General features: G+C 40.8%; 1 protein-coding gene across 1 annotated transcript; it reads right to left on the bottom strand.

Annotated features, from left to right (window-relative positions):
- Positions 1 to 19,970: 19,970 nt before the first annotated feature.
- Positions 19,971 to 27,220, bottom strand: LOC145356095 (LIM/homeobox protein Lhx5). Its single transcript, XM_080208699.1, has 5 exons — positions 27,051 to 27,220; positions 25,026 to 25,249; positions 24,008 to 24,285; positions 23,143 to 23,308; positions 19,971 to 20,356 (listed from the first exon to the last, which is right to left on the bottom strand). The coding sequence occupies exons 1-5, from the start codon at positions 27,218 to 27,220 to the stop codon at positions 19,971 to 19,973; spliced, it is 1,224 nt and encodes a 407-aa protein (XP_080064825.1).
- Between the last annotated feature and the right edge of the window lie 44,869 nt (positions 27,221 to 72,089).

The raw sequence follows: 72,089 nt of genomic DNA on the forward strand, positions 1-72,089 counted from the left end.
AGGTCAAGATTATCCGGGAACCAGATATGTTTGCTGATATATTTTGTTATTTATCAAATCCTATCAATTAGTACAAATGGAACAAATATAAATCAGAGTGCTGGCATTATTCGTCTAGCTGTAGATGCACATTGCAACTAAAACCTTCCTTCAGTCTGGTCAGTGGCTGAATTAGACAGATTTGCAACCTAACCATCTCGGTGTTCCCGGGAATGGGGCAACTTATATTAAAGTAAGTTATGATTTGACAGATGCGCTGATCTATGGCTAGGACCTAAATGCAGGAGAATGGTAATTTTTACATTCAATTCGCACTCGGCCAGACAGAGTACACAGAATGGATGTGGCCTTTTAAATAGAGAGTGCTGCTACTGTTACCGCGGCACCGACTCATCCGCCTAAACCACACGGCTCTCTCAATTAGCAATCTTTCGCACATAAATCCTCGTATTTGCACTCTCTCTCTCTCATTCTGATTGCAATCCTTGTCTTGTGCAGAGGGGATCGGGTTACTGAATGGGTCTTTTTGTATGCCGTGAACATTACACAATTGTAAACAGGGGGCCATCAGCTGTGCGGTTCCCGACGTGACAATTTCTCCTTGGCGAAGCCGCTTGCAGGAGAGATCGATTTGCTTTTCTTGTCCTGTTTGCTGGAGCAGCCCGCGCGGGGGAGTTCATTTCCCCTCATTGTCTATTGTGAGAAAAAACGAGCTCTTTTACAGGTGGTTGGAGGCTGTAGCCGCCCATATGTGTGTATTAGGAACCCTGTCAATACTTGCAAAGCAAGCAAGGACTTGCCACTTGCTTGATGCATATTTACCCTGAATGCTCTGAGCATGTGTGTCAGTCATTAGCTCTCACCAGGAGGTCTTTTTAATGGTCAACAAATGGATAGAATAAGGCGCTCGCTAAAAATAGAAACGGGAAGGTTAACTTCCACTTAATGATTGCCTACCAATTCTAAAGTGTTTCTTCGCCGCGTTATTCATTGGAAAAATGCCCAGTTTCCATCAAAGATGTAAGATCTTGGGAAGTGTAAATGGCATAGCGTTCACCATTTCTGTAATGCCAGCTAACAGCTTCCTACTCACCTGCTGAGCGCCCTACACATTGAGCGGTTTGTCCTTCTATTTAATATTTAGGCTAACTCAATCCCATGACTTCCATTTAAATAAATAACTAAAAAGTAAGCTACGGGACACATATAACCTGAACCAGGCAAGTGTCAGGGGGAAAAAACGATTACAGAAGTGGAATTGAGAGGTGAAATTTTCGGAATGGCATGAACGAGAACCGCGTTTTGTCATTTTGTTTCCAAGAATGTCCAGGCTTAAGATGGGAATCCCCCAGGTCGATGGTAATATTAGGAGGGACTCGGTGTGAATACATTACAGAGAAACTCGGCTTCTCTCAGCCGCTAAAACACCATCAAAAGGCTTCAAGAGTTGGCGTCAAGCATCTCAAAAACGCGGGCGGATAACAGATGGTTTGAATTTCATTGCCTTAAATGAAATTGACTGGTGGGACAATTCCCGCCAGAAGATCAATTCCTAATAGGGGAAGGATTTTATCAGTGTTCTTCACTCGGTCTCTGTGTCTGTAGGGGGAAAATGTAGATATTGGTAATAGTTCAGTGCGTTAAGTTTTGAAAGAAACTTTGGACACCCTTGTGTTTTACTGATCTAACACTGAAACGTTAAAACATTCCACACAAAACAAGGAGTATTGGCTTGTGGCAATATGTATATTTGATCTTTTGTAGTCATGTTAATTAGCACAACATGAAAATACCCTTTTCATTTTATAAAAGCAAATTACTGCGAATGCTGGAATCTGAAACCAAAGGAGAAAATGCTGGAAAATCTCAGCAGGTCTGGCAGCATCTGATGGCAGAGGAAAGAGCTGAGGTTGAGTCCAGATGATCCTTTGTCAAAGCTAAAAGGCATAGAAAGTGAGAGCTATTTATACTGTACGGTGAGATAATGAAAGATGAATCACAGCCACAAAAACAAGGGGAAAGGCTGCTAATGGCTGTCCATAGAGAGAACTTTTAACTTTTATAGTTTTCATTTTGTCTTTTAATTTCCTGTTATTTTGGTACAGAATACCGTACTCCATTTTACTGTGTTATGATTTTAGTCTTTAACCTATCATGCAAAACAGTTACAGTCACCTTTCCAGTAAAGCCACCATGGACATTCCGGACCACCTAGACCAGTCACATAAATACAGTGGGTGGGACTTTCCACCCGTGTTCGCTCCAAGACCCAAAATTCCCGCCTGAGGTCAATGGAAATTTGCATGGTCCATCAAATTTTCTGTCCTGCCCACTACAATTTCCGTGACGGGTAGGATCAGAAAATTCAACACTGTGGCTAAAATAACAGATCAGCTCTTGGGAATTCTATGGTGAATAACTTGCTTCCTGACTCCCAACAACCCAGGTTCCTCCTATGGCCTAGTGATGCCAGTCATTGAACTAGTAAGCAACAAACCTAAAACAATGCTCTGCAGCTCCTGGCTCAAATCCTCGTTCATGCCATTCCACCCCCTTTTTAAATTTTATCTCTCAATTCCACTTCTGTAACTCACTAGTCCCCCACCCAATCTTTTTTTTTAAAAATGGTACTTGCCTGGTTCAGGTCATGTGCGTCTGTAGCTTGCACTTAAATAATTAACTAAAAAGTAAGTCATGGTAGATGGTTTTAATTAAAAAAAAGACTCCCCATTACCTGTCCGCCAACTACAAGGGGCAAGTCAGGAGTGTGATGGAATACTGTCCACTTGCCTGGATGAGTGTAGCTCCACTTACATTCAAAAAGGTCAAAACAGTTGAGGACAAACAGCCTACTTGATTGGCACCTATCTGCTACCTTAAACATTCACTCTCACCTCCATTGGTGCACATTGCCTGCAGAGTGTACCATCTACAAGACGCTGTTAAGACCCAGTCCAGAAACTCCCAGATGTTTTGTGAAGTTAGTGTAGATGCTAAGTTTTATATCTGATTTTGGCATGGGTGAGTGAAAGGTGTTTCACTCCAGTATGATTCAAGTGACTCCCTAGGCAGCTTTTATTAAACAATGTTTATTTAAGAACACAGTTAAACTGTAATAAAAAGAATTAACATAACTTTTACCAATTATGAGATTCAAGCATAATATCACATAAACCTTAATAGCTAGCTATCTATGTTGTTCCAAGTCAAATACCACCTCACAGACATACCTCCCTTTCTAGACTTGGCACAAAAGCAAGTACGCTCACATGATGCTGGCTTTTCAGCTTTTTTTGCACCTGCTGTGATTTGGTCCTTTGAATGTTGGAACATATGAGGCTTCCCAGTCCTGCAACTTTCAGCACAGAGAGAGAGAGAGAGAGAGAGAGACTTCCACCAGCTTCCAGCAGCAACTAAACCAAAACTAAAAACCTAGACTAAAACTGTCCCCAGGCATCACCTGACCTGTCAGTCACCACCCCCCCCCCAATCCAGCTCCACTAAACAATCCCCAAAGGACAATAAGATCCCAGGAACACTGCATTAGTCCAGATTAAAATCAGCATGATGTCCATTATATTCAGTAACAATTAGAGAACACCAGGTACAGACAAAGGGGCATGACAGGGTAGTCATGAGGGTTGTTTCCAGAGGCTGGGGAATCTAGAACAAGGGGTAAATAGTCTGAAGATAAGAGGTCAATCATTTACATCTGAAATGAAGAGAAATTTCTTCACTCCATGGGTTGTGAATCTTTGGAATTTAAGCCTTGGAGGATTGTGGTAGTTCCATTGTTGACTATATTGAAGGCTGGGATTGGCAAATCTTTGATTTCACAGTGAATCAAGGAAATGGAGAGCAGATAAGAAAATTAAGTCACGACCAAAGATCAGCCATGATTGCACTGAATGGCAGAGAAAGCTCAAAAGACCATGGGGTCTATTCTTGCTGCTAGTGTATTCTTGTGGAACAAGACAGTTGTTAAAATCAGAAAGGGTTGCATGTAATCTAGCTATCATACCTTATATCTCCCTTTTCCATCTCTTTGAACACTTTGTACTAGTGCATCAAATACTGCTGAGTTTCTCACACTCCTTAAGCATTGTGAGTTTAGTAACAGCTAATTCCTTTCTGTTAAAAAGTTTGTTCAAGTTTTGAAAAAAATCATAGGGTGATATTTTGAGATGGGAACAATGTTCTCTGATGCTATACTGTCTATGTGATATATGTTACCTCAGCCTAATCTAAGTATGCCTGACTTTCATCAGCTTTAGCAATATTTTGAAACTGTACTTATTTCTCTGTATTCCCCGGCTGTCAATAGAGAATATAAAACTATTTACCATGATATTTATTGATTAAGGCTGGCCATGCATGTAATACCAACTGCTATGGAAAGATTGTAATCTCAATGGTTGAACAATTGCACATGTAATCCAGGGTTGGAAATCTACTATCAAACCAAAGTACATTGGTTTTGTTCCCATTTCCAGATCATCCTGTGGCATCTCAGAGTTAGACTGTCAATTAGGACAAAATTATGAATGGTTTAGTGCTATCCTGATGAGGAACTGGATTGAGACTACCAAACAAAAACAGAAAATGCTGGAAAATCTCAGGTCAGACAGCATCTGTGGGGAGAGAATAGAGCCAACGTTTTGAGTCTAGATGATCCTTCATCAGACTACCAAAACTCATATCACACAGGACGCTTACCCACAATAGAAATAGAGATTTTGCATTCTGACAAGTTGCAGAGTAAAAAAGGTTATATCCAATTCACAGCATCATCCACTTGCATGAACACTTCACATGCATTTACACGTTGACTAAACTAAAAACCTTTTGCATTTTACCATTAAAAGGAGAATTAAAACCAGCAGTCGCCACGATCCTGTTATAAAGTCAATGGCGTTCAGTTATTGAATCCATTGACCTGTTGCTTACAACGTGGCACTTCTTAGTGTGAATTTTGTTTTGTGAAGAAGCGACTGGAATGAAATGTGAAGGTTTATGTAACCATGGTAACAGTGATGTGAAGAGAAACATAATTTATTTTATATCACAATTTCTAAGTGAGAATACATCTTCTGTCATGGAAATAAGAAAAAGGCCTGAGGTATCCAATGTGGTGACGCTAGGAATCCATGTGAGGTGAAGTGCTTTCTGTGTTTGCACTGGGGCTAGCTTCAGGGCTCTTTTGGACACCAAGCATTACAAATGACAAGCATCACTGTCATGAAATATGACACCTGCAATACCTTTTGAAGTGGATAAAGCATTGCTCTGGTATTCAGTACCAGTCATTGACCCACGTGGAAACAACGCATTCTCTACAGCTCTAAAGACCACAAGCTTAGTTTTCATGGCACTGGTGCCCTTTGGCATGATACATATCTAGTTTGCTGGATACCATATTGAGTCTGTCCCTGCCAAGAGAAAGGTCTTCAAGTTCTGGTGAGGAAAGCATTACAGGCGGACTGAATTATCAGACCATGTTTTTGTGATCTTGGCCTTGTCGTTGTCAAGTGCCAATGTTGAAAAGCTGATTTTTGAGATGAAAATCTTGCAGGTCAGAAAGAGAGCAAAAATGTCCAAGGGAACACTGAAATGATTTATTGCAAGCTCAGTATTTGAAAAATGTCTCATTTAAATAGGGTGTAGATAGATCCACTGTTCTACTCTCTCAGTCTCGGACCATTTACCAAAAAATTTAATCAATAGATTCATCAATAATCATTTTTACATCAAATTAACACTGAATTTGATGAAGCGGAAATATCACAAAAATAGTACCAAAACATAAAAGCAGTGTATAAAATGTTAATTGACAAAAATGTGAATGGGTGAAAATACATTGGAGTCTGCTGTAGTTTTGCTGCCAACATTACCTCTTCATGTCTAACCTCCAAGGGGACTATCTTCTCTCAAAATGACATTGGAAAGCAAAGTTGTGGATGTGGAAACTGTAATGGATATATATTTAATGAATGCCAAACGTTTTCAAATGTTCTGTTTATTTTATCAATTCCGTGCCAAAATGCAACAATCAAATCCAGTCACTTGTTTTTTGCTGCAATTAAATCTCTAAAATCTATTCTCTAAATGTGTATTACACCCCAATTGAGAAATTTCAGTCAGCTACGGAAATTTGTACAGTAACTCACTACTTCTACATCCCATTCAACCCAATAAAAAAGATACTTTTTATGAATACTTATTTTGGTTGAATTTGAGTAGACTATCCCCTATGATTTAGCTTCCTGCATTTAAACTACTAAATTTAGTTATCTTGTCTTGGCAACGAACTCATAGGCCCAGTTTATTAGGGATCTGTATGTTTGCAGTTAAGAAATGGGCACGAGAGTTAACAGTGCAGACTTATGAATGCTGGTAACCAGGAACCTGACCTAATTGAAGAACAGTGTAACAGCAACCATTTTTGTTGCAGAAATATTGTGAAATGTGGTGTTGCAGTATTGTTATAGTTTCATGGTATAATGTGAAGCCGCCAAATTTATTTTGCAGGCGAATACCAGACAGACAATCAGGAAAAAAGGACTGTACATGCATAAACTGTGCTTCATAGTTATTTTAATATTCCATTTTATAACATTGCTTCTTATTAATGTAAGCTCCCCACAAACCCTGCACCCAGCATCACTCCCAGACAAGCCATGAACCCTCCACTGTTGATTCTCCCAGTCAAGCCATGAACCCTCCACTGTTGATTGGCGAATGTCAGCAACTAGAGTGACATACCTATACCTGTGCCAATGAGATGAGCCACCCAACACATCAAGAATTATCAAAATCACAAGATCATAAAATAGTGCAGTACCCATTGACAAGGAAGCCTATTATAGCTCATCTGTGCTGAAAGATCATTCATATAACATGCAAATATTCTCAAGTAAATGAACAAGGGCTGATGTCTCCACTGTTCTATTCTGCAAGTTCATTGTGTGTTTTGATCAACCTTTCAGTGAAAAACAACTAGTGAAAAATTATAATTTTGCCATTTAATGGTTTGAACCTGTGTGGCCTTGTCATAGTTTAGTTTGAAGTTGTATCCCGGATCTATCTTTTTTCTGCTTGCATAACTGCCTTCAGTTGCTTTCAAATACCAAAGATGAAAAAGCCATGTGTCTCCAGTTGCTGGTCTCTCTCTTGGGCAGTTGTGGTAATATAACCAACAGGAAAGTGCAAGTGAAATCCAGCTTGTTAGGTAGATTTCAGTACCTCTGGAGATAGTGGTCTCTTGTCTATAGTAGCACACTGCCAAGGAAGTTAAAGCTTGTATTTACTGCAATATATATCAAATCAGCACCACAGCGTCTGTTTACCTACAGTGTGATTAGAGTGACTTTTTAAGAATTTTACATGAAGTACCACAATGAAGCTGAGCACAATTTTGCCTTCCATGCTGTATTGTCCAATTATTTCATCTCATCTGCAAAAATCTTGTTTAGGTTATTGAACAGAACAACAATTAAAGCAGCAGTAATATGGTGCATTCAATGTAGTAAATTGCTTCAGTGTTTCACAGCGGCATTATTGAACAAAATATAACACCAAGTCACATTATGAAGGACAATTTGGTCAAAGAGGTAGGTGTAAATAAGCACCTGAAGAGAAAGCTAGAGAAGCGAAAGGTTTGGGATGGGAATTTCAGAGCTCAGGACGCAGGCAGCTGAAAGCACTAGCAAAAATGGCATAACAATTAAAAATCAAGGGTACACAAGAGGTCGGAGTGCAGAGGTATTAAAAGGAGTGTGGGACTGGAGGAGGTTGCCAAGATAGGGAGGGGTGTGGCCAGGAAGAATTTGGAAACCAGAATGAGAATTTTAAAATTGAAGTTGTACAGAGCTCAGTTAATATGTGATTACATGTGCATGGGTGTGAATTCACTGTTGGTGAACACAGACTTCTCCAATCTGCATGTTAATATTCACAAAACAATAATGCATAAAAATGAAAGAAGTGGAAAGGATGTTCGTGATTTTTTTTTGAAAAGCAGTGATGGAGCCTTGAGGTACTATTGACAATGATTTAGTACATCAAATGTTAACCTTTTTAAATCTGGGTTTGTGGAGTTTTCAGCTGATATTTGTGTAATCATGCATGTGATTCTGACTTTAAAGTCAGATTCATTGGATTATGGTAACGGAATAAGCTTAAATGCAGTTTTATTTTATGCTTTCCCCATGTACGTTTGTCCATTTTTCATGAAAAAAAAACCTTGATGGCTCTCCATTTTGACTATGGCACAGATATTCCTCTTTGTAAGGAGGTTCGCATAACAATAAGATGCAGCAAAAGACAAATGTCCACCAGATTGTAATGTGGTAGCTATTGGATATGTTTGGAGAAACTTGACTGACCATCAACAGGCAAATCAGATCTATAAAAACTGTTCTAGGTTTATTGGTACTGACATCCAACAAACAGTTTTCCTTTAACAATTGTTACCAGTAATACTCAAGAAGAACACATTTCTGTTGGTCAGGCATTCATATTGTGTTGTCCTTAAAGCTACTGTGAGATAAGAAGTATAAGTTATAGGTGTATGAATATTGGAAAAGGGAGTCATTCACTTATGACATAGGATTGTAGAGTTTTACTGGTTTTAGATCATATTGTTCAAACATTTACTTGAGTTCCTTTTTTTTAAAAAAAAAGTAAATTGAGCAAGTTAAAATCTTAACTTAATGTTGGGTTACATTCTTCTGTTGTATCACTGAGAACATTACTCTATTCCACCTTCTTTCCTGTCACTCTGCACCTCCTCTTCGCATGAATTTTTCAATCCGCATTTCTCCACTCCTCACTATTTCCATTACAATCAAACTATATGCCCATGACAGATAGATTCTGGAAGAACTGCACGACTTTCACTGCAATGCTCCCTTATTTTCAATCATGTTTCACACATTCTGAGGAAGAAGAAAACCTCCAGAAGAAGCAACGATTTCCCCCTCTGAGTGTTGGCCATCATGAGCAGGGGAGAGGGATTCTGGAGGAGGAATTGCAGATTATTATTTCCCACCTTATCCTCTTTTTCTTCCTTTCTGACTCCTATTGCATCCTCTTCACTGTAAAAAATTTTTCCTCTGCTAAATTTCAGGTATCGAAATGTTCAACATTGCAGGAAGAGGTGGTCAGTCTTCCTGAAGGTACATCGTTCCTCAATTTCACCCTAGCAAGCACCATCTCAGTAACTGCTACCTTGGATATTTGAGAGTGTAGTTTAACAGTGCAGCCAGAGTCAGTTAGCTCAGTCAACTGGATGGCTGGTTAGTGATGAAGAGTGACACTAACAGAGTAGGTTCAATTCCTGTGCTCACTGAAGTTATTTATGAAGACTTGCCTTCACAATCTTGCCCCTCACCTGAGGTTAAAAATCACCACTAGTCAGTTCACCCCATCGAAGAGGAGAGCAGCCTATGGTCATCTGGGACTACACAACTTTATCTTTCCAGCAAGGTGCACCATACCAAGATGCTACAGTCAGCTGCGCTCTTGAGGCTCAGAACTGCTTGAAGTTACCTATCACAGCCATCTGTTTGTCCTTAATGGAAACATAACTAGCCTTCCATCTCCCAATCTGTTGGCAGAGGGGAAAAAGATTTTGTAGGAATACCATAAAGGTGCACATAAAATAGAAACTGATGAGTTTCACAAGGTTCATTCTTATTTAATGTTAAATGATATACACAGAATGTTTTTTTTCTGGATTTGGTATTGGTGTTAATATTTGCAATAGAGAGTAAGGCCCTAAATACGGAGTGATGGGAATCAATTGATTAGTGGTTGCAAGGACAGTGATGAGAAAGGTTGCTGGACTATCAGTGTACTGAGAATGGGAGGGATGGTCCACTTGAATTATGATTGGATGTGGTGCTCTCAAAGCGAGCTGGCAGCTAGGGGGACCGGCAGCTAATGCTGCTTTTCTTGCTCCTCCTTCTGTACTTCTTGTTGCCCAGCTTGATGTCTTATTATGCCAGAGTTATGCAGCAATTGACTAACAACTGGATACGCAGTCATGGCTGATCTGCAAACCTCTTCCCAAATGCATCAGGCAGTGGAAGCATTGATTGAGCTTGCAGACAGTCTGCTTGAGCAGTGTAGGTCTTGTTGCATGCCACTTCTCCATCTGGAACATAGTATGGGAGTCGTTGTTCAAAAATGAAGGGGCTATTTCTCATCACCTAATGGCCAGCCTGTGACTTGATGGTCTTGTTGGAATTAAGGTGGCACAGAGAACTAATAAAGAATGAATTAGCCATAATAGCTGCAAGAAAACGGGGGACTAATCTCCATGGCACATTATCTGTTGTCTTCTTTTGTTTGGGTTATATCCTTTTCTGTTCTGAAAGTTGCCAGGGAAGCAGGCAAGGTGATATGGGTGCAGCCCTGTGCATCTTGAGTCTGGGAAAACCTACTGAAACTTTGTGCTCTCTCCTCCTGTTTAATTCTGCCCATTGTGAAAGTGATATCTTTGTTCCCCTGGATGCAGAAAGCCTTGGTGATTTCCCAGTGGCAGGAAATGAGGGGATACCACTGATTTAAGCTGTTTCAAGCTGGATGGAACCTGTTGCATTAAAGTCACGGACCAGGGTAATTGTGACAACCAGAAATAATGCTGTCATATCCTGGTTTGCAGCAGTGGCAGGTGATGTAGTCTACCTCATTGAAGAAATGATGTTGCTCCTCTCAGGAGGAGAGTTTTGAGAGGTGATGATTGTGGGCAGTATTTCCTATGCATTGTCCTCCCTTTTCAGTTGTCCCCAGCTGCTTCTGCCCTCTTCTGTTTCCTTCCATCCCCTGCCCACATCCTCACAGTTGTCCTATTTGCTCTCCCAAGTGGTAGCCATGGCTCAGCAGGTAACAGTCTCACCACTGAGTTAAAAAATGGTGGGTTCAGGTCCTACTCCAGAGTAGCGAGTACAATGTACACTGACACTCCAGTGTAGCACGGAGGAGTGCTGCATTGTTGGAAATTCGATCTTTTGGACGAGATATTAAACAAGGCTATTCTCTCGCCAACATCATAAAAACAGATTATCTGGTCGTTATCATACGACTGTTTGTGAAAGCTCATTGTGCACAAATTCACTGCCACATTTCCCCCATTATAGCAATGGTTACACTTCAAAAATGCTTCAATGACTGTACAGTGCTTTGGCCTGGCCTGAGGTTGTGAAAGGCGCTATACAAATACAAGTCTTCATTTTCTCTCCCCAGCCCCCAGTTCTAGAGGCCGACTTGCCAAATCAGCCTTATTTGGAATAAACCGAATTTGAAGGCGGACGATAGCAGCTCGGCACCAGAAACAATGTTGTGAGCGGAAGTTACAAATCAATTGTAATGCCCAAAACGGGCAACGGAATAAAATACCTGGTGTTGCTCACCCCGCTGAAAGAACAAGCCAACAACAACGCTGAATGAACTATTTAAACAGCTTTGCCGGGGACAGAGCCATCCTGTTAGTGCCATTAAGTGGGGGTGGGGTTGGTTGTTATTCCCACGATTTGCTAATCGAGTTTATTACACGGCAGTTCAGGCATTGGGGAAAACCAATTTCACAAAAGGGGCCCCAACAATAAGTAGGAGACCCTTATTTAAATATTATGGGGAACACCTGTGACACTTGCAGGGTGCGGTCCGGATGTTTATCATGGTTGATCGGATCTGCTGGCCGTGTATTGGGGCCAGTTTTGCATTCGTGAAATGAGCACACAGAATCCAATTTCTAGGCCCCTTTCTGTTTATTCCTCATCACTAAATAAAATCTCAGCAGATATTGATAATTGATCGACATTCAGATATTGATCGTATTTTAGAGATCACACAAGTGGGTGATCTATCTAGTGCAATTGCCCAATCTCCATTCCGCGCTCTCTTTCAGTGATATTAACTTCACTTACAATCATCATTTTGTGATACTGGTGGCAGCCAGCACAGGAAACACGCGTGTGGTTTACCACACCAGTTGTACGATCAGACAAAGATATGCAGGGTAATAATGTTTTGCAACATGTTCAATACTACTAATCTAATGGATGTCTGAAAGCAGGAATCCGATTGGTCATTTTTGGTCAGTATCTTCAGTTTATCCACTGTTTTTTCAGTTATATAAGATTTAATTTGTGGACCGTTTTAACTTGACACCGCAAATTTTAAACACCTCAGTACCTTAAATCTTAGTGCACATTATTGGACAAATCAGTACTTTTAAAAAGAAAATGCAGGTTAAAGCTTACCGACAACTCCCCATGCTGTGTGGATTTGAGGTTGCGGTCTGACCTCAGCATCTGAATAAAGCTTTCTGGGGCTCCACGTTTGCACCAATTAAATGACTTATGTGCTCTCTTAAGTGGAACAAACATAATGTAAAGGCAGCCCTTGGGCTGTTATAACTAACACAACACGTCAGAGGAAACGTAACCAAAGTAAAATCTTATCACGGGGGAGAGGGGGTGCACCTCAGCCCCTGAGGTGTCCACCGGTCACGAAGGTCTCTCCAAGGCCTTGTGAAGTGAATGTGTTTGATGTGCAAAACTAGATACAACTGTGAGCTCCCATGCGGATCATGCTCCCCACGTACACGTGGGGACAGTATCTCCCAGCTGAATACGCTATTACACCTATAGTGAACCTTGAGAAAACAAGAACCTGCCATTGACAAGAATAAAGTTAGACTTTAGAAGGGGCTTATACCCTAACAGAAAGAAGTCCCTGCGAGAACGGAGACAAAGGCACAACTCTGCTTCTCATGATTTTTCACTGTTAGAAATATATTTTAAAAAGACTAAGTATTGTTCATAAAATGTCCGGGCGTGCTTTAATGGACCTCTGGGTATATTTTAACGCTTGCTTCATTCTGGACAATACTGCCAACAGCACATCGCACGCAGGGACCCATGGGCGAGGCGGCGAACGGGTGGTCGGTATAACTGCAGGTTGAGATTGCTGGAGGGAAAAGGGCACCAGGGTTTTTCTCTAATGGTTAAATTAATGCACAGGACACGACCAGACAGAACAGGCTTGCCCAGGTTCCCAGGGAAACTGCTGATTATTTTAGTTCATTAAGTCTCAAACCATCCCAGCACCACGATGTCCGACCGAGACTGTAACACCAGCTTTCTGACAGCAATTCAAACAAGAAGAACAGGAAAACACGACCAAGAGGAGGCCATTCAGCCCCTCGAATCCGTTGGACAATTCCATTCGCTCAAGGCTGAGCTGTATCTCTACTCCATTTACCCACCTTCATCAAACCCTGGATCAGGGAACAGCCGAGCATCAAAATGCAATACTAGAAACCTCAAGATTCACCATTTACCGTTATGGTTCGCACAAATAAACTGACCGCGATAACGGAGCCTTTGCAATATTCTCTGTAATTTATATTGATTGACCGTTCGAGTCAAAGTAATGAGAGAAATTTCACAATTTCTGCTTAGATTTTCCGCTTTCCTCTAGAAGTCCATTCCTGTTGCTATGCATTTAGTTATCCTGCAATATGCAACGAATTGCGATCTCTATCTGGAAATATCGTAAATGTTCTTCGAAAATGTGAGTAAGGAATACGCAAGAGAGATTTAACCAAATTCAGCCACAAACGGATCCCGATGCAGGAGACTGGTTAAACATGATACTTTGAAAGAGAATTGTGTTTGAATTGAATGGACAGTACCATACGCCGTCCAGAGGCTGCTGTGTGTGATTAGACCACAAGGGCTATATGGGAGCTGTCCGTGGTCCTGAAATGCACAACACAAGAGACAGACTCGCAATCTCTCAGATGGGATAGTGCATAGCTGGCTGACTGGCCGATGCTGACTCCAGGATTAGCACAAGCTTACTGTCCACATCTACATCCGGACTGAGCAAAGTGCGCGCTTCGTAAAGCAACAAACAGTGTGTTTCAATTAGCACATGCTGGTGACTTTGATCCTTAGTATTTGCTGCAGTTACATCTAATTTAAAAGATCCTAAATGATTGTACGTTCTGTAAAACATAAAAAAAAGCAGGAACCATGAACAGCCACAATTTATTTCCACATATTCTACTATTCCTTATTCGTTAGAACTTCCAGCTTTTAGCTTTCTCTTGATTTGCCTCCTGGTCTACCTCTGCAGCTTTATCCAGTTAATCTTTTAAGTTGATGGTCAAAAGGGAAAATAAATCCCGATTTTCTTTTCAAAGCAGCCACTTGCTGTTCATACCAATGCTCTACTGTTTTTGACATTATACATCAGCTAATAAAACAGTGGAGGATCAACTCTTGTGTCATAAATAATGCGCGGATTAATTTATCACCATCGTACCTTTTTTTTATTAAGAAACACAAAATAAATTGGGTTTCTCTGCGCTTTCCAGCGTCATTTCACTTACATGTTTACATATCACACAAAGGTTGTTTGAAGGCACATTCCCTTCACGTCTTTATGTCGAGTTAAGCAAACAGAAAGGCTGGCATTATCGTTAGCGGGTCAGAGCATTCGCTAGAGCAACGAATTTTTCCAACTCCCTTATGCGTTTAAATTTATTACAAAATTAGAATGTAGTTTTCACTTCTAGGTTATAATTTTCTGGTGTTGAACTTTTACAAAAAAAATTGACAAGATGGTTATTTAACGAGATGAAGTTCCGCGGTCTGGACTGGATACCTTGAAGATGAGGACATGATTCTAACTGAAATATCCCGACTGCCCGGTTATCCAAGCATTAACTTTCTGAGTTTACAATTACCAGTGATTAATGGAGGTTCCTGGTACTTGCTTCACCATGAAACCCGCCATAATTGCATGATTTATTCTTTACAGTGCTTTGTGCTGACCTGCAGAAATCAAATCAATGAACATATTGCAACTAAACACCTCAAACAAACAGGATATTCCCCCTCCTCCATTCCCCCGCCCCCGTCACTAGTGGGTTGGAATTCCAAATAATTATCCCTTCATGAACCAGGATTGGGGCAAAGCTGCAGTTCCGAACTGAAACTTTCACTGGTCCACTTTTGACCATTGTGAGGTCGGTCCCCGCACCATAGGCGCATAAATTACTATTTGCTGTTAACACTTTTGAATAACGAGACCGAACTAGACCAAAACAAAACTCTAATCGAGTCAAATTATGGGCGGCACAGGGTATACACCAGAAACAGTGAAAATGTGCTTCCTACATCCCAGAATACCATGAATATCCAACATGGCCAACTCATGGGCTGTCTGAGTTATCACACACAGGCTAACGCTTGATCTCCATGGCCCGCATGTATGCAAGGAGAAGGTCTCCCCTTGGTTGATGTGTTCTAATACCAATGAGTGGACATTGAATGACCGTTTTCTAAATAAGCGCATACTGTAACAATGTAAGTACCATCAGTGTTTAAATGCTTCTTACGGCAGAAAGCGCATGACAACAGCAGTCGTCCTCTTTACGGCACTTTGAGTATTATTCATGAGATTATTCATGAAGAGTCCGCCTTCTCTACCTTGCCTTTCGCCTGAGGTGTGGTAATCCTCGGGTTAAATTACCACCAGTCAGCTCCCCCTCTCAAAGGGGAGAACAGCCTATGGTCATCTGGGACTTTGGCGACTTTACATTTCTTCCAAAACACAAATGTGTGCAAAATTACAGATGCATAATTACAATGAATTTGCCTGCAAAAAAACAGATCTTTTGTTATAGTTAAAAAATATATAGGTATATTTTTGTTATAGCACAGATGGATTTGAGAAGTAGCAAAATGCTCAGAGGTTTTGAATGGATCTTGTACACAGCAACTTCAGGTGAAAGCATTTTCCCTCAAATATCTAACACGCTCCTTGTGTTAAACACACCTGAAGGGCTGACATTCTACAAATGTTTCTCTTAATGGTGTAGCATCAACTTCCCCTCAAACTAAAGGCCAGATAACTCGAAGCCTACTGCATACATTCACATTCAACCAAGCGAAATAATTCCTAAAAAAAGGCAAAACCGTTATTTTTGCATTCAAACCGGATGAATGTTGAAAGAGAAACGTCAGAAAAATAATTACAGAATCTCCCAAGTAGGAGAGAAGATCGTTTTATTTGCTGTAAATTTCCACACAGTTCTATCTAGAGCCCAGGAGTAGGGATATTGGGGAATTTAAAACCAGCCTTTAGGCATTACAAATGACCTTTTTGGATTTGCATTTGATTAATGCTTTGTGGTCTAACAGCTGGAACAAAAAACAGAAGCGACTGCTTCACAGTGCAGGTTCAGGTGATTACCTTCTCCTGTTTTAAGGCAGTGGTTTGCAAAGCCTAGTGCAATAAAACTGCATTGCCATTAATACCGGCAACTGTTTTGTTTTTTTTTCACTTTCTCATTTGCGTTTGTACTTCAAGTAGGTATCAATTTTCAGGTACTGCGAAAAAAAACACGTCCACACAAAAGCCGTCTGTGTCTCTTCTGATGAATTTCGCTAGCCAGCTACCCGGGAGATTCATTCCTGAGTAGGAACCCATAAATCAAGAGGCAGCTCCCTATTGTATGCTACATCTTATGCAAAAAGGTGTTTCCAGTCAGTGCCAAAGGCTGCAAAATCCTATTACAACTGAGGTCATTAATTATAGAAAGTCGACAAAACTGAACCCTGCTATTTTTCACCGAAAGCTTGAAATTTCTGCACGGTACTTCTTCGAAAACGCACACAAGCGCGCAGATCGTAGGGATATACACGAACGTACATGCCAGTACGCTCATTCCTAGTACACAGACATAGACGTGTACCACTGCATGCAATGTTCACACGGGCTCTGTCACAAAGATCTAACGCCTCTTACATAAAGTAAAGCACACTCATACAGAACACACTCGGAGTGCACGCACTCACATACAGTTCATCTCACACACGCTCTCTCCCTCCCTCGCTCACTCAGATCAAACCCCCTCCCCCCCATAGACACATAGGAGACGTGCATCTGCCAATCTTTGCAAAGTTTGCAAACAAGGCAAACGATCCAGGTCGTATCAAATACAGAATAATCTCATTGGCACCATCTAGCTAACCGGATTGATCATTGTGGTTAGACAGGCTGTGATCCTAAATCCAATAGAGACACCAGCACTTCAAATCGGCAGCAAGAGCCCTACGCAAGTGAGTGTTACCTGAAAATGGAACCCGTTTCTTCAATGGGACACCATTTTGGAGGACAAAGTGGGCCACAATAGCGTTAGCATCATGTTTTAGATTTGTCACGCAATGTTGGCGGAGTATTTATACCGTACCTTCACACACCAGCACGTCCGCATGTAAGTGATAATAATATAACTGATTTCAGGCTGGTTTATTATATTAGTATACATTTGAAGCACATAGCTAGCACAATGCTCCCCCTTCAGACCAAAATATGATCATAACATTTTCAGCGTTTCGGGACACTCAGGAGTGGAATCAGTCTTGGCTTGTGGAAAAACAGATTTGCATAAATCTACTGATTCAAACCTAGGTGAACAGATGATTTACAGAAATACCCAAGAAGCTAACAGAAATCACCGTGTAGTCAGGGGAATACCATTACAAGGCTGGGGTGTCCCAATGTAAACGTGGGGTTAAATCCTGTACGCGACACTTGGATAATGTACATTTAAGTCATTAGTCTTCATAAAGCTTCTCGCCTATTCCCTTTCCGTGCACCCCATTGGGGTTCATTTGATTGATGGCTCATTGATGATAAACCCTACGCAGCTTAAACACTCTCACGATGAATATGCCCAACTGGACTCTAGGTTGCTAAGATGCTGAAAGAAATTACAGCACAATATTTAATATACGTCCTGTGAAGACGTATCGGTCAAAAAGTTTACGCTAATACTGACGACGAGCCGCTGTTGGCAATTGGCCCCTGAACTGCATCTTTGAACATGGTCTTAGATGCACTTGGTTAAAAAAGAATGCTTGTATGCGGTATCTCCGTGTTATGTCGGTTGGAAGAAGTTACAAATAGGTTAAATCCCATATCTCTATTTGGTTTTAAAAAATAAATCTGTAACATAAAAATGATAACATCGAAAAGGAGAACGTGAGGCTGTTCGCTCACCGTATCCCAGCAATCATTAGTGTGGATTCGCCCATTTTACCTGTAATATTTGCCACCTCTACTGGCGACCCCTGCTAACATTACCGATAATTCTGCCCTTCACTTTTTTTTACAAGGAGTGTCAAAATTGTACTTCCGGGAGCGCTGCCAAACACAGAAGGAGATTTATTTTAATTGCGTTCAGTTCAAAAGAATATTCCAACATGTGCCCCAATCTAATAATTTCTTGGATACAATAGATGCAAAACGCATCTTTTAAAGGTTGCTGGAATCATAGTGCTTGGTTAGAAAAAAAAACAGATCTGTTGTAGATTTTAACCACTTCCGTCGTAAAATCGTTTCAGTCAACCACACATGGGTCTTTCAATTTAGCAAAATACCTCGACAACTGAGGCCAAGTCGTGTACATGTTATAACTGGTGCCTGTAGCATCCTTTGAACCAGGTATATGTTTGGGCATACGGGGACAAGACGGCAATCACTCACATTTAACGGCCTAAAGCGATAGATTGGTTTTCTGCGGGATTAGGATGCGCTTCCACTTCCAATAACCTGCACAAAACGTCTTGGTGGAGGACGGCGAAAGGGGCCCGCACCGAAATATTGCAAATGGATTGCCGAATAAGACCTCGCGTAAATTTACCGCCAAGGGCTGAACTGTGATTCAATGATTAATGTCCATTGAGGTATCCAGCATTTTGTGCAGCCGGTTAAGGTGGAATGCCTGAGTGAGACCAGATAGTTGCTGCATCATGTCATCAATTTTTTTTGTATTTCATTTCTAGCTTTATAGATGGCACATTGTGGGGAGGGGAGCGGGGGGGTTACCTTTCAATCTATTATCACTTTTAACAGAGCAATAATGAACCAAAAGTTACTGTGAGGTATTCTGACTTCTCCCCTTTTGGTGGGTGAGACACATCTATAATAAATCCCATCACGCACACACAAACACACACACAGACACACACTTTTTTCCTAGTAATAGTGAGATCCTGAAATAAAGTTTGCTAATCGCTGTTTGTTAAAAAAAGGATATTTATTCAAGTGTTTACTTTTTTTTTCCTTAAACATCAATGGTGACAATTTTACAGTTAATTAAAGAAATTTAAAAAGGTGTCACGTAGGGAACTCCAAGATTGTGGGATGGGAACTAACTATCCAAAGCACTCAAAGTGATTGTCATCATCGATGCCAGATTTCCTATGACTGATGGAAACAATGGATTGTCGGATGAATGGTGAGTTGAAACTAAAACGATCTTTATTCACATTAACAACAAAACCAGGAACTCTATTCATAGCCTGTGCCTTCTGCCCACTCTTACCGGGGAGGGTGGCGGGGGGCGGTGCAAAAGTGGCAGCTCCTGCTTTCCCAGCAGGCAATGCCTCTCCCAGAGACCCCTGCGGTGAGCCCCGCCCACACCGGATGTGCCACCATTCGCGGAGCCTGCGCAGTGCCAACTTCCCCCTCCCAGCCCCCTGTCAATGAGGTCACTTGGGTGGGAGGAGGGAGAGGAAGGGAAGGGTTGAGTGGGAGAGAAGTGGGAGGGTGGGGTTGAGTTGGAGGCTATGTGTGGGAGAGGAAGACGGAGAGTGGGGTTGAGTGGGAGGCTCTGCTGCGTAGGAGGCAGGGGAGAGAGGGGGTGCTCTACCCCACCCCGTCCCCACACACCCACCTCTTCACTGCTCCTCCTGGAAGGGGGCGCAACGTATTTGGGGGGAGCGATGACAGTTCAATAACTTGAATGCCAGAGCCGCAGTGATCATATGTTCCCCTGTTGCCTGAGCTGAGTGGAGTACCCCCCCCCCCACCACCACCCACCTCGCCCCCTCCCCACATCTCCTTCTCCACTCTCTCCCCCCTCCCCACACCCAACAACCCCCTCACCAGACCGCAGTCTCATTCAGCTCCTGGCTCGGATGTGAGAGCGGCCCGCTGTAGCCACTGTTGCTGGACATTGAGAAGGGCGGGCTGGGTCCTCCGCTGAACACTTCGCCCGGGATCGGGTGCAGCGGGCCGGTTATCCCTGGCTCAGGACTCGGGGTGTCAGGGTGGGAAATCATGTCCGTGTACCTTTGGTTTTCGCTGCCACCGATAGTGGGAGGATGGTGGCCGGATAAAGGGGGTTCAAGTACTCCGAGTGAGGTCCCCCCAGGTCCTGAGGACTGCATGTAGCCGGAATCCGCCGGCGAATGTGCTTGAGAGGACGGTGGACCGTGCGGGAAAAAGTCATAGTTTGCCGCTGGGCCGTAGTAGTCTCCCTGATAATCTGCGTGGATGAGAAGAGAAACGTGTTTAGCCTTGCAGTTAGATCCCAGTTGCATTCATTCTGCCTAATCGTTCTTGAAATTGCCATCAGACTTTTGAATGTTCCTACCTCACATTAAGTTGATCTTTCTCTACATCCTAGCTATGATTCAGTATACTGGAGACGAATTATGACATTCTGCACACTCTCCTTTCCCTCTCTCTGTACGGTATGCTTTGTATAGCGCGCAAGAAACAATATTTTTCATTGTACACCAATACATGTAACAATAAGAAATCAAATCAACACCGTTATTAATGATCCAAAAAAGTACAGAAATGTGATGAAAAAATGCATTGTTTAAAATATTACTATAAAAATGGCCTGATTGAGTTCTCCAGTGAGGAACCTGTTGCCCCATCACCACAAGTAAATCCCATCGACCGCACACTCAGGATGGAGTGTCAAACTAACGCTGTAACGAGCGAGCGCAGCTCTGATGAGTGGCGCTGACTTGTTCGGGAAGTTTGCTCCAGACTTTTAATTTCCCATTTTTTGATCGAGGTACCAAATGCCGGGCCAAATCGTGCGAACTCCACGGTGTACACACAAATTTGTGCACGACATGCTTTCGCGTCCATTGTTAAAAGGCAACATCGTGCTGATTTTATGATCAGGCTCTTCGCTCTCCAGGCCCGATTGTCACACAAGAGCTAACGCGTGATTTACTATTATTCACCATTTGGTAATTAATGTGAGTGACCTGATGGGAAATGGAAAGCCATTGACTTCCCGGTTACAAATTAAAGTTTGTGTTTTTTTAATGTTTGGACGGCAAAACACTCAAGCGCGTAACGTTAGCTGTATCTGAATGCAGAGTTTTAGAAAGAAAGATTTTATTATTAAATAGTCAACAGCAAAAGGCGGGAAAGTGAATGTCAGCAGTCCATTGACTGTTTCCTGGTTGGATAACTGACTTCAATCAACTTTGCTACAAAACCTATACTGGTTTAAGCGAAATGTTCATCAAAACAACCATCTGTAGCACTGCCTGCATACCAAATGAATCTAATATTTGTACATGAACGTGTAAGATATGATACCACAGATTCCAAATATGTACAAGAGCACAATAAGCGGAAGCTGCAGAATTGATTTTCGAAACCTGTTGCTACGAATGCTGTGTTGGTCTTACAGCCGCAATTTGTGGTATCCCGCAAAAAGGTACAGCCCATTTATACCCAAATTAATAGATAAATAGTGCCTACTTCCGATGAGTATCTATATTTTATAGGAGTGTCAATAATCTTCTTGCTAGCTAAAAAGTGATTCAAAGTAATTCCTTGTCTATAAGTTCTACTGGGTGTTGGCGCCTGGTAATAAGTTTCCAGATTAACATGGGGGACACATGTCTATCCAAAGGATTCTTAACACTTACACAATTCAGCAACGGGAGACGAATTATAAATGTATGATTCAGTATACTGGTATAACATTTGGATTTGTATGTTAAACTATAAACTGATGGAAATTTAACGCGACTGGAGTCAAATATTCTCATTCATACTGTACTCAACAGGGGTGGGTACATTTGAAAACCTCTACACGTGGGTACGGGTGGCGTATACTTAGAATGTTATTTTTAATTCGCTGAACAAAAAATGTGAAATATGTTAATTTGATGAAGGGAGCTGTTTTAAATGGGAGGGGAGCAGAAGGCTGCAGCAAGCGGTAAGGAGCAGAGTCGTGGCGTTCAGCGAGTGACCCTCCATATGCTCCAAGAGTTCGAGGTAATTGGAACAAATCCTGGGTGAATATCCGACAAAAGACTGCAGCTGTAGCTTTGTTCGCGGAAACACAAGAGAAAGTGCCCGCTGAATGGGCTAGACTTCTCTTCAAAAAGACAGCTTCATCACAATGCATTGCTTTATCGGACGCAACTTGGCCAGCGCTGGAGCGGAATCTCTTACAGGGGCGGTGAGGGTGGGAGGGGAGAAGGGGGCCCTGTTTGGGGGAGGGGGGGGGGGAAAGAGGGGCGGATTAAAGAGCTCAACAGGCTGCGATCATTCACTCAATAATACCCGTGCAGATGCCACGAAACAAGTGAGAAAGTCATAGCAACCGAGCACCTTGGACCACTCGGATCGCCCGAACGCAACCGAGGCGGTTTAGCAAATGAACCTCTCGGCCTCAGCTCTGGCCACCGTTCGGGCGGGGGGTAACACACCCAGAAAACGATCGTTCCGCTTAAAAGATTCGAGTGAAATAATCGCTCAGGAGTTAAAGGAAATGTGTTTGGGGAAAGGGAGGTGGTTTAGGGACACACACGCCAGGAAAAATAACATAGGCATATCCAAACTCCCCTTCTCCCAAGTCTTTACTAAAGCTTAAAAATGATGACATTTTGTAACAAAGGGGATCAAACTCTGAGCCTTGTCGGCATTAATGCTGTTCAACACGGAATAAAGGTCCCGAGAGAGGAGGCAACTCTACACAGCGAATCTCCGGGTAAACTAGCACATAGAAAATCAGGAGCTTCCTTTGCCAGTCAGTTCCAAAAAGCGCGCTTCATGCCCTAACCCGGACTTTCTGATCGGAGGGGACACCGGGAAGGATGCTGTTATTTTGTGGCAATTTAACGCCGAGAGGTGACACACAAATTCCAAATCCCAATGAAACAAGAGGGGGAGGGATGAGAGGAAAATGAGATTAGGGCACTGACGATACGGAGTCTCTCATTCCGGACACTGCCTGTTAACAGCGGACAAACTCTTTAGTTTTGGAAAGTTGAATGCTGTGGAAGTTACCTCCATAGTAATTGTAGGGAGCAGAACCCATCATTTCCGATTCGTCCAGGCGCCCCCCCAGAGGACGCATGCGCCTGGGACTTCGGAAGAAAGCGTGTCTCCTTGCACCCAGAGCACTCAACTGCTTCATCCGCCTCTCCTTAGATCTTCTGTTCTGAAACCAGACCTGCCAAGAAAAAAAAACAATGGGCCGTTCTTTAATGGAAATACAGCAAGTGCTTCCAATAACACCTACTACCCATGTAAGGAATGGGGAAAGTAGGACAACCTAGGCAAACCTCATTCTTTCTGTGTCTGTTGATTAAACCAATACCTTCCCATTATGTGTCGAAAATTGACGCTGCGGGCAATATTTTAACATTCAACCGAGATTTCGCCTACACCGGGATATAGCCAAAACCTTATATACATATATATGTCCAATTTTGTTTAATCAGAAATAAAGTTTGATTCTTAAAGTTCTCTAGTCATTCTGATTGAGGATCGGGGTTGGGGGGAGCATTAAGTGTGAATGTTATGGGTGAAAACAAAAGCATCAGTGTGTGCATGGAGTGAGACCGGGCGTTGAACATAGTGGCATTGTGCTTATCCCGTACCCGAACTCCCTGAGCAGGGCACGACTGAGTTAGACATTTCAAGTTTAATGTGAATGCTTGAAAGACCGTCCCGGGATAAAAGGAAAGGCAAATTGCTTCGTGGATTCAGTGTTCCTCCCATAAACCAACAAAGCATATTCGATTCGAAATTTCTGCCTCTTTGCTTACATATCTGAAGCGTTTAAAAACATTTTTTTCTCTCTCTGAGTGATGGTTACTGGGTCCAGATAACATGGCTCAGGGCCGAATAAGCAACGGCGTGGCGGTACCTGAATAACCCGCATGTTGAGGCCTGTTTCCTGAGCAAGTTGCTCCCTTATGTGTCGGGTGGGCTTCGGGGTTGCGGCGAAAGCGGCTTTTAGTGTTTCTAACTGCTTGGCTTTAATGGTGGTCCGGGGTCCTCTCCGCTTCGTGCCCATGCTCTGTTCCTCGTTCTCATTATTCTGCGTCTCTTTGTCTGACGAGGTGGAATTGTCCGTTTCTTTTGTATCGTCCAGATTCTGGTCTTGGATGTCGGGCGATAAACTCCGATCTGTACACGAAGAGACTGAAAGACATAACGGCATTTTTAAAAAATTATTATTGTTAACCCTATCAGCTGCTGCTATTGACATCCCCAGTCCCAGCCGAGCAAGGACACGCCAGGTAACGCCGGGGCCAGTGTTACCCCGGAAGGGAGATGACTTTCCAACAAGCACAGTGTAATAATCCAAGTCATTAGCCACAACTTTGAACATTTCTCCAATTGGATGCGAACAGATGCGCTTCCCCGAAACACGTGTTTAATGTTTTCATTTTTTTAACGTTTCCATGAAAAAGCTTTGAAGGGCTGTTTCAATTTGAACGAACTATTCTACCGGTGTATTTTTGTTTTCATGCCATGCAGTTGCAGTTCCACGCGGATTAGAACTCCCAGTAAAAGATACTGTGTAAAATAGTGTAGCCGTGGATTTTGACTTTATACCAACACCGGGTGCAGATGGAAACCCCGAGGGGTCTTTCCAATACGTAGCACCCCAATACAAGAAATTCTTGTTGTAAATAATGTAAACGCGCGGCAGGGGATCAAAGTATATGGGATTTGAGCATTCCGTCGATAAAGAATGCTGGAATACTATATATGGTTTCCCATTGCACGGACCTAGAAAAGAGAGACCAAGTGGGGAAATGTATTGAGGCGTTTTAAGTCAGTGACGCCTCATTAGAAAGAAAGACCGGGGGGGAGGGGAGAACAACCGCTCTCGCCGCGGCTTTAACAATAGGTGTTGATACAAGTTCGGGCCTTACCTGAATTTAAGTTGGTGTCTTTTAAACTGTTGGTGCTCAAATAGTCTTCTTTGCACACAAATTTGTTTTCGTCGATAATATATAGTTCCTCCCCGGTCGACAGTTGCTTATTGCAAACCATACAAGTAAAGCAATTTAAGTGAAACACTTTATTTCTTGCTTTTCTGACGAGGTCACTGGGAGAGATACCTTGACAACATCCCGCACATTTCGTACCGAACCGCCTGGAAACAGAAATGGGCGCCATGTAAATATATATCACCTCCATAATTAAATAAGCCTTTACCGTCTCATTGAGAAAATTGTGTAATTAGGACAGTCACGAGGACCTAATAATTATAAACAATTCTTGGAAATTGACAGCGCTGCTTCGCTTGTGGGAGGCGAATAAAGTGTCTTCAGCAATGGGGCCAGTTTATTCCTTCTGTGATGAATAAAATGGGTTTCAAGAAGACTTGAAGAGGGCTCTCATTTGCATTTAAATTGTCTTCACTTGCACCTCACCGTTTAATGCTTGTTGTGAGTGTATCCTCCTGTCCTTATTTGAAGAACAAAAAAAGCTCCTTTTGAATTATGAATAGATTCTAATACTCATTAGAATTAATAGAGAATGGAAAGACGGTAGCAAGCCGTAAGTGAGGATGAATCACGAAATATTTCATAATGACAACATTACAATATAAAGTCAGAATATCAAAATGACCATTGCCCTGAGAGATGATTGCACAAGGCGGAAGCAATGCACACAGAAGCACGCACCACATAGTTATTGACCGAGGAAAGTAAGATATTAGAAGATACACGTGAACATAGTTCTCTGATGTTTAACTTGGGCGGAAGTTTGTTCTTTTTCAATGATTGTTATTTCAAGTGGATCGGTTCGGAGTCGGCAAGAAAAGTGCAGGGGATTCCGGGACAGGAGTTGGAAGAGGCCAACGCCTCCAATCTCTATTTCACTGAGGCTGGAAGTCAGGCGTTGCCCGACACTATCCTCAAAAAGCACAGCTGCCGTGGTGACCGATATTTATTACAATGACGTTGATTTAGTAAAAGGATTAGGGATCATAAGTCATCTTTGTCTTATCCGCGAGGTGTAATTGGTTCATTTGCAGCTTAACAGAACCATTAGATACGAGTAACATGTTGCTGCGTTGGGTACCTTAGAACAAGCGTTGTTTGAAATTTGGAAGGAGCCAGAAAGGGAATGTCCCGTTTTTCCTACCGAAGTGCACGTTGATAAGGCCTAGCACCAAAGTGTCATTTCCAGACACCTGCAGTTTGTGTTCATCTTTTTAAAATAGTGTTATGTCAACCATTTGCAGAAAAAAAAAGAATATCACATCGAACACCTTTTGATATTTCACTTAGTTGAAGCGAGCCTTGACTGGCGCTGCCTAAAACCTTCTAAAAGTTTCCAAAGTTTCGACATGCACCATTGCGGTTGTGATCAGGTCACACTGGAGCTTGGAGTGTACCTGAAGTTCCCCGTTTAAATGTCCTCCGTGTTGGTTGTGTGTGTATTGGAAGGCGCACGGGAAGGTTGTATAGAACCCGGAAATAATCAGATCCAGTGAGCGTTGCCACCAGGCTGCCGGGGAAGGAATGTTTAGCTGGATGGATTTATATCGCAAATTGCGGTGCTGTAATTCCCCGGGCCAAATCAATTTGGGCTGTTGCGTGGAACACTCAAAAATGTCATTTAAAAAGTTCTACAGCCCCGACTAAGCCCTTTGTAGGCCCGTCGGAGGATCAAAAGCCAAGTGTGTTTCATTGGGGTTTTAGGTTTGCTGATATTATTCAAGTGTGGGCTTTAAATGATCTTTTAAGAGTTAGTCAAACTCAGTTCGATAGTGGGTGTAATGTGGTGCAAATTGGGCGAAACACATTCAAGGGGGAGAGGGACAGAGAGTGTCTACCGGTCTGGTGGATTTCATGTTACCCGATGTGCTGACTAGAAATACAATTATGCGAGGCTAACGGTTAAAAGGTTCCCCTGTCGCTTTAAGACGACTCGGTCGAACTCACCTGAAGAAATCGTTTTTACAGTAAAGCTTCCCTTCTCTGGAAAAGCATTTTTCAGTCAAGTTGCACTTGCATTCACAACATTGGACGCACTTGATGTGCCAGGCTCTGTCCAGAACGTTGAGAAGGAATCTATCTAAAATAGGCCTCTCGCAGCCAGCACAGTGCACCATCGTGGTTTGCTTCAGGGACACAATCTTTTCCTTTGGAAAAAAAAAGCGTGACTTCAAGTGACTGCAGATTGTACTTCAAAAATCCAGTTGCTCCGTTCAAGTTCCTGTTGTCAGATTCGCAGCTGCTACTTTACCCTTTCGGTGGCGAAGCTGCACACACACGCTTTGGGTCCGATTGTTTCCTCTCCCTGAAGTTTGAAGGAGCTGGGCAAATGCAAAATAATCCTCTTTTTTTAACTCTCAAAAGGCGCCCTGCTAGCAGCTCATCTTGCTTCTTGAAGCTATCCTCACACATCCAGCAATCAACTCAAAATCATCCTATCTGGGCTGCTTGGGACTTTTTTCGGCGCCGGTGCTGTCTCCATCATCTTTGTGTACCAAGCTGTAATTCGCGCATCCTTATTCAGATTTGGTGACGTTTGCCGCCACGTACGGGATGTGCCGCCCAATCAGAGGCACGCTGCCATAGAAACGCTTAATTTATAGTATATCTAAATTGAATACAACGTTGTTTCCGCACAGAGGAAAACAGCCCATTTACCATTGTGGGTGTTAGGTTTACTCGGTGCCTAATATCTTAAGTAAGAATGTCCTCCTATTCCCCTCTTTCTGATATGAAGATGTTTCTTTTGTCCAACTAAAGGACGTGGTATTTTTTGGTAAGTTAACATTTAGGTCGACTCACTATTTATGAACAAGCGCTGATCCTGGCCAGAAACAGAATCAGAGACTAAGGTACCCAAATAAAAGCCAATTAAGAGATAAAGGTCTCTTTGCATCATCTAATAGATCAGAACCCGCGCGCTTTGCCAAGTGGGATGCAGATTTTGGATCCCGGTGTACAGTCAACGTTAGATCTAGCTGCTAGCCTGGGCAAAGATCTGCCCGTCGCTTTCTCTGCGGAGACAACTTTATCTAATTGGTACTAATGGTTATAAGTTGCGAGGTGATCGATTAAGTGGAACATGTTATGTCGTAGATTGCTGATTTAAATATGTATTTGGAAAACAATCATCCGTATGCAAGGACCTCGTAAAACTTTCCTGCAAAGTGAATTATTCTTGATTGTGTTCAGTTGGTAGTATTGTTTCCAACAATCACAGATGAATGTTATGTTTCTAGTATATTGTGTTACTTTAACCACATGTTCAATAAAATCAAAGACATCCGAAAATCACAGATCAGCAGATTTGCGTGTTGTTTATATATTGTAAATATATAAACGGGGACCGCTTCTGGAAATCGCACGCCATTGTTTCATTAACCTGCATCTTCGCTTTTTAGATGTGGTGACGAACTAAAATATATAGTTGATTTTTTGAAGGAGGCAGCGCTTTCCATACATATCCTCTTGTAGGGTAATTGGAAAGGTATACAGGGTGGATTAACTTTGTAGACTTAAATTCGCAGTTAAAAGGGAGGGCTGACAAGTGCCTGACAAAGCAACTGCTAATGGGAACAGAATGAAGCTGTTTAATTAGTCATTTCATTTACTGCCTTGGCTTTATCACCTTTACAGGATAACAAACTAAACATGTTGTATATGCTCACAGATACATGCTTTACCTATCTTTCCACAGTTCCTTGCAGTCTACGCTGCAATAACTCAGATTTTAAGTCAGAAATCTGAGGTAACGTATAAATTGGCACAGTGGGGTTATTAAGTAATTAACAGCTTAGGCATTTAGGGTGTTGATGTAACATCTGAAACTTGATCTGTTGCACTTTCCTGAGTTGAATTTCGGTAACTGGAACTGGACCAACTCTTGGACAACTCTTGGACAACGAGGGGGAACTTTTGAAATTACTAATTATAAAATATCATCCAACACTGTAACTTTAGATTAAAATATGATATTTCAGTTTTGTACATTTTGTTAACTCTGGCACTACGACGTGACGGAGGCATTGAACATAGACTGATTCATATGCATGTTTCATTGGGTCAGTAATACGCAATATCACTAACATTAGCTCCCATGTTATATGATAGTCACATCAATTTTCTCTATTGAATACAGTGTGTAGAAATATTCGGCCTGCTTACCAGACGTTGGCTGACTTGCTCTTGGTAACAGCACGTTACACCTGATTACCGATAAATACATGCAATTTACATTTACTAGGCGTAGGACGCAGATGCCACATCTCGGTGCCACAAACGCCACTGTGCATGTTCAAGTCAGCATAGATCAGGCTCTTTAATCACGATTCAAAACAAAATATCCACGCCAGGGTACAAAATAGCACGAGTTGTTCTCATTATGCTTATGTGGTGGATTACAGTTCATTGATTTATCGTGGCTTAGGCAATTGTATGTCGGCATGGTAATGCCGAGTGGAAACTCTGAGCCATACTGGGCAAGTCGCACACCCTGCCAAATATGTACATTATAAAATTAAAATAAACTTTGCGTTACATCTTTGAGACATGTGTAGAAGTGTTGTGCTTGTAAATAGGGACAGGTTGTCTTCTTATTCGCGTATTTCGTTTGGAGGACAGTGCCAAGTAAATAGATAATCTTCGAATTGTTATTTTTATAGCACAATGCTGCACTCGCACTAGTTTCGAAATATTCTCCCCCTTCTAGTTGCCGATACACATTAAATAGCTGAACTGATTCTTTGCGTTTCCTTTCTTTTAAAGAAAATGGCAGGAGTATTTATTTAAGAGAGGCGATTAAAACAACCAGGCATTGGAAGTACAAATCATCTACATAACACAACTCAGGACAATTTGATGCTGATGTTCCCAACAAACTGTTCCGTTTCCATTCGTGTTAATTCATGTGTAGTGGGAAGTGATTATTTTGACATGGAACCCCGTGTCGTTTCAAATCTGCAGTGTAATGAACCCGAGGTCACGTTTCTGTGACGTTTCGGAAAAGAACAAAAGTCTGAAAAGGGTTAGTTTAGCTGCAAGATCAGAGCTCGCGACACACACACATACGCACACACACACACATATAAATGTGCGTGTGTGTGTGTGCATTTTATGTGTGTGTCAGAGACTCGAGTCTTTCTGGAGTCTTTGTCGGTGAAATAACTGTCAAGCTTTTTTTTAAAAGAGGTGAACTGGACTCCAACTTTTTATTTTTCCGACCCGGGCAATGCTATTTGTGAAAGACCCTGTGTATGCACTTCATTTGCATATAAGAACAAGGATGCCATATAATAAAGTATTGAAATATTAACTATTTGAGGAGTAATCTGGCTTACCATCTCAGCCATAAAAGAACATCGCCGGTGAAACGCTACCCAGATTGTACACGCAGAACGCTCCATATCCCCGCATTGCAGCCAAGCAAACTGAAAAGATACACACATTATTAAAATAAAACCGTCGCTTCTCTGCTCTTATTAATAACGAACAAACGTCTGGCGGAGCAACTCAAGGACAGCTCGTCGCATCTCCAGGAACACTTTTAATACAGTGTGATGCCTTTAGTTCCCCGTCCTAATGGGACAACTTCATTTAGGTTTCGTTAAACCTTTATGCCCATTGTTGTTTCCCCTGCACATCTTTTAACAACTCCGGCTGAAAGCGTTATGGTTTGCGAAATCCGTATCTCGTAAATGTTTTGAACAAGGAGGCCAAAAAAGATTTGCAATGGATGGAAAATTGCAATCAGCTCAATTTTCGAAGCAGCTTTATTTACTAAAACAAATAATTATTAATCAATGAACCCACACATAGAATAGTCTCCCGATTACAGAATAGCGGGCACATATCTACAGATGAAATATTTAAGGGTGGCATGTATTATAAAACATTGGCAGACTGGCTTTATTCAAAGCGACGTGCAGAGTAATTCTTATTATGAAAGAATCTGTCTTTTTAAAACAAACTGCACAAGCAACGCGATCAGGGGAAGTTATTTTGCTCTGTGTGTGCGATTTTAAAGTTAAACAAACCCAGCATGGCCCTTGTAAATCGCCTAGGCTTTTATAAGTGACTGCTTTTCAAATGATAAATTTAAATAGTCCTCAGCATTCATTACCACTGCTTTGATACCAGCGAGGCGTGAGAAATTGCATATAGTACCCTTTGCACGACTGCTTCAACCAAGAGCCGAGGACAATCGAAATCGGAATCCCTCAGCAAGGGGAGAAAACCACCGCCTCTGCGTTATAATCGCAAGTTGCATCGTTTGAGAATGTATCTATCAACAACGAGGTTTGCTCCATTTGCAAGATCAGTGCGTTTGTTAGCCTACCGCCAGAAAAAAAACCCCTTCAAAAAAAATGCAATTCCCTTAAGCAATGTTATAGTAAACAGACCAACTCTACTGGGAGAGCGCCGACTCCTTTAAAACATATAACATTTATTTTTATGTGGTCAGATATAATTAGCTCGTCCCACTCTGAGGTAGGGACGTCAGTTTACCCAGAAATCTTTTCACTCACAAAACAAGGGGAGAAACAATCAGTCATGTATATTAAAATCGATCAATTACTTGTCTCATTAAGAAAGCATGAGAAAGAAAAACAGAGCCACTGTGAGCGTGTGCAGTCACAGCACAGAGCAGAACTGAAAAGGATTTTTCAGTATTCCCTAATGGTGTGACTGGAAACTAACGTAAGGTAATATACGCAGATTTTAAGTAACATTGCTGAGGGGAGTGGAGGGGGAGGGTGGGTGGGTGGGGGTGGGGGGCTGTGCGTGGGGGAAATTATTTGAAATTAAATCCGGTCATAAACAGATCAAGTGTTTGGTCTACCTTGTATTTTCGTTTGATTTATGAGGAATATGCTAGGGTAAATATGCATGCAGGTAGACAAAGCTTTAAATGGTTCCGCGTTTCAGACGGGTAGGCTCTACTGATGAATTTGTGTTCACCTGTTATTTTGGAATTTGCTGTAAATGGAGGTGATACAGCGTTACTGCCCCATTGACTATTGTTTGGAAGGTGTTGGGAAAACGCTATAAGCGCACCGCTAAACTGGCTGGCACCCGCCTCAGAGCTTAGAGCGATCGAAGTCAAGTGCAGGAGGAGCTGCTCGCCTCGGGCAAGCAGCACAGACTCAGATGGTATCAGAAGAATTTGCTTCCAGGGATTACAAGAGAAAGATCTTCTTTTGTATCAGTTCGGATGCCATTTTGAACACTCCCCCCCCCTCCCCCGCCACCGTCCCCACCCACTCACTAAACTCAGTAGCTTCTTAACAACATTTTAAACAAATCATTTTGGCTTTTGCAAACCCAGTATTTTCAACAGCGTTGTTGTGGTAGCCGAAACCGCAACAATCAGGGAAAGTAATTGCCATTCTTTTGGTCGGATACATTTAACGACCGGTCCTGCGCACTTGATATCCGCTTAACGTTTTATTAGAAGTTTTTGACATCTCAAAAGCAGCGCCCCTCTGATTTACATCCAGAGTGTAATCTGGAACTGTATTTAAAAAGAGCGGTGTTTTTTTTTGTGCGGTTGGCGCTTTTGCACATGCCCCGCCTTTCAACAACCGGTGTACTTACCTTATCTGCAAATATGCTGTGATAAATGACTTTCTTTCCGAGACCATCTTCATCCCAAAGTTTACAAAGAGTTTGGGACGGACGTCAGGAGCTCCTACAGTCTGTCAGGAAATGCTGATTTTAGCCCAGTCACCTAAACCCAAATGACTTTGCGTTTGATCCGGATGACCTTTCGTTACCTAGTCAACACCAGCCTTCGCGCGTTTTACAATCGTCTTCGTTACATGATTATAATGATAAAATAGACAAGTCGAAGAAAATACTGACTCACCACGGTACATTGAGAAAGCGCAGTGATGGTTAATAGCACAACTTACCAGACGATGGACTATAATAATGTACTGGGATGGACGAATGCTAAATATTTAAAACAAGAAATGACCGTGAACCACAAATAAAACTATTTGGAAATTAGATTCATGTTATTGAGACATAAATACTTTTAGATTGGATTAGCATCAATTTTATCACGTTGATGATAAATTTATGAACGTGCTATATTTGCATAGTCTAGTATTTTGGGGACTGTGGCTAATTAAATAAACCTCAAATGGAGTTGGAAATCAGTTGTCCATTGCAACACAGTTTTCTGTCAGAAAAGAAATCTAAGGATAGCAACTGTGAATGCTTAGAGATGTCTCTTTATCCTGTATGCTACTTAGAGATGTTTCCTGATCCTTGTTCATTCTCCCTTTCACTCGAATTCAGGTAAAAAGTGTTATGAAATATGAAAAAAAGGCAAACAGGAGTGTAAGTGGCAAAGATCTCCAAGATTATAGATCAGCTTAATGCCAGGCAACGAATCCTTTGGAAAGGAAATCCACCGTTTTGTTTTCAGCCAACCGAAGTATAGCATTCAAACGTTTCTCAAAGAAGAAAAGGTCATTATCTTCCGTTGAATAAGGATGAGATATATAAATGCCATCTGTTTTAACATGCATGGAACATTTCTTTTAACTTATTATGCAGGAACAAAGGACACGCGATGAAGATTTGAATACTGCAGCGGTACTGGGATTTTTGCATAATTATTCATATAGAAAAATCTATACGCTTGCATCTAAAATATATCGAGATTGAAGTCTTAAAGAGAAAGCGCTTCCTTGTAAACCTGTATCAATCATGCAAATAAAAGGACCTCTAGGTCACATCGTCCTAAACTGGTATATGAAGATTATTTATTAAGCTTGACACAACACTATCATTTAAAATAGCTCCTTTACTTTCAGGGACAGTAACCGTTAACTGTCGAATATGGAGGGAACTCCCGTGAGAATGTTTATGAAGATTTAATAAGTCACTTGTTATGTAAATGCACTTACAGGAGCCAAAAGTAGAGATGCTGTTCCTTGGGGGGTCTACATGAGGTGAATTGTTATTACTACAACAGTGAACCGAATTACTTTTATTTAGCACAGAATTGTGACTCGGGACAATGTGTAACATTGCCTCCCAGCAAATACGCATGTTCCATTGAAAGTTGTGGACCATATTTCATGGCCCTCAGATCACTCTCTTCAGCTCATTTGCAGAGGAACTGAAACTTTGTGAAGGATGTAGATAATTGTTGCAGCTACCTGGTGTCGCTGGGAACCCTCAACAGGGGATTAACAATGTAATCTCCCTAATAGTATCATTTTTTATTTTAAAAACAAAACACGTCAGTTTAAATAGAGACTGCAGTGAGATCATTCCAAACCGTATCAGGCCAAATGTTTAGTTAGTCGATATCAATACATGGTTGGTTTGTTCCAACTATTTATTATGGTAAGGTTTATAATAATGATTTAAGTCTTAAGGTAGAAATCATTGAAGCGTATAAAGTAACCTATCAGAAAAAGGGTCTATTTCGCCAATCGTTCGGAGAACAAGTACATTATTGTCTGATCAATAATTACTTGTCAATTGCTTCATTCCAGGCGCCATAAAGGCTACAGGAAACGGCATCGAATTCTTATAAGCAGAAAGTAGTGTACAGAGGCATCGGGATGGGTAGCAGTTGAATGTTCAGTATATTTCTGGAATGGAGATCTCATAACTCAACGTGACAAAGTGAGTTATAAAGATTTCGTTTGCCCATCAATGATAAAACTTCGGATTTCACAGTCCTTCCAGCAACACTGATATGGGAAAATTGCACAGACATTTACTATATTCAGTTTAATAAGATATGTAAAAGTTATAAAATAAGTAGAACAGTTGAGGCAACTTACGGTGTGATTCGGAACTCATGGTGATACTAAATCAGTTACTCTAGCAACTAATTTGATATTAGTACAACTTCCAAGTTGAAATACGACAGCACTATTGTTTCTAACTATAATCCCTATCCGTTCTTGAACCTATTTAGTATTTCATGTGAGATGTGACCGTATTTGATTGTACAATGTATTGGAATGTTTCATAATTGATAGATTCAATTTTCAGTAAGTTTTGACAAATACATGTTTTTAAGGCCTTTCACGTTTGCGATTGTCAGCTTAAATGTAATCTAAAGTCTTTTTGTAGCAGGTTTAGATCCCTACACAATGACACAATTTGTTTAAGAAAGGAAAACAGAGATTGCTGGAAATGCTCAGCTGGTCGGGAGGCATCTGTGAAGAGAGGATGCTGGGGCTGTTGGTTCCAATTGATGACCTTTAGTTCCTACGTTAACCCCCAATTTCCTCCCAGTATAGATGCAGCCTGGCCCGCCTGGGTTTCCTGCATTTCCTGCTCTTCTTCATGTTTCAGATTTCTAGCATCTACACTATTTTCTTTTTTGTACGCCCGACTATGAAATATTTCAACAAAAACAGCAAACGAATGCAAAAAGCAAACGATTCTCGAAACACCCACAGCTTGGGGTTAAGAGTAAATATGGTCCACCTTTGTAGTTTCCATTTCAGAAAGAACCCCCTGGTTTCAACACCCAGTTGGTTCAATAAAACGCTCAATTACAGTGCTAACTCTTGAATCGCCACAAGAAATTGCCGGGATTTTTTAATTATTTTTTTTTAAATCGTAAAGTTGGAGTTAATGCAACTCAAGGAGATGTCGTGCTGATTGGTTACCAACTCCAAAAACACCAAAGCAATTCTAATGTTAACGTTGTGAGTCAGTGTCGTGGCCAGGTTGCTTTGTGCTAAAATTATTTGACCATCAAGACTCCGTATCATGAACTTTCTTCTCTGGATAGCAGTCACATAGCTTCATTTAAATGCATCACAGGGGCGCCAGCAAACATAGGCACCCTCAGGCTACCCCCACACCCCCTGCCTTTTTAATATTTGGACAATATTGGCACAACGCTGTGGAAAGATGTCTCACCACACCATAATTCAGGAAAGGAGTGAGTGAGGAAAGGAAGGGAGAAAGCAAAGTGAAGACAGTAGAAATAACTTGCAAAATATTCCAAACATAATCACCAATGTCATATCCAAAACAACTGCATGATTTGTCAATCTGATCCTTTCAAAACCTGTGGATGACTTCAATATATCATATATGCACCAACACTGTGTGAGAGTAGGTCTAAGATTCTCGATTTTAACTGTTCAGTCTTGCTCGAGACACTCGAATATGTGCATTCGAGAACCTGAAACGTGCATTAACTTGGGAGCTTGTTTCCAAATATATTTTTTCAATAATTGTAACAACACAGATCCAGCAGTAAGCTAAATTTGGCATCATAATGTATGCCGCTGTGCACGGTATAATTAAACTCACAATAGAAACAGTTTCGGGGTTGAACCAGGATTTAGGGATTCATTAAACTTGCAGATGCAGATACAAATACAAAGTCTTGCCTTTATATAGGAGTACAAAAGCAAACTACTGCGGATGCTGAAAATCTGAAACAAAAAATGCTGGGAAACACTGAGGAAGGGTCATCTAGACTCCAATTCTCTCTCCACAGGTGCTGTCAGACCTGCTGAGATTTTCCAGCATGTTTGTGTCTGGTAGCGTCGTTGCAGAGAAACAAAAACAAGAGTTGAACAGGGCCTGATGCTTCACCCCTCACCATTGCTGACAGACATGCTGAGCATTTTCACCATGTTTTTTTCTGTGTAGTCTTGAATTTATATGTAATTCTCAAAGTGCTTTATCGCCAAACAAGTACTTTTGTGAACAGTTGCAGTGAAAAAAAAAATGTATAGGTGAAACCTCAACCTTTGCCTCCAGAATTAACCCTTACGCCTTTTTTGCATTATATGGTCAAGGCAAAGTATTAACACTTTTCCAATGCTTTGTTATTAGAGAATGAAATCCGACCCGCTGCGACACTGGTCTACATCTTAGGATACCGCATGTTTAAAATGAACATTATTAGATCAGTACTAGAATAATACTAACATTCGTGGTTTGGTCTTTTGTTTTTTTTCTAAGTTTAAACACAACAGATCATATGATAAGAAATATGGCATGTATCGTGGTACCTAGTTATCTGTTTACATATTCTGAAGGCACTCACTCGCCAATTTTTGCCAACATCGGGTTGATTTTATTTGCCCTAAAAGAATATTGATTTTGAAGAACTCCTGTGATCTAATGACAATGACAAAAACTTGGAGACCTGGGAGTCCGTCAGTTCCAAACATCTCCTGACGTTGTAAAATGCGGGCCATTTCTTATTCGCAATTATTATACTATTATCCCCATATATTTCTTATTTCAGAAACTGAGAGGCATAATGTCACAGTAATAATCATTTTATTTTAACTTCAAACATAGTATTAAACAAAAAGAAAGAGAAAACTGTAAAAAACAGACAAATGTTACATGCCGCAAGTTTCATTTCTGAAGTTTGGTATTTAGTTATATTGGATTATTCCCGCAATGTGTTCGATATGCAATCCGAAGAGCCTCTTTCCCTGAGTATGTTTCATTTCCATAATAGTAACGCTGTTAATTAGACTGGGTGGATAAAGTAATTACAGAAAATCTGATCCAAACAGGGAGAGATTTCCTACACCTGTATTTGATTTATTTATAAAGCAATTTTAAAATCCATTTTCGGTTTTGCTCAATGCTTTATTATGCAAAGGAACACGGTTATGTTTCAATGCATATCGAAAACCATATATGAACATTATGGCATTGCATTATTGATTGCATGATCCCCTGAATAAAGGCTTGGAGCTCCCAAATGAAAAGTTCATTCTTTCCTGTAATTCCAGATCTGATGACATCAAGTGGGTTAGAGGGATTATAGCCAGGCGTGTTAACCATTTAATAGGGAGTGCAAAATGAACAGAAAAAAAAACTTTCCTTGATTGCATTTAGGAAAAAGTATGCAGGCAAGATATGTTTTAGTGCCTTCATATTAGCACTGGAATTCAAATTTTAAAGAATAGAAAAAAAGGAATAAGGGACTTTTCCTTTATTGCAGTGTAATTGTTTACTGTTTGGATGTTTAGCTCGATGTGTGGAACTTAATACAGGTTTCCCTGTGCTGGGGAGGGCTGCGCCTTTAAGGGCAGCGGGCGAGCAGCTGCAGGTGGGGTTAGGGGTGAATGTTGGCCAGGTGGGCAGGCAGGGGAGAGCCTGGCGCCTGGCACCAGCTGGAGGCTCAGCTCGAGAGGCGCTCGCGGGGGAGGCCGGCAGGTAAACCGAGCTGGCGGCAGCCAAGCGGGCCTCCTGGCTGGGCTGGCTGGTTGGCTTAGCGGGCTACAGAGGCGCGCGGCTCATTAGCTTCCCGCCAGTTCGGCGGCACTCCCCCAGCACTCCCCGGGAACACGAGGGAGGGAACCTCTCCTCTCCACCTTTCCCTATCTCTCCAACACTACCCCTCCAAACCTGCCAAAGGGGAACAGACACTCAGTGACCACCATCGCCTCTCCTCCCTCTCAGTTTGCATCAGAATATTTATTGAATGATACCCCCGTTAATGAGGCTTAAACGCTTCAGTATAAATTCCACAGCAAGGCCATATTTTGACAAGTGCAGAATCAAGCAATTACTTCCAGCACATTAACGAATTCGATACATTATTGCCCACTACTTAATTCCCTTTTATCCCATGGTCTGGGTGGTTGGAGAAAAGACTTCGAGGCTCATGTATCACTTGTTACATTAAAAAACGCACTTTATCAAACGTTAATAGTCCAAATCATTATTTGAAAATGCAATATATATATAATTATTCCAATCTCGCTCAATAATACCTTTCTTGCAAAGCCAAATCTTGGACTGGCTTCCGTCAGGGAGGGAATCCCATGTCACAGCGCCGGATGACCCAGCTTTGACATGGAGTCTTTCTGGGGCAGAAACCTAATGATAGTTGGGACATACGAGTTTCTAAGATAAGAAGTCACCAGACGCCTTGATAACAAGGTTAGTCGAAAGATCACCATTATACAGAGAATCTGATCTAGACAAAGGACGCTCATTTCTGCAACTCCTATTACTTTATCACACTTTTATCCTGTTCCTTTTCTTTTAAAGATATTCCTATTGTCAAAAGCCTCTTTTAAATGCAAGAACAGGTTATGCAAAGAGCAAGCCAAACTGTACAACCTGCTAAATATCGACAGGCACTTAATGCAGTAACTTTGTGATATCAAAGCTAAAATAAACGCAAGACAAAACAAATACATTTTGAACAAGACAAACAGCCGACTTCACATGGAAACACAGGCTACAATAATCTGCAACGGAAGGCAAAAATATCGCTGTTGGGTTATAAGAAGCACGGTGATAACTGATTTATCAATTATGCTGAAAATCATGCAGTGAATAAGGAAATGTAGTTACACTAGAAGTTCATGGCCGGATGACAATGTTGCGTTAAGGGGAGGAAAAAAAATTAAGGTCATGTAGCTAGTTGTAAGGAAAGGCTTAGCTGAAAATAACTGTGAATAAGTGTATAGCAATGACTCTTGCTTCTCTTTACAAATCCTGATGTTTACCACAAAAGGAAGGAACGGCAGCAAACAAAGACAGATTAATCTGTAGTTAGATTGCCTTTTAGTGAGAAGATGGCCTTGACGAGTTAATTAAGCAGCAGCCTGTAAAACCAGTCTATTTGCATAGTAAATCCTGGCCACTATGCAAGTGTGGACAATTCTGGTTTAAATTACAGCCTCATGAATATGCTAATCTAGTTGTGGGCTAAAAGGGTTGCCTTAGCAACCTTTCTCCAGGTAGCCCTTCTATAGCTGCCCTTGATATCCCCAAAGGCTTGTAATGTGTGAAGGAGTTTGGCAGAGGAGCATTTTGTCACAGAACATTGAACAAAACAAAGGCAAACACACACGTTTTAATTTCACAGCACAGAAGCCTGTCAAATCAAAGACGAACTGAACAGATAACACAAAGGCCCCACCACCCTCGAAGGTAACAATGTAGCACGCACGTTTTCGAAGGTTTACATGAATTAGTGAAATAGGTTTTGCTTTTGCAATATTACAACATTTATGGCATTGTAACAGAGTCAGTAAGTGACTAGAATACCAGGCGGCAGTGCATTAATAAGTGACAAATACCCAATAGTAAACCTTTCTGGTGTAAACATGTATCTTTCCCCCCACAGTTATTACGTTGGCATTAAAAGATACAGCTTTGGAGACCTTCACCGATGGCAGACATCATCTGAATCTGATGTGTCTGATTAGGCTATTGAAGACTGAATTTTACGTCATGTACTAGTTTCATTAGTTAATACATCACCAATCTCGCATCGGGAACATAAAGGAAATGCAAGCCTTCCTTAGTTTTTCATGATTTTTGTTCATGGGGAACGCTTATAAAACGAAGAGGCACAACCTGAAAGCTAAATAAAACAAATGGACAGTGCTTTTGTTAAATACCAAACAGCCCTCATTTCGAATTGTTTACACAATCTATACATTTGAAAGTAAACAATACAGCAGATAGGTGTTTTTGTTAAATGGTCCAATCCTGTAACAATTTTATCTGTCAAAAAAGAAGTGCCAAATAGAGTAATTGGTTTGTAGATAAAGCACTCCGTGTTGCTGCTAGAAATTTAATTTAAATTTAATTGAAAATAAACATGTAACTAAACAAAAGAAGGGAATGAGCAATAATTATTAAGTCACATTACAGGGACTCGTCAGGCTAATGTTGCCTAAGCACAACGCAGCACAACCCTATTGTGTTTGCCAATGATAATTTGAAAGCTTCATTGGCCACCACACGTTGTTCGCCCCCTTTATAACAGGGAGTGTACACACACACGAAAATGACGCGGAATCAGGGTTGCCGCTGAAAGTGAAGCAGTCACGCGAGAAAAATGAGAAGAGTCATGTCTCTGAGCAGGAACCTGGCACCAGACCCACAGAAGCCCTGAGCACTGGTCTTCTGCTGGAAAGCGGCAAAGAGATGGGGGTCGTCTGTTAGCAACCAGTACGGTGCCGTTCTGTATGTTCACACCGCCCCAGGCATTCTCCTTGTAGATTAACCGACCAATTTATATCCTTAAATCCTTTCCCGAATCTTTAAATCTCTTCCTGAAGTATTTTAGCTCAGTGACTTCAGCTCACTGAACGGATGCAAACGCTATTTGTTTTTAAAATCCGAGACCCATTTGTATGCATTATACAGAATTAATTAATATCCAAACGCTTCCGGAGCTCTCTGGAGCCTAGCTACCAAACCAGCTTTTAAAATGCAATAAGTTCTCATCAAAATAAGTTTAGAAATTTCCCAACATGAATGATCTGCGTTCCATTTATCCAAATCCCCTCATTGGATATGTAAAGAAAAACGCTAAGAGTGATCTTCTCCAGCCATATTACATGCAATGAGTAGCCAAGAGGCAAGGTCGTTAACTATTGTCTAACGATAGGAAGATTATAACCAGCGAGTGCCTTGGGCGTTGACTACATTGTACAGCCGTAGGAGGAATTTACCTCGTATCAGCACTGCCAAGGCACGGAATCAGAATTTGTCACGAGTAAAACCTAATAAATGTCAAGCATACGGAAATTAAAGTGACCATGGCTTTTGGTTAACATGTTTTTATTTGTTAATCCTGTTAGGGCGCTGGTGAAGGCACAGTCCATTGAAAAAGTAACCCCAGTCCATGAAACAACCATCTGTCTTTTATAGAGTGCGGGACTTGAATCTAGTCCTCAGTTTACTGCTCTGTGTTTCACTAGTAACGAAAAAATGTCGTCATGTTGGTATAAACTTGTACACAACTAGTGCAATTTCCTAAATAACCATAATATCGTTGTTACAAATAAGCTTGTCGGCAGTCACCATGTTATTTGTAGAGCAGTGCCATACTTTTGGGCTGTTCCAAATTTCCAGTTAAATTTCCCGTAGGCAACTTCAATCCAAACAACCAAAGTGAATAGTGATGTTCACGTTGGAGCTCACGAAAACCATTCTCTTCCCGCCCTGCATTCATGAGAAAACCAGAGATCACAGATCAGTGTGGTGGCATTTCTCCCGCATTTTGGATCAGGACAGAATCGCTGTAATTTGGTGCGCACTTCCTATGCTAATTAGGCATTAAGATGTTAGTTTTTTTCCCCCCACACCAGGCTCGTGGAATTAATATAAAATGTGTTAATTGGCACCAATAGGTGTGATCGTGATTTATTTGGAATTGACAATGAAAGTTGGTTACAAAGATTAAGGCCTCAAATGTCCATCGTGCCAAGTGACCTCCAAGAGCATTTGTGCGTTTGAGCACTGTGAACAGTTCATCGGCGCATTAAAATACAAACAACACCAAATATTTACACGGTATATTTATGCAAATAGCTTCTGTGATGACTCGTGACTAAACAGCAAAAGCAAATGGAACGTTTTTGTCGTAAATGCAGCTTAATATGGTGAAAAATCCAAATGTTATAATAGTAAAAGTTGCTTTAATTAATCTGCTCCCCCCACCATGTCTTGCTATCTTATTTGGTACAATATAGCACATTATGTGAAAATGTATGACCGGTTTCCAGTACATGCGAACGTGTTAAAAAATTTACATTTTTAATACGAAATGGGAAAGCTTACCCACTGCCCTTTAGCAAAATGGAATTAAACATACAATTATAATTTTAACAAGTATCACCTTGTAAAACTAAATATAACATATGCTGGGTTCACTATTTTAATGTGAGACTATTGCTGACGGTGGTGTACTGTATTCCAGTCTTGTGTGCCTGACTGGAATGTATTTTTGTTTTCAGCACCACGTTCGCGCATTTTAGTCGCCTCTATATTAACCCACACCACCAATCCCCGTTAATGTACCAACTTCTCTACGTGCATCAATTTACGCTCACTTTCGGGTTCAAACTGTCCTATATCACTTTAAAATATTAAATTGCGTACATACTTATGTTCCCCCCCCCCCCACCCCGAGTTTAATGAAACAACATTGCGAATGGTGATTGGAATAATGCCACCACAGTATATTGTAAAGATAAAGGTATACTAATCATTGTGTATACGTACAGATGCAAATGAAGTGGAGATTTCATCCCAGCTCCTGTTCTTTTCATGTATCTAAAATTAAAATGGCTATATTATTGTGGAATAGTTTCTACATCATGTAATGCAAAAACTAATCATCTGTGCATAATTCAGCAACAATGAGCCCTCCGTATTGCTTAATAGCACCCCAATTAGCATTCTACTTACAATGCATTCCCCCTGAAAATTGTGAACTACTCCTTTAACCATCCCTAACCGTTGGTGCACATTTCAACATGGAACGTCAGAAGAAGGCTATGATCTATAATGCAGATTTATACACTTTCTGTACTATGCCATCTAAAGTTGTACTTTCGGCATACATTTACGACTTTCATTTGAATATGGTATTGCCTTAGGAAGTAAAGATAACAATCTAATTGTGAGGACGTCAGCCTTGAAGTCTCTACTGGGTCACACCAAGTACCTATATATAACATATGTACACATATATATAAATGTGTGTGTGTGTGTGCGCGCGCGTACCAGAAACATCAATAGGTTTCCAGGAATTGTCCTTCAGAACACGCCCAGAGTGTGTGGATGATATGGGCTGACCGCTAATGATATGGTGCACAAAAGCAGAGGTTTCTTTCAAACTCAGATAAGTCAGTCAGGCATAAATCTTGCTTAATGGCGCGTGTGCGCATGCACTACACCCCCACCCCATAACCTCAGAAGTACACACACACACACTCACACACTCTTCCACACATAATAATACAGGTTATCACACAGATCGCAAGCATAAAGGCAGGTGCAGAATCTCCTCACCCTCACACATCCCAGTACAACCAAGTTCATTTTAATATTATTTCATATTTCGACACTAAGTCACATTAAAGTAATATCACTCACAATTTCGTCAAAATAGTCTTTTACAAGAGATATCAAATATACGGAACTACATGACCGGCCCCACACACTCACACACACATACAAAATTAAACAGAAGCAGGCAATTGCAATAGAACATTTGTAAAGTATTCAGTGTGGCTGAAATTCTAACACATTGCTGCCCATTAGCTTTGCAATTGCTTGGGATTAAAAATTATTGCACGGTACTTATTTTGCAAGAACTCTACCTTCCTTTCTGCGAGGTTTCCATTTTTTTTAAAAAAATCGCTGCTGTGATGCATAGCCTCAATTTTGTCCCCATTTCCACATTTTGCAAATTAAATATGCATTCTGCTCATGTACTGTGTTTGTCATTAACAATACTTGACTGCTCTGGCTTGCATCAGCACTTTGCTTTCACCTATGCAAATTCCACTTATGACTAGTGCTGCATTTTTTGACTGAAGCACTGACCCATAACAGAGTGAATACCAGAGGAGTCGATCTTGTTTAACCACGGATTCTCAACAGCTAGCAACGCTATCATCAACAGTACAAATTATTAAACAGCCGATTTTGACCTTGTGCGGATTTTACCTGAAATCGGCTTTCATTAATAACATATTTAGTTAGATTGTCAAAGAATGCCTCCAGGTTTTTTTTTATAAATGAATACGAGTATATCGAAGTTTTTGTGCTGGTGATTTATTTCTGGGGGTGATGAATTAGTTTTATTAAGGAAAAAAACTATTATTTAAAATACACGGTAGAATAGGCGCTTAATTGTGCCTATATACATACCTGTATCTATTAACAGTTCGCTAAATACTATACTTGACGGAACGCAATATGTAAAAAACCTGAAGAAGTACAGATTGCTGGCAATAATTATATGTATCTTATTCCTCTGATTTCATTGACAAAACATATTGCTTGGTTCTGTAACAATCATAGATGATACTACATCAAACATATGTCGTAAACTACTTTTGTCAATGTAATTCTCTATTAACATACCATCAGGACAGAAACAAAGAAGAAAACCACTTTGGGCCACATATTCAGTATGTCAAGTTGTTATGATGGCTTAAACTGCATCACTTTCTGCTATTTTCAAACATTTACAGAGATGACACTGTATAATCAGGGGGTTGATTGAACAGCCTTTTGAACAGTTTTCTTTTTGATGTAAATTCCAGTAACGTATCATTATTCATCTAACAATGCTTTCAAATGCAACAAAATCAAGATAATGTGCAAATGGTTATATATCATAAGTTGTTTGTGTCTTTTCATGCAATTCCTTTCTTTAAAAGGGTTGTGATTTCTATCTGAAACTGACCAGTGTAACTATGGGAAAGAGGTTTAAACTTTCATAATGTAAATTGATCAACAGTACACATTTTAATAATTAAAAATTTCCCACTTGTACATGATAAGACTGAAACTTTTAATAATTTCAATACCAGAAATCTTACCGCCCCCTTTATTAGTTTAGACTGTTTCATTAGTTATCATTTTTCCATTTCTTTGGCTTTTTCAAAGGTGGATCCATAAGCAAGATCTCCATTGATTCTCTTGTGTTTGGCAGCAGAGTTAGGGTGCCTATGTAATGTAGTTTCAAGTATGCAATTAAGTTTACAATTGTTGTATAATTCAGTATAGCTGCACTAAAACTATGCCAAATGTTTTTCAGGAAGCCATGTCAAACTTGCACCATCTGCAACAAAACTCAAATCCAGTTTGAAGTCTCATTTTAAATATACCAAGATGGTCCAATAAGCTGCTTAGGAACTTTCAGTATTTAATACAGAGCCTTTTTGAATGTTGCAGAAGAACAGATGCTACCATGTACACATTTTCTAACTAGCTGCTGGTAACTCATACAGTTTGCAAGCACATATGAGGGCATGAACATATTATTATCAAGGCTCTTCCTCACATCCAGTCACATTGAGATCCAACTATGGTGTAACAAGGCATTTACACTTGGACCAGCCATCTAATTGGTAGAATGTGAAGCAGAGATTTAAAAAGAAAGGTTGCATTGAGATCAGAGACAAAGGACATTTTGTTATGTGTGTTGCAACGGTCTCCGGACAGTTAATTTTAATATTAGATGAAAACAGGTGGCAGAGTCCACTCCTCCTCTCATTAAAGCATTAAAATGCAAATAAGATCACCTGGATATTTAAAAAAATGCAACTTTGTGCTGTCTGGCGTTCTACTGCATCACATGCAAACTCAGATTAATATGAAATGGTCATTTGGCAAGGACTAACCACCTTTTGACACTGCCACACTGATCAGGATTTGATTACCGAGTTATATTGCCAACTTTGTAGGTATATGGATCTCAAGCCACACTACGTTGACATTAAAATGGAGCATTACTGAATTTATTTTGGTAATGCCTTTGAATCTATGTTATCAGTAATATAAGTTCTAAAACGAATCATTTTTCAACTTACCATCTGGGCGTAGAAATAACATTAGGAATGGAAATAAAGATCAGGCAGCCTGTGTAATTGCTGGACCAACAGCATTGCTAGTTCACGTCCAATTGGCAAGTTTGAATCTGCTTCAGTATTTGAATTTGTATCACCCATGATCTGTAATGAAACTGCAGTGCAAAAGATAGGACCACATTTGGAAAGCATCCTTCATAGCTGCTGTAGAACTGACAAAACTCACTGTTAAAAGTCTCTCTTTCAAATATCCTTGCTTGTCTTTTTGTTTGGTGGTTGCAATTTCTCAATAATGTGATCTTCTGAAGTGTTATAAAATTTAGAAATCGCTATTCCTAATATGAGGTCACAGAATAAAGTTTCAATATCTCTGTTTCCAGCAGAAACTCTTCTGAACATCTCCAGTTCAATGTGATCTTTCACTGGCCAAATGGGATTTGCTCAAATGCTGATTGTATGTTCATTTTCAATTTGGTACGCCTATAGTCGGACAACTGTTTTCCAATTTGATATTTGAGACATAACTTCCTGTTATATCCTAAACTTTGGTGTGAATGGCTCTTGAGGCTAAAGGGATCAAACGATAAGGGGACAAGGTGGGATCAGGATTTTGAATTTGATGATCAGTCATGGTGATAATGAATGGCGGAGCAGGCTCGAAGGGCCAAATGTCCTACTCCTGCTTCTAGTTCCTATGGCTGGAATTCTCCCAGTTAGTGGGCGGATTGCAGACAACGACAGTCAGGTGGGAATTTCCGGCTTTTAGACCAGCATGGTCAGGGAATTCCGCCCTATGTTCCTATGTAAAAACAACACTCTCATCTGATTGGAGTTTTATTCAGTCAATGTCCAAGTACTGATTTATCAGCTATCAAGATGACAAATCAAAATCACGCTCATGGTGTTGTGAGTAGGAGTAGACTTGAGTGTTAAGGATTATGTTATTAACTTTCATTAAAAAGCTGTACCTTCATTTTCCACTGGAAATTGAAATATTCAAGAAATATGTGCCGCGTGGACTTTTTAAAGAAATAAATAAACAAAACGAATTGTGGCTGTGAATCAGTAAAGTTATTTGAATTACAAGCTGGGACTGTAATTAAGCTAAGGTCAATTCCTTGCATCTTCTACGAGAAGCAAAATACTGCAGATGCTGGAAATCTTAAATACAACAAAATACAGAAAATTCTGGAAATACTCAGCGTGTCTGACAGCACCTGTGGAGTGAGAAGCAGAGTTAACATTTTAGCTTGGTGACTTCTCATCATAAATGGTCATAAGTCTGAAACGCTGGGGACGATTCTCCTAAAGGTGCTGAATTGATGGGAAAACAGTTCCAGATCATGACTGTTTGCTCAGTTCAACTTCTCGCTCGAATCTCCGCTGTGCACCGCAAAGGTCATAATCGTGAATCTCATTAAAAACCCAGGAGGGCGGGTCTAATAGCACCAGAACTCTGCGCATGCACAGTGGTCCTGATCTGTAGGTCTCTCCATTGCTGGCCAGCTCAATCGTTGGCCAGCCCAGGACCCCCACAGTGCTGCCCCTCCTCATCCCAATCACATCCCCCACAACAATTCCCAGGCCATCCCTGATCCCTGTCCCAGAGCACCCCGCTGTCCAGCCCATCCCCCCCAGCAATGGTGATCCCCCCACCCCCTCACTGCAGCAGATCTCCCTGCTGACCTCCCCCCCCCGCTCCAACCTGGGGTCAGGCCCTCCTGGGAGGCAGGCCCCCCCATGGCAGACTATTCCCCCCCCCCAACCTGCCCCAATTGCTGCTCTCCTTCTATCCCAGACTGATCGCCATGCAGCGGGACCCCCCACCCCCACTGATTGCCCCAGGCACTACCCACAATAGGTCTTGCCCCCTTGGCACTGCCCAATGCCCTGTGGGCAGTGCCAAGGTAACCCTTGGCATGGGTACTTTGCCCCTTGGGCAGTGCTGGGACCACAGCCTGGTACATGCCCAGGGGGCCACTACTCCCCTGTCGCCTGACCCTCCTGGGGGGCCCCAATTGCCCACCTCTTCATTACGGTGGGGTCTCCTGCTAGTTCGCCGAATGTGGGGAGCTAGTCTGAAGCCTAGCGGAATGAAGTATTTCTGGCGGGATGGGAGATTCAGTCAGGACCGGTAAGCTCCCGATAATTACATTCAAATAATTACATTCTTTAATAAGAAGAATGATGGGAGACCTTATAGAAACATACAAGATTATGAAGAGAATAGATAAGATAGAAGCACAAAGGTTGTTTCCATTGGCAAGTGAAACTGGAACTAGGGGGCATAGCCTCAAAATGAGGGGGAGCAGATTTAGGGCTGAGTTGAGGAGGAACTTCTTCACCCAAAAAGTTGTGAATCTGTGGAATTCCCTGCCCAGTGAAGCAGTTGAGGCTACCACATTGAATGCTTCAAGGCAAGGATAGGTAAAGTTTTTGAACAGTAAAGGAATTAAGGGCTATGGTGAGCGGGCGGGAAAGTGGGGTCCACGAAAAGATCAGCGTGATCTTATTGAATGGCGGAGCAGGCTCGAGGGGCCAGACGGCCTACTCCTGCTCCTAATTCTCATGTTCTTGTGTTCTAATTTTGATTAGAGTTTCCTCATCAGTTTCCATTTTTGACATATTCCCATCCATGGTCATCCTTTTGAAATCCTTACTTGAAATCCTGAAGTTTGCAATGCCTACTGCTCAATACTGCGTGACAAGTCTGCATCGGGTATACTTGAGTAAGCAATAGTTTGGAATAATTTTATCATTGTGCACAGATTGGCTGTTGTGTTTCTCCACATTACAACAGTAACTAACCATTCAATGGTTCTTTATTGGCTGTGAAGTCTTTTAGGATGTCATGAGGGCATAAATGTACCAGCCAAACTGTTGTTGAGTAATAAAAATAATTAAACTGACAAATGTGAGTAGTTGAGAAAACTAGTTAAGCTTTAACTGAAAATGGTGCAAAAGATTAATTTTAAATTCATCCATTTTTTTTCCCCAAAGCATGTAGCCAAGGTACATAGATATCTCTAACTTACTTGGGAAAAGCATCAAGTGCTGAAATATTTCCCTGAGGCAGAATTAATCTTTAAAAATTCGAACTGAAGTTGGTGTGCTAAGAATTCTGATGGATCTGGTTCAATATATTTTACTTTAATGTCATGGGTTTCTCATATTTCAGCTTTCATGCCTTCCTTAGTTCCACACCACATTTAGTAGGAATTACCTATGTCTCTTCTACTCATTGACTTTATGAATCCATTCAATTGGTAAATACAGCTCTTTATAGGTCTGGGCAAAACACGACAACTGAATCTATGCAATAGTTGACAAAGTAAGTCTATCTTTAGCTTTCATTTTGAAAATAAATTATTATTGTATTAAACTATAAACTATATATGATTAACTATATATCGTAAAACATTTCCTTTAAAATGTTTATACTATAAATACACAGTTCAGAATAATGGTATATAAATTATCAGCATGCATTGATGAAGCCAGATTTTACTTCATGTTTTCAAATGACAATTCACTGTCTCTGCAATCCAAGTTCTGACTGTCTCATATTTTTATGTTAATATGAAAATATTACTGTGGTGCTTTATTTGTTGAAATGAAGCTAGAATTGGTAAATTTCATGAATCTCTGTGGACAGCAAGATATTAAAACATTTACCCATGTGCAAAATAAATTACAGAAATAGGGTGACAGAGGCATAAAATGACAGTTGGCATAATGGATCCACAAAATTTACACAGAACAGGAGTACAATGAATCTCGAAGCACATTCAATTGACAGGGTAATTACTTACACCCAGGTCTGTCTTTTACTGTTCAGTGAGTACTCTGTTGTTTTGGCAATAGTATGAGAACCAACACATCCAAGGCTCATTTTTTATGAGTATTCCTTGCGAATACATGCATTGTGTGCCTTCAATTGATGTATAATGCCTGTACTGCACAGCACACTTCCTGATTTTCCTTTTAATTTGGGCACATGCTCTTTTCAAACAAAACCAAATTTTAATGAAGCAAAGATAAGTGCACATAAATTTGCACAAAAGCAGTCACACATGCGTAATTTGTATAATGAATCTTTAAAAATTCAAACTGAAGTTAGTGGATGTTAGTAAGTGAACCAATATAATACTTAAATCAATACAAGTGTGTAAACCTACCAATGTTTGGTTTCATCGTATTATTGAATTACTGTGTTTCAGTTGTGCTATTATAAACTTTGCTGTGGTGAAGCATTGAATTTAGTACAGGTGGAACTGATGGCAGATTCTAATGGGTTTACTTCATAAACCCTGGAATTAGACACCTTGGAGACTTAGTATGGTTGATAGCTTTGTATAACTGAGAATAAAATGAAATATTGGCAATCATTTTTCCTCTATGGAATTACAAAATATGCTTATCTGTAATTTTTTGCAATCTGCTTAGATCAGAGCAGTTATTTGGAAAAAATACCCCATTTATAAGAGTGGATATAATAAAGGCCTATAAAATATTCAACATTAATCTCTTATTAAGTATTAATGGTCTTTTTATTAATCTCTGCTTTCACCAGCAAAGCTAACAGATCAGTTAGCATACAGTAATCAGTTTTAATATTATCACTTCAACAATTTAGAATAACAGATTATTGGTTGAGATGTCATATTGGGATTGAGGGAGGATTGCAAACATCCAAGTGCATTAAGGTCCTTTCATCATCACATCAAGTTACTAAGACTACGTTTTGGTCATTCATGCTTTCATAATACCTCTTGTGGGCGTTCGTGATCTATGATTTTTTAATTTGTAGCTTAAAGAAGAAATAGTAACTACAACTTTCCTGGTGATTAATCCAGTGCTCCAAGAGTAAGATAACAATGTGGATGCCAAGTGAGTGAAGTCGCATTTAAATGCTACTGACTTGTTTGTGCCTCAAGTTTCTCTCAATATGTCTCTTTGCCTGTTGTTCGTTTTCCCAGATGCACACAACTCAATCTCAATAATGCACTAGTCTGCTGGTTTATGTGTCGGGGGTAATAAGGTTAATTAGACTCTATCCACATTTTACAAACTGCATCAAAATTAAGGCAGTAAGAAATTGCAGTGTTTATGGAGGGTGTAACCAGGAAGAATTTGTGAATTTTATTTTTCAAAGTTTAGGTACCCCTTGTTTTTATAGGATCAATTTGCTATCAGATTTATAGGAAGACACATGAAATTGGTATAAAGCTGCTGCAATAACCACATCACCAGTAATGGATCTAGTTCATATGAGTCCTTTTCATTAATTCTTGAAAGTAAGGTGAGCATGACTGAAATTGTGAAGCAACTCTGACTGGGACAGGAGGGCATTTTTTTGACGACTGACTTTTGTTCTCATTATTAGTGAACGGAAATGCATAAAGTAAAACAACTCACTCATATCACATTTCTTTTCCAACTATACATCGGGATAGATATTCCTCTGTGCAGTCTTTGGGAGACTGACCTGTTCTGGGCCATCAGGCAGTCCTGCTGTCCTGTGGACCAAAAGAAGCTGGGTCTGTGGGGAGGCCCTGATATCGTGTGGATGGGAGCTGGAGTGGTAATAGCTGAGGTAGGTGTTGTGGAGGCTGGGTGAGCATTCTGCTTCTCCTCACCCAAAGCTATGGCCTGGCAGCCAGTTAATACTGTTTAACTCAAATATGGCAACTACGCCCTATCTACATTATAGAATCCTGCCAGGTACTTTAATTGGACAAACCATCTGACTCAGGGATCCAGTTGCTAAGTGTTACGCTTGAGGGAACATTGCTGTGTTCATAACAATGGTGGAAACAGAGTAGTATTTCATCATCCATTTGGGGCACGACTACCTGTGCCAGACTGAGACCGGAAATGTAACCCCATTGGTTTCATTATTTGTAAAATGTGAAGATACTTTTGTCTGGTTTCCATGTTAACCTTATACAATAGTTTTGCAAAGGATGTTGCATTAGACATGACGACAGGGAAGGATAGACACTTAACCCTGACATGATCCTACTACAGCCTGCCTGTATTATAGTCTAGTACAAAATAAGTAAATGCATTTTTAAACCAGGCTAATTAAAATAATTACCTCCAAGGCAATGTCAGCGCACAATACGTGATTGGGAACTTTTCTGACGTTCCGAAAATTTTATTTTCTCTAGTTTTTGATAGGTTAATGCATTCACAGCCGCTGCAGTACTTCACAATCATAATCATAACCAATCTAAAGGAAATCCATGGTTGCCAACTGATACCTGAGGGAAAAGGAGGCTATATTCACACCAATAAGACTTGTAATAAACGGACTGCATTAACTTAGTGCAAATAAATTTTACATAAATGTATTAACCAGAGGAAATTAAACTCCCCCTCCCATTGGTGTTTGTTTACACCAGAGTTCTCCCCAGTTGTAATGATTGTTCTGAGCTTGGTGAGCAGCTCTGTTACAAAGGTGTCTAAGCTTCTTATCTTCATTGGCTGCATAAATACATTCCATTGAACCTTGAGGGTATAGGGTTGAATTTTTGGGGAACAGAAGCAGAAGGCTCCTGAAAATATTGATGTCGGCTGTGTTGTCAGTTGTTGGATGCTTTTCCTGGTATTGGCTATTTTGGGGGAGACGTGTTTGAAGCCAAGGTAGACCGCTATCCCCCATAAGGCAGGTGGGCATCTTATCTCTTTATGAGTCTTGATAAAGCTACATTTAGGACAGTCAGTGTCCAGTTTCCCAATGTGAAAAGTGGGGCAGATCAATTGCCTCGAAGCAAACATCCAGTGGCAGACCAAGGTGCCAGAACTCCACCAGGCATACTGGCCTGCATGAGTGGGAGGACAGCCAAATTACTATCCTGTAGAGGGATTCCACCATAGGAATGTTGGTGGGAGCTCAAGCCTTTCTCTTTTGAAAAAATCCTGGGAGGATACTTCCTGTTGCAGCAAAGACTGACTTACCTTGTAGAATAGCAATGTGTGTTTCTGAGTCTGGAAGATCTCTGATTGGCCAAACAGCATTCAGAAGCTGCCCATTGCCATAAATTGATGGAAGCCAGTCTCCATGGATCTCCAGTGAAAGGCTCACCCATATTAAAATCTGACCTCAATTAGTTTCGTACTTGTGTTGGGTATCTGAGCTGAAAACAAAACCAGATACCTGTTTACTGTTTCCATGGTGAAAATTCAGCCTATAAAATTTAAATCCTTGTGCCCATTAATTCATATCATCATACTATCAGATCTTGGTGTTGTGATTCATAACTTATCTATCAATGAGGCAACATGCCAAAAACAATCCTTTTCAAACTTTCAACCTCAGAAAATCTAAAGAAGAAAAGCCACCAAATCAGAACTTAAATCTGTTACCACATCTGTGGACACTGACAACTTTTAAAATCAAGTTCAAACCTCCAGTTAATAGTTGAAATTATTCACTGGGTGTCACGCTGGCACCATGATCAGCATTATGATTTGGGCCTCGGGTGACTTGCACATTCTTTCCGTGTCTGCGTGGGTTTCTTCCGGATGCTTTGGTTTCCTCCCAAGGTCCAAAGATGTGCGGGTTAGGTTGATTGGCCATGCTAAATTGCCCCTTAGCATAAATGCATGGGGCTATGGGGATAGGGTCTGGGTGTGATTGTTGTTGGTGCAGGCTCAATGCGCCAGAAGTCCTTCTACTGTGCTTTAGGGATTCACCAATTCTAGGAAAGGAGGACAACGTAACTTCTTGAAAGATCATTGAAATTAGGAAAGCAAGATTTATTCCTTCTAAAGTTGTGTTGGCTGTCAATTATCACATTATTTCAGAGTGATAGGCCTGAATTCTCTGATCTCTTTTGCTTTGTCAGCAAGAGTGGAAAATTTGGCACTCAGCCAAATTGCTATTCACTGCACCAGGACTGGTGAATTCCAACCAGTTATTCATTCCACCAGTCATCTGAAAATGATTCCAGAATGAGGACCTTCATTATGAAGATAGATTGGGGAAATTAGGACTATTCTCCTTCAAGGAAAAATGTTGAGAGGCAGTTTAATGGAGATACTAAAAATCTGAGGGCAGATTAGATAAGAAGAAACTGTTCCCACTTGTGAAAGGGTTGAGAACAAGAGGGCACAGCTTTATACTAATTAGCAAATGAAGCAAAAGTGATTTGAAGAGAAGTTTGTTTATGCGGCAAGTGACAATGGTTTGGAATTTCCTGCGTGAGAGGCAGGTTCAATTGAAATATTCAAAAGGGAATTAGGCTGTTATCTGAAAAGGAAGAATGTGCAGGGTTACAGGGTTACAGAAGTGAGGGATTGATACTCGGTGAGATGCTGATTCGGACAGCCTGTAGACACAATCAGCCAAATGGACTTCTACCGTGCCATAACAATTCTGTTATTCTGCAAACTCAAACCCATTGTGCCTTTAATTGCATAGTGTGGCTTCTTTGCTCTTCAGATGCTTGGTAACTACACTTGCCTATTTCCACTCTGGTACATAATGCTCTGTTGGTTAGCTCAATTAACTAGATGGCCAGTGACTGGTTCAAAGTTACATCAACAGTGTGGATTTGATTCCCCATGCAGCTGAGGTAGATTGGGGCCTACTTCCTTGCTCTGCCCTGGATGGCAAAGGCAAACCATCAGAGACAAAATCTGCCAGGAAAATGGCTTAGAATGATGCATCAACAGACAATGGGTGAGATTCTCCAGCCATTCATGCCAGTAGGATTTTCCCATTCCATTGCAGTGAATGAAGCCTTGGCTGAGCGCCAAATTCTCTATCCTCTCTGTCAGTGGCGGCAGGGTGCGAAAGGCTAGACAATTCGGCCAATGAGCCAAGGGCATGCCTTTGAGCAGAATATACATGAAAGAATAAATGAATGAATGAATTAATTAATGAAAGCAGCAAACAGCACCAAAATGGCAATATGAAATCTCAATATGTTGCGCACAAACATTTTCTTCAACAGAATAAATCATGAGATATTTATCTTCCTCTTTTCCATTCTAACTAAAGTGCCTCTTAGTTTAGATTTTGTTTGTGCTTTCTTCATTTGTAAAACTTAGGTACAGCAATATATTAATGAAATAGATATAGAATCATAGAATCCCTACAGTGCAGGAGAAGCCATTCAGCCCATTGAGGCTACACTGACTTTCTGACAGTGCATCCTACCCAGCCCCCTCCCGCTCTATCCCCGTAACCCCACACATTTCCAACGGTTAATCCGTCTAACCTACACATCTTGGGACACTACAGGGCAATTTAGCATGGCCAATCCACCTAACCTGCACATCTTTGAACTGTGTGAAGAAACCAGAGCACCCAGACAAAACCTATGCAGACAAGGGGAGAACATGCAAACTCCACATAGACAGTCACCCAAAGCTGGTATTGAACCCTAGAGCTGTGAGTAGCAGTGCTAACCACTGTGCCACCCCATATATCTGGTATAATGATTACTAAGAAATAACAAGTGACCATGTGGTGATAATTCCTTTCCATATCTCTCCAACACACATATACCTTTTGAGCTTCTTACCCCTTCTACATCTGTGTCCATCATCTGCACTTTGATTCGCTTTTGTCTCCATCATGGTGTTTTCTAGACCCCATGCACAAGATTTCCCTCCCCTCACTCTCACACACATATTTCTTAAACCTCTTTCAAACACAGAAAAAATATTTTAATTAGTAAGTTACAAAAGAGAGAATCTGCTTGTGGCAAAAATTAATTGTATTTTCCTTCAAAGAAATTCGAAGAATTAACAAATCAGAAAGTTTTAACAGTTGTTTCAGGTATTTGAAATTGAGACGGATACAATGTACAGAACGTTTTGTTCTCTTTGAACCTTGTGATCCAACTCACTACCTTGGATTGATATCAATCCCACAACTCCATATTTCTGCCACGACCTTTACCCCCATTTCCTTAGAGTCCCCATTTTACCCATTCTGTTCGTGCTTGTGAAACTCTGACTGTTTTGTCTTTGGTTGTCTGTTCAGAGGTCTCCCTCAACGGCCTCTCTCTCTGTTATTCAAGCTACTGTTCTGCCAATCTTTAATATAGCTGCCTCCCACTTTATCTGAGGTTTTGTTCCTGTTATATTAAGATTATCTTCCTATTCATACTGAAAAAATCCCTTACCTCCAGGAAGTCAACATTTCTCATGCTACTTGGAAACCTCTCCTTCTCTGACCGAGAAAATTCTCTGGTCCACCTCTCAAAAATTAATCATCTTGTCCACCAAGGAAATTCTCCTTCCCACTTCATCCCATCAGCCACCTTATTAAATGGGAGGGTGCATACCTGGGCGTTACAGTAGTGAGTCCCTTACTTATTAAGATATTGAGTTAAGTTTTGCCTGGGGAGAATTTCTTTTTTTTAACATGTTTGCCCATTCATGCATTCTGTTCATTTACAGTGGTAGTTTTTCATGGTATCATTTCAGGAATCATTACCACAAGACCACAATTAGGAGCGACACTCAACTCAAGAAATCAGTGAGAGTTGAACATGACTCATGTGGACTCGATTTCTGGGTGGAGTTTAGGTGGGAGATGTGGAGGACATGGGAAGGTGGTTGATATTAAAAAAAATACAGGTTCTGACTCTGTGAGAGTATCATAAATTTCCAGCTGTTCCGTAGGAAATTCCATTACAGATGCACACACACATTAGAGAAGGCAAGTTATGGCGAGACAGTTTGCTTACCAAACCAAAGATATTTGATCCATGTTCTCTTAGCTTTAACTGAGCAGGTCCAAGCAGCAGAAAATAGTAATTTACATCTTAAATATACAGTGGGATCTGATTCTGCCAGTATGTTCCATCTGATTTAAAATTTCATTTTTATTTTTTCACTTAGGCCAAAGATAAAGCAGAAAAAAAGCAGCAGTAAGGATTTGAATCAGCAAATGACATCCAGCGTTCAAAAAGTATCGTACTTTGAGTGACAGCTTAGTGGCACAGTGGTTAGCATTACTGTCTCACAGTACCAGGGACCCAGGTTCAATTCCGGCCCTGGGTAACTATCTGCATGGAGTTTGCACGTTCTCCTGAGTGAGTTCACTCCGAGTGCTCTGGCTTCCTCCCACAGTCTGAAGATTAGATGGATTGACCATTCTAAATTTCCCCATAGCTTCCAAAGATGAGTAGGTCAGGTGGATTAGCGGGATAAATATGTAGGGTTATGGGGATAGGTATTGAGTGGGATGCTTTGACGGAGAATTAGTACAGACTTGATGGGCTGAATGAACACCTTCTGCACTGTAGGGATTCTAGGATTCTGAATCAAACATATGCATATATAATGAATTGGATTGAATTGACAGAAAGAGATTTAGAAGGAGAACTAGTAGTGATCATGCAATCATTCCTTTCAAAGTCTAGACAATGTTAGCAATACCATTAAAAAGTGAAACAATTCTGGGATATATGTAGATTGGATTGTAGAACAAACAAATATAACAAATCTGCAATACAAATAAAAACCATTTTTATGGTTATCTAAATACATTGCTTTAATTTCCCACTTGATAGTTTCCAAAAAAAGTACCTCATATTATTACATTTAACTTGCAATATTATATATGTTTTACTGATCTGTACCATTTCCTATCACGACCCTTTAGTATGGTCAATGATTTTTAATTTCTACTGCTTTTCATTGTTGTACCTTGGTCATTTTAAATAGAATCTTGCCAGGATAAAGCAACTTTGGGGGAGGCGATTAGGGAGAGGTGATGCCTAATTGTATTACCACTAGACTATTAATCCAGAAGCTCAGCTAATGTTCTGGGGGACCTGAGTTCGAATCCCGCCATGGCAGATGGCGCAATTTGAATTTAATAAAAAATATCTGGAATTAAGGATCTACTGATGGCCATGAAAACATTGTCATTTGTCGGAAAAACCCATCTGGTTCACTCCCTTCCTTTAGGGAAAGAAATCTGCTGTCCTTCATGGCCTACATGTGACTCCAGAGCCACAGCAATATAGTTGAATCTCAACTGCCTTTGGGCAACTAGGGATGAGCAATAAATGCCGGCCAGCCAGTGACACACATATCCCACGAATGAAAAAGAAAAGCTTTCAACCTACCGTTTTTAGCACTTCAAACTACATTCCATGACATTGGACTCTTAGTGATAGACTTCCAACTCTGATGTGACTACGAATCCCCCACTAACAAGGAAATTATGTCACACATCATTTGCATTCCATCTCTCACGATAACACATTTTGCTAACATGGGTTTCAAAATATTGCAAAGAAGGTTCTCTCATTCATGCATTTTGCACAAAGTCATCTTTGAGTTGTCAGGTTTGAGACATAAAACTAAATAGTAAACTGGAACAATACAGATGGCGCATTATACATATGATCAGGATACATGATGGTTAATGCCACTTCCCACTATGCTTGTGGCTGATAGTTTCATGGCACAGTGATAGCTCACGACAAAGAAACAAAATAGAGAATAATGGATACCTGGAAATGAGTTAGAGGGCTACAGCGTAATTGAGGAGTTCAGGTGGCATCATCAAATACCTTTGACTCCTTGATCAGAGTACTGAACTCATTCACGTGGATTTGTTAGCTTTTAAACATGGCTATATAGGATATTTTCAAAAGTTTCAACGGTGTCAGTCAGCAGCTACATGTCCTCGATAATATCACAATGTCCATGAAAGACCTGAAATATCATTATTGCAAGCTGATAAACTGTGGCTGATTCCAGGGGATCTCTGTACCCATTATTTATTATGAAATGAGTAATGTGCTTACCTTCGCAGTGCATTAGACAGTGAGTTGTCTTTGGGCAGGTTGGTGCTTGATGTGTTGAAATCTATTGTACACAGGCTCCCTGCATTATCACAGTTGTAGGCTTGAGAATCACCATAATCTTTAATGTATTCAGTGTTCTTTATGCAAAGTTCCTTGCCTCAACAGACATCTTCAGATTGGGAACTGTCCACGAAACAAGACTGGAATGTTTGTTAGGTAAAGGTGTTAAGGGATGTGGAACAGAGGCAGATAGGTGGAGTTAAGATACAGATCACCCATGATGCAATTGATTGCTGGAGCAGGCTTGAGGGACTGAATAGCCTAATTCTGGTGACTGAAAAGACCATTTTTGAAATAGCTTATTTTTGGCCTTGATTAACATGATGTGAAATAAGCCCCTAGTTTAGAACAGAAAAACACACACACACAAAAAAAATTTAGGTTATCAAAAAGTATTCACTGACTGCTGCTGCTCCAACTGCATCACATACTGTGTGCTGGGAGCATCAGAAAAAGATTTAAATGAGCTAACCTTGCTTTACAAGGTCTCGTCAGCTCATTCATGGGAAGACAAGTAGAGCAGCTGTACGGTGTCAACTCCAGTGGCACTGCAAGGGGCTGATACCAACAGCCCAAATATATTTCCAGTTTAATGTGAAACTTCCAGTAGAACATGTAGAATATTCCAGTTTCCACATTGGCCCAGATAATTAAGCAGTTGAGCTACATATCAGGAACATCCCGGATTTTGTTTCCTATTCTTTTGGAATGGGTTAATCTCAGACGGGATGCCAGTGAGGCAATATAAGAACATAAGAACATAAGAAATAGGAGCAGGAGTAGGCCATCTAGCCCTTTGAGCCTGCCCCGCCATTCAATAAGATCATGGCTGATCTGTTGTGGCTCAGTTCCACTTTCCCGCCCTCTCCCCATAACCCTTAATCCCCTCTCTTATCAAGAACCCATCAACCCGCTTCTTAAAAATATTTAGCGAGGCAGCCTCCACCACTTCAACGGGCAGAGAATTCCAGAGATTCACCACCCTTTGAGTGAAGAAGTTCCTCCTCAACTCCGTTCTAAACCGCCTCCCCTTTATCTTGAGGCTGTGCCCCCTAGTCCTACTGTCTTTTTTGAGCGGGAAGAGTCTCTCCACCTCTATCCTATCCATCCCATTCATCATCTTATACGTCTCAATGAGATCTCCTCTCATTCTTCTAAACTCTAATGAGTACAAGCCTAGTTTATTATAATTGGCATCAGTGCTGGAAATACAAGAGTATAGGCATTAGGTTAGGGCATGGACAGACTTTGATTGTTTCCATCTCTCCCTTGACAGCTGCAATCAAAAACTTGCCAACAATTGATGTCTGGGCTCACAGAGAGTAGACAGAGTCCACAGATCTATAATCTGGCAATATGGCAATGTCTTCAAGAGAGAAGGGAAAACTGTATGAAGGCAAGACTGTCGGGATGATTTGTATCTCACATTTTCTTATGAAGCCTTGACACACATTTTCCTTCCAACAATCCCAATCATTTTCTCTTCTTAATCCTTATTTCCTGAAGATAGTGATTTGTGATGGGTTACAGTCCAATGAAGAATGGAAGATTGCTGGTATTCTTGACTTAACTAGACAGTTTCATGATTAGCACTGTTCACTATTGACAACAAGTTGCATAATTATAGTTGAGTCAATGGCAGTTGGAATTTGCAGTTTTCACATTTAGGAGTAATGTTCTGCATGTATCTGCCTTCATCCCTAACTAGCCAGTGTGAAACTCTGTTTCATCTCTTCATTGTCTCAGGTTCAATCTCTTCAATGATTCCCTTATTGGCCTTCTGAGTTCCAGCCTACTCAAACCCCAACTCATTCTGAACTTTGAAATTCACATTCTATCCCATTTAAGCCCCTCTTCTCCATATTCCTTTCTTTCCTGGCCTTATTGACTCCCCATTCTCCAAAGAACCCATTTCAAGATTCATTTCCTCATTTACACATTCCTCTGTGTTCTTCCTCCACCATATCTTTTGTCACGTTCCGTATCCTTACATTCCCATGTGAATTTTCTGTGCCTTTGCTGTGCCTTTCCTAATCATTCTCTCCCACCTTCACTGTCACAGCATCCAGTCAGAAAGGCGCAATACTCTAGAATTCTCTTTCAGCACACGTCCATCTTGCTTCATTTGTCACAACCTTCAAAAGCCTCCTCAAAACCCATTTTTTTAAAAACTTGTCTTCATTAATCTCCCCTAACTCTTGTCCTAATTACCGCTCGGCATTTGACATTTTCCTTCCCCATCTTGTGAAGTGCCTCAACCATTTTAAAGGCACTATATAAATACATATTTTTTGCTCTGCCATACATTTGTCTGTGTTAAGTTGCTGGCTTTTCATTTTTTCACTGTTTTCATTTACTTTACGCAAGGCCCAGTTATAAAATATACTAGTTATAAAAGTTCATGACCACACTTCAAAACTATTTAATTGATTGTGAAGCATTTTGAGATATCAGGTGGTCATGCACAGCATGATATTAATGCAAGTCCTTTTCTCTTTTTTGATCTCAACTGCATCTGTTGTGACAATAACCAGACTGGTTGGGTTCTTCAGTTTGTAGATTGTATTTTTAAGCTCTTAAACTCTTTAAAACGGTGGTTAGAGATTATAGTATACACAATAAAATATTTCTATTGAAGAATCAGTATATGTCTGATGTTTATCACCACTCCAGTTTTGGATACGTTCCTGATAAATGTATCAAACTTAAGATCTATCATTAGATTATGCACATAAGAGGAATAAAAAGTCTAATTACTGGGAAAAGCCTATTATGAGTACATTGAATCGTACTGTTTGCACTATATGTATTCTTTCAAGGTCCAGAAAAGATTAATTGACTTCATACAGTTTAAAGCGTTTCTTATGATCAATTTAAGAGTTTAATGGTTGTTTAAAGTCTCCATTAACATTTACGGCATATTAACACTACTACTTTGTCCTTTGGGCGATATGACTTCGACCATTAGTGATCGTTCTCGAGAAAGTGCAGCATGAGCTGCTGAATTAACCTGTTTGTTAACGTCGCCTCTCCAGAAAATTGTAATTGCGTTGGCATGGTTTGAAAAAAAACCTCAGACCTCAACGAGCCATAAATATTTAATTTTATTTTTCTAATTTGTCAACACTTTGTGATTGACTTATTGACAGGGGTGTTGAAAAGATTGACAGATTGATGGAATTATATATTGATGAAATAATTGATTGTTGCCTGCTTTCAGGGAAAGGAAAAAAAAAGCAAATAGAGGTTCTGAGTGGAGGTTGGTGAGATGGACACTTTTGATTTGAAACAGCAATTTGGATGCATTGCATGCCTTCAACAACAATAAGCTCAATGGCATAAAATTTTATCTCATTTGTGAAGCAATAATTTTAATTATGAAATCTGTTTTAATATGCAGCGAATGACCCCATGGTTTCCCTTTAAATAAAACAATTGGGTTTGCAATGCATACATACAATAAGGCAATTACTTGCCTTTAATAGAATAGAAATGGAGTTCACAACCAGTGCTAATCAGACAGACGAATGTCCTCTTACAATTTAACAAATTTTCTATTAGCAGCAGAATGACTTCCGTGTATCCCCTTAGTTATTTTGTTGATTAGTAAAGCATCCTCATGGCAATTTTCAGACAGATATGTTTGCACCACTTCCTGCACTTCCGAAAGTCAACGTACGAATGGTATAAAATTCTAACTTGTTGTGGAACATCTTTTGGGGTAAATTTCCCTTTTGATGGAAAGTGTGAAAATGCCCGTTTCTCTCCATAATGAACAACCCACCTAAACATATGTCGTAATATATAGCTTCGAAACAGGCAAGTTTGGACAATGTAACTTTATGAATGGGTCATTTGGAGGTCAGATGGGTTATGGTGGTTGAATAACTTAAATTCCATTTTTATTGCGTAGGATTCGGTGAATTGCATTGACGTTTTGTGATTCTAAAGAGAAAACCTGCAGACTTGCCTATAACATACAAAAGAGCCTGATATTATCATTAGAAATGCTGGCTTATGATGATGGAATAAGTCCAGTTCTTTGACTTCAGTTGGCTTTAAGTACCTTTTCCCTATGATTTAGGGATTGCATTTTACAATTTTGTCTTTTCTCAGTGAAAACTAATAACCAGCAGGCAAAGTCATTAATTAGTGGAGAAAACAAAACATTGTTTCGGTTCTAAACAAAATAACATCTTTTAAAATTATTTTAATTCTTGGAGTAGTAGGCAGATGTCAAACTTACTATTTTTTTAAAATAAAGAAATCTAACAATTTTATATCAAATTTTGTTTACTTACTGATAAATCAAAAGCACATCCTTCTTTTTAAAGAAAGATTTGTATTTCCACAGAAGTTAATTGCACATATACATGTTGTTCACCATTTAGCAACTCAATGAATGTTATTCCCTGAAACGCAATAAAGAAACACTTTAATTAAAACTGCGACATAGATTTGTTTTTTCCAATAGTCTGAATCTTGTGCTACTTTTCTCCTGAATAGTATTAAAAATGGTGCTTTTCACAACTGTCTTCCAAGTAAAGGTTGTGCGGGTAATGGAACTCTCTTTCTAACCTTACAGTGAGCTGTTTGTAAACAAGGGAAGTAGTGCTAAAGGAAATTAAGTACCCTCTAATTAAAGGCTATCATACAATGAGAAAATTATGATATTTGACAATTTAAATAGGGCTGCAACCTCCTACCAAACAAAATTAGGAGAATAAAATAACATGGTGCTACTGAGTGGAAGACCATCAAACACACAATTTAGTAAATGGGGAGTACAGCTGAATGTAAACAAATAATTAACCCTCCTGACCCCAGAATGTCACTTTACTGTTTAACTCTGGAATTGGTAGGATAAATTACAGTATTTGAGAATAAAAGCTGTCCTCCTCTTAACACTTTGCATCCTGCACATTATTCCTTCTGTCTACTGGTACAATCAGGTTATAAATTGTGTTATATAAGGAAACAAAATGCTTTTGAAATATTCAGGAGCAGTGGTAAACAATACAAAGGGTAACTTGCTGTACATTGACTAATTCATTATTAATCAGCCTCAAGAAAATGTCAGAATTTTCACACACTTGCTGCCATTCTTCTCAAAACATCTCATATAATTCTAAAATGGAAACATTAATTGCTGACAGAATTTCTGTACCTGCGGGGTATTGCTTTGGCGTGCTATGATGCAGCAGCATTTTGCAAACAGAGGGATGGAGCTTGTTCTCGTTTCACTGTCTCAATAAGGCATCCTTCAAAATACACTTGCGTGGCAAAAAGCAACATCTTTAACATTATTACTGACCTTTAAGCCTTCACAAGTCTTTCTTCTGCACCTAAACCAAACCAATCATTGCTTGATAATCTTGAAATGAAACACAAGCTTTCTTTCTAGGGAGATATCTGTAGGATATAACTTTCCATTCCTCAATTAATTGTTGCGCAATATGCCTTGTGTACATAATTTCTTTGTAACACTGACTATTACAGGAAATGCACTAACGTTTTCAGCTCCTAAAGTAGATCACAGCTTCAGTCAATGGTCCAGATTTTGCCGGTGAGAGACATCTTGTTGCCTGCCCCATTCATTACATTTTATCCCCGCCCTTCAGCAAAAATGATTTGTAAGTTTCTGGCGCTAATAGCTGTTTGGCAAAGGGAATTGGGCATTGGGGTCTTTGTGAACAAAAGGATCAACAATCTGTCTCTGTCACCAACAAAATTTAAGGATGGAGAAAGAAAAAGAACAATAGAGAATGAAATAAGGTGGAGTTAGAATCAAGTTAGGTATAGAATGAGAAATAAAGGGGGGAATTTTAACCTCAAAACGAACAAATCTGGATTGAGTGGGAGGTTAAAAGGAACAGAAAATGACTCCCGACTCCAACTTGCCTCCACTCCACCTATTTTTGGTGCTGGGCAACAATCCTCCCCCTCCCCAAGGAGGCAGGTTGGCAATTTAAATGTTTTAATGAAGCTCTCTGTATCATTCGGGGAAATGATGAGGTAGTGGCAATTGTCACTGGACTAGTGATCCAGAGGCCCAGGCGAATACTCCAGGGACATGGATTCAAATCTCACCGTTGGCAGCTGGTAAAATGTAAATTCAATTAATAAACAGGATATTCAAGCTGGTCTCAGCAATAGTGACCATGACAACTTCACCAATTGTCATAAAGACCCAGCTGGTTCATGAAGGAAATCTGCTATATTTACCCAGCCTGGCCTTCCATGTGATTTCAGACCCACAGCAACGTGGTTAATTCTTAACTGTGCTCAGTTCAAGGGCTTTGCCAGTGATGCCCACATCCCGTGAAATAATAAATAAAAGATCATCATATTCCCTGCACCTTGAGGACGCTGCCAGCTGAAAGAAGGTGAACACTGTTGGACGAGTGCTTTTCCACTTGCCTGTTGGATCCACTGTACCCACCTCTCCAATTTCCTATGATTGGACACTACTCCATACCCTTCTGATCTCCCACTCTGACCTCTCTCCCAAAGCCACCAACCGCTCCCCCGCCGCTCCCAAGACACACACCTAAGAACCTCTTCATCTTTGATCTTTTAGGCCTCACGGCCTGGACACCCAACCCTGACCTCCTCTGTCCCTCCCCTACAATCTGACTCTGCAGTGCCACCCCAAGATCAGACTGCTTGGTTTGGGAGTTGTACTTACCCGTTCCTGTGACCTCTTCAATGCAAACCTGTCAGTCAGGCTGACATTCAGGCGAGGAGCCTGTCAATGGCTTCACGTGAATGTTGTCCTGTGGGGAAACTGTGCGGTACTGGAAAGTCCCTGTTCCCAGAGATCAAGAATATAAAACTCATTCCCAGAGAGAGGGATAGAAAGATTGGATTGAGAGGGAGAAAGGAAAAAATGAGAAAAAATTAACAGATGTAAATTTTCACAATTTTCAATGCTCTATTAACAATGCATTACTTGCAGACATGAGTATCCATGATTTAAATTACCCTCTTTCTGTGCAAGAGAGGGTGATTGGGATTGCAGGAGATACACCTCCTCACTAAGAAAGGTACTTACGCTGTTAATTACTAACCTTGGTATTCTATGGCGGCTTTAATTAGACAAGTAATTTGCAAATGCAACAATTTCCTGAAATGGACAAGAATTGGAGGACGAGCTGCTGCCTTTGCAAATCGCCCAGCAATTTGTCACAATTTGCAATTCATGGGATTTCTCTTGCGACAAGCTGCTGATCAGTTACACACAGTGATTGTCACTAAATTCACTGGCATTTTGGTGGCACATTCTGGATCGAGGTGGTGTAAATGTTAAAGACTGCAGGAAAGGTCTTGGAGTTCATTCAGTTTGAACTGCTTCAATTTTACATCTTGAGAGAGGCACTGATGATGTGGCTGAACGCTGTCCTATGAATATTGACACATTGGAGTGCCTCCCAAAATGAGCAAGAATGTCAAAACCTTCCCAAAATTCTATGGTAAACAGAATTGCTATTTGTGCTCATGTACCTTTGTAAAATATTTTTATGCATGTGTTGCATACCACATATGAAAGAATGATCTTGTAATCAGGACATCTATACCGGCTCTAATAATATCTTGAAGCAGGGCACGAGCAAAGAGGTTCAGCCAAAGATAACATTGACTGCTGATTTCCCCTCCTTACTGGCGGTTGGCCCTCTCACCCACTTGCTATAGGACCCATCAACTCAGCTGGGAATGAGATTGAGATTTGGGTTTGCTGTCCTTAACACAATGCACCATTCAGACAGCTCTCGCGCTGTTTCCCAACAATGTGAGCTTTGCTCTTCCTGATCGTATACCATTTGATTCTTTTATTCAGACTGCAGTACCATTTATGACAAGGTGAAAATATTCTTGGCTTGTCACATCAATGCCACATTTTGAACTTCCAAACTTAGAGGGCACTGTGTTAATTAGAAATGGTTAGCCTGAAGGGCTTTGTATAATATTTGCTATTTTTGTAAATAGGGCACAAGTGGAATAATTGTTTAGATAATAAACCTAATTTTAGATAGTAAGGTGCCACACCCATTTTTCAGGCACAAAAATGGACACTTAAGCAATTAAGTACCTGATGTGTGTCACCTGCCATATTGGTAAAGGCACAAAAAGAGGGGCTCATCTTCTGTGCCTGAAAGAAAAGGTTATAGGCCCACTGTACACTCAAGCAGTGGGTTTCTTGCTCTCTTGAGGCTCCCTTGGTAAAACTGAAAGCAGCTATACCAGGTCAGCTGTATCCATGAAAATATGATCTCCAAACAGCCTAACCAATGTTCCGCTAAGTGATCACAGGAGGTCTCCATGAAGAAGGTAAGCTTAAAAAAGTCACCTAAATGTTGAGTCAAGAGTTGGAGGAGACATAATCCTCCTGGTGGCATTACTGTGCTTAGTCTCTCTTGATTGATGCCTGCCTCCCCTCTCCTAACCAGTGTCCTCCTCATTACTGATCATTGACCCCTCCATCTCCCAATCAGTTCCATCTTCCTGGCAGTGTCCACCACTCTCCCATGATCTATCTGAGGGCAGCTTTGTTGAGGCATTGAAATACTCTTCATTAGCGAGCTACTAGTGGAGACTCAGCTGGTGTCTGCAACTCGCTGGTCTCCTGAGGTTGGAGAACCAATATCATGTGGGCTCACGTCCATACTTTCTGGTGCAATGATGGTCACCGTTGCCTAATTTGCCTTGGGCTGCTAGTGCGAACCAATTTACAAGCGTATCCTACCTTTACAAAGTACTTTACATGAAACTAGTGGCTTTTTCATGTTAAAATTTAGTTTAAAAAATGTCACAAGCCACTTTGTCAATCAACAGGTGTTACAGCATTGAATTCACAAAAATAATATTTTAAAAAGTAACACAAATGCCACCATTATGTAGTTATTGATATAGTGTCATTTGCACATTCTCTCTTTGAAGGCTCCTGATGTGGTTATGAAGCACGTTGGTGATTTGAAACTATTTGGAGATGTAGTTTACTCTTACAGAGGTATCATATTTAGCTGGTGTTGAAGTAAGCCTCAGCTTCCACACACAAAAATGACAATGCAAACTGGGTGCAGCACAAATAATAATGTCCTGTGCAAACATGAACCATTAGCATGTAAAGTAAAATACGAATATAAACAGTGCATCTTTTATTGGCCTTATTATTCCTCTAACTGTTGATGCACCCAGTGTGCTGTTAAGACATTGACAGCACGTTTTTAGCCTGCCATGTTTTTGGGTATTTAATAAGCTAAACAATTCCTCTTTTTGATTTGTATTGTTTTGGTTCACTGAAGCTAGCTTTAATTTATTTGTGATTTTGCTACCTTTTATTTTTAAACTGAGGATTTTTGAAAGGAGAAAGGAGATTTCTCTTAAATTGCAGAATTAAAGATCTGGCATGAAGAAAAGGTTTTGACCAATGTGTTCCCTTTTAGTAACTTTAAACGTGGATAATTTGTGAAAAGGAGTTGTTTCCAATGTTATGGCAAAATCAAAACATGCATTCAGAATAATTTAGCATTCTTTAACTAACCATTAAGAATAGAATAGTTGCCTGTTCTGAACTTGCAATTTGCTCTGCGTCTCACAGTTAAAGTCACCCTATCGTTTACCATATTTACTTCTGGACCGGTTTTACTCATCATTTGTGGTGAGCTGTTTGCATAGGCTTTGACGGTGAAAGGACTCCTGGGAGAGGAAGCCAAAAGGGTCCTGATGATGATGGATGCCTGATTGGTGTGGTCCCTGGTGCTTCTGCTGAAAATTAAAAGACTATTTGTTAAACGCTAAAAGCCCTCAGGTGCAGCTAGCGGCTGGACAATTTGTTTCACTGAAAAGGATGCTATTAAGGGAAGTCTGGAAACAGGAGGGGGTGGGTGAGGGGTGAAACCATTGGCAGAAGACAATAAAGCAGTGACAAGCCTCGGGAATCGTACTTGATTGATCAGTAGACAGCTTGACTTCCAGATCATCTCCTATTCAAAAGACCATGTGGACAACTGAAGACTTTTGAGCAAGTGTTGTTTTTCATGTCGGATTTATACGGACGTTAACCATTTCAGCGCTGATTTATTTTCAGTCAGTTTTCAAAATAAGCAGTTTCAAGCACATCCAGCTGTAAATATCTATAAAACTATACATAGGTTAAGAGATGGTTTGTAGCGAGTTATAAGACAGTTATTCAATTGAATAGTTCCAATTATGTCATAAATGACAAGAGAAAAGCTTGAATGTTTATGAATGTCCGTGAAACCAACAATTAAATTACTTACTGATAAACATTTGTCAGGCTTTGTAATATACAACTGAATTTTCCTTATATATTTCTTTCATTATTGCCAATCACAATGGATATGAATCAGCGTAATAAAAGGATAATAATGCTCTTAGTGACATTGAGGCTGACTTTAGATGGGTTTCAGTGAGTGGTTATAATGCAGTTCCTTTTTTCATTAGAATATCTTACAGACAACATATAATTATAAGATAAGATACACGGGGTGCTAAATTGCTGCACACTTTCTGAAACAGTCTCAGGATTTGGGCAATATGTTCAAACTGTTTAAATTTGATTCTTGGTTTTTATGACAACCATTTTACACACACTCCTACACCATTGCCAGCCTATTTATTACATATAGCTATTATTTATTCAGCATGAATCACTGAAAAAAAAACCTGCATCAATTACTTCTCTCCTATGAAACCTTATTTACAGCACAACCTTTCTGAATAACAGATTGCTTCAGCTTCAGACAAATGATATGTATGTTGCATTTAACATTGCTAGGGTGGCACGGTGGCACAGTGGTTAGCACTGCTGCCTCACTGCGTCAGGGACCCAGGTTTGATTCCATGTGACTGTATGTCTGAGTGGAGTTTGCACATTCTCCCCTTGTCCGTGTGGGTTTGCTTTGGATGTGTTAGTTTCCTCCCACAGTCTGTGCAGGTTAGGTGGATCAGTTATGCAAAATTGCCCCTTATGAGGTGAATTGGCTGTGCTAAGTTTGCCATGCTAACTGTGTAGGTTAGGGGAATTAATGGAGTAAATGTGTGGGATTATGGGAATAGGGCCTGGGCGGGATGTTCTATCAGATAATTGATGAAGGCTTGATGGGCCAAATGGCCTTTTCCTGCACTGTACGGATTCGCCGATTCGATGAGGCACTGAAAAGCATTCCTTTTGTACAATGGTGTTGTAAACTCAATGGCCAGAATTCTCCCAAAAATTACTAAGTGTTGAATTTGCAGGAAAACTTGGGTAAATTTCATTGTTTTCTTCAGTGGGAGTTCAGTCGAGAATCTCCCTCACTCTATGCAATGCAGAGACCACCACCGTGAATATTATTAGATTTCAGGGAGCGGGGCCTAATCCCTTCCATGAGACTGAAACCAGCGGGGCTGTGAGCGTGTGCTGTGGCTGCGCATTGTCAGCCTTCCGACTGAGGGGCAGCTCGATTGCTGGTCAGCCCCCTGATCCCTACAATGCTGGCCCTCCAACACCCTCATGGCCCAATCGCAGGCCCCCCAACCATTGCTGGGACAGCCCCGATATCTCCCGTCTCGGACTGTCCCGATCACCAAACCCCCCAATAGTTATCACCTCTCCAGCAGTGTCGATCCCCTGCCCCACCAGCAGGCAAACTCCCCCCCCCCCACCCACACTCACCCTGATCGTTGTCCTCCCCCCTTAGTTGATCCCAATAGCAGAGTGGCAGTGGGACCCCCATAGACCCTGCCCCTTTGGCACAGCGCCATGCTTGATGGGCAGTGCCAAGGTGTCCCCGGGCATTGGCACTTTGCATCTTGGCAGTGTCAGGGGCACAGGCTGGCACTGCCAAGCTCAGTAAGAAGTCTCACAACACCAGGGTTAAAGTCCAACAGGTTTATTTGGTAGCAAATGCCAATAGCTTTCGGGGCTCTGCTCCTTTGTCAGAGGCCTGTTGGACTTTAACCTGGTGTTGCCAGACTTTTTACTGTGTTTACCCTATTCCAATGCCGGCATCCCCACATCATGACTGCCAAGCTACCCATGCCCGGGGTCACCACCATCCCGTGACCCGAGTCACCTGGGGAGTCTTGATTGCCCCCCCATTCACTTTAGTCCTGGGCCTGTTAATAGCCTCACCTCCCTGCTGATTTCTGATGCGGAGCAGACTGTGCCTGAAATCCGGTGTTGGGAGATGCTAGCGGGATGCGAACTCTCGCACAAAACCCATGCATTGCTTGCCTGCGCAATTCTCTGGCCAGTTGCGCTAAAGAATTAGTGCAACGGGATGGGAGAATCACACCGATATTTAGTGAAGAAGCAATTTGATATATATATAAACCATTCAATAAATGTGACCAAACAAAACCCAAAAACACATTAGCACAGTTTGTGTTTCCCAATGAAATTTTGCTGGCGATACATCGAGTTGAAGCGCAACAAAAATACTTTGCAATTTTTGTTGAGCACAAGATGTTGCAACTTTGCTCTCTTCAGACCGAGTCATCATTGTTGAGCAAATTCTCCCAGAGAAGGATTACAAAAAAGAAGTTTCTCTGACTATTAACCGTGCAGATCAAAGACAGAGAATGGAAGATGCCTAATCCACCAAATGTTCATATAGTTAAGACAGATACAGGTACATAATACAGTATGTACTTGAACCAGGCTATAGGGACCAAATGTTCATCCCCGGGTCAGCTGCATAGGGTTGAGAGAGTTCCAGGCTCAGTGAAACTGGCCTTTAAACATGTCCACCACATCTTGGAGGTTTGGTTAGTTGGAGGGGGGAGAGGTGGGGAGTGGGGACGGAGGATGCAAG

Source organism: Carcharhinus amblyrhynchos, chromosome 20 (assembly GCF_965287045.1).
Source record: "Carcharhinus amblyrhynchos chromosome 20, sCarAmb.v2.hapA, whole genome shotgun sequence".
NCBI classification, from domain to species: domain Eukaryota; kingdom Metazoa; phylum Chordata; class Chondrichthyes; order Carcharhiniformes; family Carcharhinidae; genus Carcharhinus; species Carcharhinus amblyrhynchos.

Bases quoted from the DNA above. Each gene is read 5' to 3' on its own strand.
- LOC145356095 (XM_080208699.1), bottom strand. From the start codon at position 27,220: ATGGTGCACTGTGCTGGCTGCGAGAGGCCTATTTTAGATAGATTCCTT. The intron at 23,309-24,007 runs GTACCGCCACGC...TTTTCTTGGCAG, and splicing joins TCAACATGCGGGTTATTCAG to GTCTGGTTTCAGAACAGAAG. The intron at 20,357-23,142 runs GTAACTTCCACA...TCATCCACGCAG, and splicing joins TCCCTACAATTACTATGGAG to ATTATCAGGGAGACTACTAC.